This window comes from Manacus candei, unplaced genomic scaffold (assembly GCF_025592945.1).
Source record: "Manacus candei isolate 608988 ecotype Guabito, Panama unplaced genomic scaffold, ASM2559294v1 h1tg000049l, whole genome shotgun sequence".
Lineage (NCBI taxonomy): Eukaryota > Metazoa > Chordata > Aves > Passeriformes > Pipridae > Manacus > Manacus candei.
Window position 1 is genome coordinate 26,102,654 of NW_026138097.1, and position 70,242 is coordinate 26,172,895.

Below are 70,242 nucleotides of genomic sequence, written 5' to 3' on the forward strand. Positions count from 1 at the left end.
CAGTGATGTCAAAGCAAAATAAATTAGCATTGATCTACATGTACTTTCATAAGACAAATCTAAAAAAGTGTAAAACATTCCAATTCTTTACGTGAGATTTTAAAATATTCACTCTAGTCTTCAGCTGAATACATATTCTGAATTAATTATACCTGGACTTAGGACCCCAAATTACTTATAAAATATATTCTTGCAATAGTACCATAGATTTTTTTTTTCTCACCTATTTCTATGGTATTGTTGCTGAATCATTAGATAAATTTTCTAAATCTTTAGCTGCTTTAATTAACTCTCCATAAACTTATTCTTCAACCATCTTTCCTAGCTAGAAAATCTACATGAATGTGAAATGTAAAGAATTAGTTTTCCCTCCATTTCATGTGTTGAACAGGCTAGAATTGTTTTTCCTGCAAAAGTACATATTTGATGACTGATTACTCCTCCACCAAAAATGCTGACCACATTCAAAGACAGAATTCCTACTTTTGAGGAATGGAAAACCAAATACTCTCTTCATAGACCAATAATAAATATACATGAATAAGCTTAAAGACTAATTTTCCCAGCATACCTCAAAAACCTGAGTCTGCTTTTGGATTTTATTTATTGTTTGGTGATGGTTTGGTATTTGGTGGAGTTTTTTTGCTTGTTTGTTTGTGGTTTTTTCTCCATAAATTGTAATATATGTCACCCTCTTCCTCTGGAATTCCAGCCTCACTGAAGCCAGTGTGATTTCCTGCTGTACGTGCTTTAAGGGAAAGCCACATCTGACAGTGCTTTGCAAAAGTACCCTTTTTCAGTACAGGAAGTGTCCTGCTTTCTTCCCAGGTAAATGTTACAATTTAACAATTTCTCAAAGAGCTTCTTAATTTGAAAAGGCTCAATTAACTCACTACTAGCCATAATCATCCTTCAAGAGAGACAGTAAGGCAAGAGGTTTAATTGATATAATAAGCAAAGAAAAAAAAGTTGTGTTTAATTTCCAACCGATGCAATATACAGCAGAAAAGCATTACCAAATGGGATATTGATTCTGGGAGCAAGTTGCAAGTTGCCTTGAAACAGAAAGTTGTATATAGCCACTGATGAAATGTTCATCTAACACCCCAAGATGTTATTTCAATATTTCCTTCCATGTTCCTTCCATTACTCCTTTGTCTTTATTCTCTCCTCCTCAAAAGACCTGTATTTCTGAAGAAAAGTCTTTACTTTTACTTTATTGTTACTTTACTGTTCACTGAATTTAGGCAACAGCACTTTGTGCACATTTTTTCCAAACAAGCAGAAGTGCATCATGAATATCACCCTATTTTCAGAATCTCAGGTATATAAAGAATTATTCCCAATTTAAAAAAAAAAAGTTTTTTTAAAAATCCCCCATTAGGGCTGCCAACAGAAGCTTTTAACAGCTGGCATGGTCCTTACCAGGGGCTGCAGGGAAGCACCTGCCTTACCCGGGTCCCTGCTGGGGCTGCAGGACCATCCCTGCCGGGGTCTCTCCTCCCCTTCTGCCTTCCTCCTGCTCTGCCCTCGGGGCTCGCAGGGTTGTTTCTCACCCCGTTCCCCTCCCTCAGCCCTGGCTGACAGACAGTGTTTTGCCCTCTCTTGCCCAGGCTTTCCCCAAGGCTCTCTCCCACCCGCCCATGGCTGAGGGGCTCAGCCGTGCCCTGCGCTGGGGCTGCTGGAGCCGCTGGAACGGGCTGTTTCCAAAGATTATGTGATTACAGAAGTGCATTACTATTCTGTCTGAAACTAAAAAAAAGTTATTAAAATGCCTGTGATTTTGTTAAATAATATTTACTACTGTGTCTGCACATGTTTCTGCAAGCATAAAGCTTCCTCACTTCCACAGGAAGCTATCCACTCTCATGTCAGTTTAATGTTTTAACTTTATTTAAGAAAACGTTTCAGAATACATAAGTATTCCACTTACCTCTTTTGTTCCTTTTGTTTGTTCCTTGTTTTACCTTACTTTTACCTCAAATGACTTTTACATGTTTCTAGAAGTGAAATTACCAGAGCTTTTCCAAGACATCTCAAGGGGATTCAACTCAAGAATCTGACAAAACTCAAATTAGGAGTGAAACTGTAAAGAAATGCTCTTAAATAACAATATATTGTGTATGTGACAATAAATATCTTCTAAGGTTCTTTTAAGAATAAAGGTCTACTGGTCCTGAACTAACAGCCAAGCCAACATCCTGTCCATCTGAAAATATCAGCAGCTAGCCTGCCATAAAGAAATGAAGATCACTTGGATTTGTGGATTTGTGCCTTCACCAGAATTTTTTGAAACAAGAAACAGGATATTCGAAGAAAGTATTCATGGAGTACGCAGGAAGTATTCCCCTGGATACCAGACACACTTTCATATGCTTCCTAAGCCAAGGGCTCACTGACATCTTCTCTCCTTTCATTTCACATCTTTCCTGCTACTGTGAAGCAGACAAGAATCTGTCCACAGGAATCTGTTTAGAGGACAGAAATGACAAATGGAGAGAATATTAGAACTTGACTCCAAACATTTTAATACTTCCTGATCTTTACTTTTAAAACAAACCACAAGGAGTTTTCTCATGTTAAATCAGATGAGTTCTGATGTTAAATATGATTTTCTAATACAGGTGAATGAGATATTTTTCCACATCAGAGCATTGCAAATTTCATATTTTAATCTACTGCACTCCTACACACTAATTGTTATACATTTAGAATACACTTAACACTTACCATTTTATCATTATAGACACCTACTCAGTTAATCAAGGAATTCAAAAAGTTCCCATTGCGTGGGGAAATAAATTCAGCATATCACCATTATTTAAAGAAAAACTATAGAAAGAGAGTAAATATACCCTGTTTACTAAGGTAGCAAATAAATATCTGTAATCGGAATTTAGAACATTTAAGATTATAGTCTTTACTTAATATTTATGGACAAAGAGGTTTAAAATATAAATGACTGAAGATTTCACAATTTTTTCTTCTAATCTGAATTTTGGACATCTCTCTTGAGAAGCATTTATTTTTTATCACTGTAACAAAAGTAGCATAATTACAAAAGAATCAAACATTTCCTGTCATGCCATTAGAACTTGCCAGTACCCAAAGTTTTTAGTGCAACTACTTGTGTGTAAATGGGCAGAGAGCACACATAAAACATCAATTATATAGTAAAGTGCATGTCAGACACAGATAAAAAAAAGAAGAAGAAGAAAAAGAAACAAAACCAGCATCAGTTATGACCAAAGTTGGTAATAAAAATTAGGTCTATACACCTAAAAAACTTAATATCTCGAATTTTCCACAGACTTTATCTTATGCTTTTATTTTATTTCAATTTCATGTTAGTCCCTTTGTCTTGTTCCTTTTATTTTTACTTTCAAAACCAGCACATCACTAATCCACTTAGTCTTCCTTCTTAGAGGCACTTTTTTCCCTTCATCTTCTTAGAAAAACACCAATCTAGATCTGGTAAAAAGGCAAATTGAAGTATAAACTGTCCATTACGATTTATTGAGGAGAAAAAAAGAGAAGGGAAAAATAATTTAAAAGCCTCAGCTGATAAAATAAATCTTAAATACATCTTCAAACCTAAATTTCAGGTTTCCCAAAGACAAAAAACAACATTAGAAACTGCACTTTCCCGCCAAAATAAATTACATTAAAATACTAGCTTGCAAGTTTTTGCCCAAAACTATAATATTGCTTACAATATTTGAATTAAAGTATCAAACAGAAGTCCTCTATGATGTAAGTCAAAATGATATTATATTTCATATATCCAATTAAAATATGGGTTCAAAATTTGTTTAATAATACATTTGCTGGAAGCTCCCTCAGTTAGCTCCTCATTTTCATGAAATATATCCTTCTGATTATAAATTTATAGATGGGCAAGAGACCAAGGGGCGGATTTAATCATGGACACTATTTCCCAGGTTATCCAGGATTGTGAAACCTATGTTGCCATTAAACAGGCAGAAAGATTGAAGCCCCTGTGGTGTGGTGGACACTGGGACAAGTATAAATACAGGGAGGTGTGACAGGTTGATTACATCACATTGCCACAGACCCGCCAAGGTAAACACTATGTGCTTACCATGGTAGAAGCAACCACGGGATGGTTAGAGACCTATTTGGTACCCCATGCAATGGCCCAGAATACCATTCTGAGTCTTGAAAAGCAAGTCCTGTGGAGACATGGCACTCCAGAGCGAATCAAGTCAGACAACGGGACTCATTTTAAGAACAATTTAGTCACCACTTGGGCATGGGAGCATGGTATTGAATGGGTATATCACATTCCGTATAATGCACCAGCTGCTGGGAAGGTTGAATGATGTAATGGACTGTTAAAAACCACTCTGAAGGCACTAGGTGGGGGAACTTTCAAAAACTGTCATAAGCACTTAGCCAAGGCCACCTGGCTAGTTGACACTAGAGGCTCTGTCAATCGAGCTGGCCCTGCCCAAGTGGAATCCCTCCACACTGTAGATGGAGACAAAGTTCCAGCGAGTCACCTGAGATGTATGATAGGTAAGGCCTGCCTCAGGCCAAGACAGACCCATTCGTGGGATTGTTTTCGCTCAAGGGCCAGGATACATCTGGTGGGTAATGAGGAAGGATGGAGACATTCAGTGCGTGCCTCAAGGAAATTTAACCTTGGTTAAAGACTAATTCTGTGCTTTGAGTTGTGTTTTGCAGGAAACGAGTCACCAGATGAGAAAGACCTGAACAAAGCTGATGCCGGTATCCAATGATGAGACAGCCCAGACCAGTGAACCAGTCCTAAAACCAGAACTATGATTGTGACTAAAGGGCCAAGAATCCGAACTGAGCTGCTGTTGGTGCTGATCTTCAACAACAGACGACAGCCTTGAAAATAAAACAAGGACTATATATATATGTGCGGGATATAGGCAAATGCAAGATATAGATGTTACATGCAAAATGGTATGGACTAAAGGGTGGAGAATGTGCCAGTTTTCAGCCTTCCTGGAAAGCAGCTTGTAGGTAGGGAAGTGGTCATATCTAGGTATTCCATCCCATTTTTCTATGTAAACCATGGTATAAATAAGAAAGGAAGAGAAGCCTTCACTCTTTCTCTTCCGGTGAGGTTTGGGAACAGTAGGTCCCTGCACTGGTTTCGCTTATCTGGAAGTTGAGGTCTGCAGCGACTGCTGTTGTCTGCCACGCGGGAGGTGGAGAGTGCTGGCCATGACTGGCGACCCTGCTTTTCTTGAGGGCAGTGCTGAGATTTCATTTTGATAGTTGTTTATTTTGTTAGTTCCTGTGTTTCGATTGTGCATATCTGGGGTTTTTTGTCCCTTTTTGTCCCTTTTCCCTTTCTTTTTTTTTGTGGGGGGGGATTGTACAAAGTATTCTCACTGTATATAACTGTGATATATGTAAAATATATATATATATAGGTATAATTTGCTTGGTTTTCATTTCTTTCAGTTTCTACAGTTTTTCTTTTCTTTACCTAAGAGGGAAGAGGAGGGAAAAGGCTTTTGCTAAATTTCGGAGACTTGACAGGAAGCCTGCTCCAAAACTTACGCACTATTATTATTATTACTACTACTACTACTACTACTGTTATTGTTGTTGTTGTCATCTCTATTAAACTGTTTTTATCTCAGCCTCCGGGTTTTACCTTTTTCTGAGTCTCCTCCCTAACCCAAAACAGTGACAGTGGGGCAAATGAGCAAGCAGCTGAGGGGTACTTAGCTTCCAACTGAAGTTAAACCAAAACACATTCAAAATAAATTTCTTATATCTCTTTATAGAATCTTATTTTTGTCCCTTAAATCAGTAATACTAAAGTAATTATCTGACAGTGAAAAGACTATGTATTGTTCATGGAGCCTTTCTGGGTTCTCTCTTCCCAGAAGAAAATGTCCCTTGTTACTGGGCCAGCTCACACATTTTCTAGTTGCCAGGTGAGACAAAATATGTGTAATTACTAAGGAAACATGCCAGAGAACCTGGAAGAACAGTAAAAGAAACCAATATAAAAGCTACCGTGCAAGAATAAAACACATACCAGAAAAAGACTTTTCTGTATTTGTTCTTGTTGAGCTTTTCCGTATGTGCAGAGGAAGAACAGGAGATGAAGTGGTGGCAGGAGAGGTTGTGGAAGAAATCAATAAAAAGAAAGGAAACAAACTGCTAAGACCAGGTGGTAATCACCTAGGGATCATAAAAATGAAATAGCTAAACTGTTAACCTCTTCCCTGAAACTGCCTTCATAGCAGAGAACTGGATAATAGCCAGAGAGACTCAGGAAAATATAGGTTTCTAAGCCTGACATTCACAGTGGACAAATCATGACAGAGGGCATAAATAAAGTACAGAAGTCTGGTCACCTGACTAAATATGATATTGTAGGGAAGAGACCACAAGTTTTTGTAAAAAATGGAAAATAATGTCTCACAGAATCACTGGATTCCTCTGAAAATTTCAGCAAGCCTGGGAATAATGCAGATCAAAATTAATAGGGGTAGTCTGAATTTATAAGAGACTTCAGCTGAAAGCTTTCACTGAATGTTCTTTAAGAAATAAAGTACCTATTGCATGAGAGGAAAGGACCTTGCATGGAAAAATAATTGATGAAAAGACAGAAAGTGAGAGTAAACTATATGTTTTCACCATGGAGATGGTCATCAGTGGGATTACATGGGAATTTGTGCTAGGATCAGTGCTGTTGAACAGACTGATAAAGAAACTGAGAAAGGAGAAGAGGAAGAGAAGAACTGCTGATAATGCAAAGCAGTTTAGAAGAGTAAAAATAAAAGACATCTTTGAAGAACTGCAGAGGACTTCTGCAGGATTCAATAGAAGACTAAATCATCATCATGGCTAGGCTTCGCGAACGAAGATTAAGGAAGGCTCTATCCGCATTTATTACAGGCACACTGAGAAGACTAAATATAACATAGCTAAACGTGAAGGGAGCTCTCTCACACCGAACACCCAAGTCATGTTGCTCTGAAAAAAAATTATACTCTCTGAGATAGCCCTTGATATTCATGGAAAAGGGTTTAGGTTATGACAAATAAAGATACATCAATTCAGAGTCCAACATTGGTCTAAGAAGCAAATCAATTTTTAGGGATAATTAAGGAACTTTGTCTGAAATAGAACATCATTACAGACTTTCTTAAGTTTCCATTGGCCACCACCCTTAAACTGCGTACGGTTTCAATATTCTCTTCCCCGTGTTCAAAAGGATATAGAAGAGTGGATAAAGCTTAAAGAAGAGTTGAAAAGAGTAGTGAAAGGTGGAAGAGATTCTCTACAGCCAGCAGTGAAATCACAGAAGCTTCTTCAGCCTAGAAACAAATAGCTGACTGAGAGGACATAGGATGGATATTTACATTCAGGCTTTGTTTGTTTAATTGCTGTGTATATTGTTTACTCAACTGTATTCTAAAGTCACAGTCAAATATTTAAATGCAGCTCTTTCTAGAAGAGTGAATGTTTAAGAAGTAATTATAAATAAAGTTTGTGTGGAAAAACATTCTCTCATTAACTGTGGTCACCACCAAATATAAAATGTTAATTTTTGAACATGCAATTAGCAAACACATCAATGAACAGCTCATAATAGACATCTACCTTAAAATAAGGTTACTTTTGTGGTCAGTTACTAGTCTAAATTGTCTATTATGGATGTCCAAAGCCAATAATTCTCACTCTAATTTAAAATAATAATAAAAAAACCAACAAAATTAAAGAAGTTAAAACTCTGTGGAACAATGAAAGAAGTGCTGTTAAACTCCATGCAACATAATAATAATCAATCAATCAATAAATAAATAATATTGAGCAGCAATGTTCCTTCCAGCAATAACTATCACAAAATTGCATCACCTTTCCCTCAATTGCCTAAAATCTTACTTTGGAACAGGCGTTTGCAGTTTGAGAGAAAAACTAGAAACATATCTTTCACTTCATGGACACTATATCAGTAATCAATAGCAGAACTGCTGCAACTGAAAGCCTGGAGGAAATGTATCTTAGATCTGTCTAAAGAAGAAATCCTTAATATTTCTAAATACAACAAACATCCGCACAACAAAACAACAAGTGGCCAACTTGGCTGTCACCAATGGATTCAACCTGGTAATATGCATATCAAGCAGAATAGCAGTTAATGAGTTTTAAAAAGGTAAGTTGCTTCCATGCCCAGATAATGCAAAGCCATCTGCTAAGTAAGCATAACAAAAGAGAGGAAACTTCTCTACAAACATGGAAATTTTTAAGTGCACTGGACTCATATGTAGTACAATGAAATAGCCCAAAAAATAAGCATGAAGAAAACATTACTAACATAAGAAATATCACTTCCAGTACTGAAGTGATATGTGGAATCAGGGCTATAATAAGCAGAATTACTTCTGATCATTTCAGTTTTAAAATTAGAGTCTCTATCTTCAAGATGCTTTATTTTTTGAGCAAAACATCATTTAAAAGCAGACACTCAACTCTAGAAATTAAAACACATGCAGATAACAAACAAAATTATACAGTTAAAAAAAATAAATGGGCTAGAAGATCAGTGTTGTAAGCAATACATCTCCATTTGTCTTCAACCTTTAAAAAGTCAACACCGATCCCACCTTTCTGAGCATCTACAGACTAAACTTTACACTCCTCAAAATAGAATCAGTTTTCTATCAGTACGGCTATGAACTATTCAGAAAAAAATATCTTCTGCAGCAAAAGAGAAACTGTCAAGTAATGGAAATTCAAAATTACTCAGTAAAACACTACTGTTATATTTAATTAAATGTGAATGTATGACTGTAAAGCCTCTCAGAAAAACTGAAAAAAATAGGATGATTAACAAATAGCATTTTATATAGAGATGTGTAAACCACAATATTGGGGGTGGGGTTCTTTTTGCTCTTTTGTTCCTTAAATATTTCACATAACTTGGGCTTTAATTTCAGCTGGTTTCAAGTAGTATTATGCAAAAACAGGGTCATGAAAATTCTTCAATCTTTGATGCAAATTACTGTCTTAATGCTCAGCTTGCCATAGCTTAATGGCCTCACACGGTAATTTTAACTGTAGCACAGAGATACCAGCATTTGCTGTAAACCAGTTGGCTTGAATACTAGAAGGAGTTTGTCCATGGCTGTGTGAACATACATCCTGGGTAATTTTACCACAGACTTTCTGCACTGTGACTACAGTTTCTCGTTCCTGAGTTGACTTCTTCAAAATTAAGGGAGGTACCTGAAAAGCTGCACTGCCAGAAATTTCACAGAGAAGTTCATAATGACTGAAAGCACCTTGCCACACATTTGCTCACTGTAGGTCCAGATTGGCATAAATTATTTAACATTGCACTCCCTGAGTTCTCAGCAGCGTTCAGAGACCAAAACAAGGACGGTACCTTGCACTGGAAAATTTCATTTCCCTTTATTTGTGCTATACAAGTAATCTACAGTCTCAGTAATCCGGTCACTTAATATTACTGTGTTGAAGATCAATATTAAAGTAGTTGATAAGTGTTCTAGTTTTTATTGATTCTGCAACCCAACAATGGGACCTCTGTTGGGGCATTCAAAACATGTGTACTACCTAAAAATTCATTACTACAGACTATTTAGTATAAATATCACATCATTAGCCCAAAAAGAGTGATTTTGTCATTAAATTATCTAAAACATACTATCAAATAAAAAATATAGTTTTTACAGTAGATAGGTTTCCTGTTGGCCAATAATGAATGATATTCAGTTACAGAAGACTGTAACAATTTTTTTTTTCCTGCATGGAACTCAGAAGAATTAGGTGGAAAAATATAACAACAGTTATTAAGTGATTTTGTATCTCTTGCAGTGAAAAAATTTAGCCTGCTACTAACATATCCTGGTTTTAATAACCCTGTAGGTTGTGAGCACACCCTAAATAACACCAAGTGCATGAGGAGGTAGAGAAGACCGTGGGAGGCAAAGGAAAATAATTAGCCGATAAGACAATGCAGGTCCCAAAACCATGCCAGAGATAGGAGTTGAAAGGACTTCACCATTCAATAAAACTTTCTTACAAGTACTAGACTAGATACTTGTCTTATTTTTACTATCGTGTCAAACAAACACTTTTAAACAGCTACCATTAAATGAATACTCCCCTCTGTAGAGTATCTAGTCGTCTCACTTCAACAATTTGAGAAAAAAATCACTAAAATTCTCTCCCTCATGGCACTTTTTCCTTGAAAACTGATATATATCAGAGATCCTGAAAAACTGTTACTGCACAACTGTTACTGGGTTTACAGTAAAGGCGTGCACTTATTCTGTTAATGAGTAACATTAAGAAATGATAACATGGATTTCTAATGGAGCTTGTTTCTCTGCTGTCCTCCTTAACTTCTTACTCTTCCATTTGTGCCATTCCTTGACAATTCAGAATCTTAAGGAGTAATTCTTCTGGAACAATCATTTTCTCTTTAATAATATATGAAAATAGCCACTCCCAATAAAAAAAAAAGAAACATTAATATAATTTCAAAACCTTTATTGAAAGGGAGAGGCAGCAAGCAAGAGTCAGTTATGAAGTGATCACTTCTGGGCTGCGTTTAGTTGTCCTTCACAAATTTTCAAAGTCATGAAACAGGTGTGTTGGGAAGAAGCATTTTATTTTACTTTAACAGGAAAAAAATGACATGATAAGGAAGTCAGTGAGGAAGTTTAACTACCACTCCTCAAAATTCCTCCCCATAACCCCTCCTACCAATTAACAGATTTTCCACATCTACATTAATGAAATATTATGTTCCAGGCATCTTAATGAGTTTTCACTAGTCAGCTGAACCTTAATGGTTTAAATAAACATGGGGGGTTTTTGTGGGTAAAGACCATATAAGCAATAAAGACAGCTTAATTATTATGTGTAAGCCAAAGCTAAGTAAATAAATGGTATCATGTAACTATCACTCCATATTTGAAAGATTTATGAAGTACTTTAAGATTACTGTGACTATTTTGCACACTTCTAATACACATATGTATATATGCTATATTTCAAACAAGATTTTATTTTAACCCTCACATACATTTGAGTAGTACAGGTACAGGCATGACCTCAGTTTATTTTATCTTCAAGGGTTTATACTATCAAACAGCATGCAAATTGCTTAGAGGTCACTCAAGTAAAAGTAATGTCATTTTTCTATTCCACAAGACAGAGTAAAAAACCAGACATATAACAGCACTTCCTATATATGTATGCAAAATTGACCATTTGTTCCTTTTGTTCTTTCTGACTTAGACCCATCAGCATCCTTTCTCTAAAAGACACAAGTGACTGAAAATCTCTGTCAAGCCATACATTTCCATTTATTTCTTCTGTGCATTGTACATCTAAGAAAATTGACAACTATACCTTGAAGGCCTATAGACATTCTTATAAATGTTAGCAAATAAGAGAATTAGGTTGAATGATACCTGGAACGTAATGTGCTAAGAATACGAGACACTTCATCATATGCAGGTTAATAACATAGCTTCACTGGATGATAGTCAACTTTCTTCAGTGACACAGACAGTCCTTTATAAACTAACTGCTAAATGTACACTCTGAACTAATTCATCTCTGCTGGCAGGTAAGTTATGACTCCTTAGATGTCACTTCCCTTAAAATATTATAGCAAAGATGAATAGGGCAAAGTGAATTTATGAGATGATTTGGCATGAAGTATGTCTTTCCTATAAGACCAGGAAAAAAATATCCTACTTACATCTCAAAATACATAAAGTACTTTCTTTGTCAATTTGATGTCAGTTTTGTCAACCGAATTTGAAAGACCTGCAGTTAAACACAGTGAAGGCTACAACTATCATTCTGAAGCAGGTAACAGAGAAAGTTTGTTTCCTTGAAGTAAACTTTAATGATAGTTGCTTTGAGGCCAAGTCTCAGTTTTTCTCGTCCTGTATTCTGCTGAAACAAAGATAGACAGTTCATAATTACTGTTTGCAACCCATTAAGGACATATTTATTCCTTAGCCTCTTAAAGTAATATTTCAACTTCAATCACAGCAAGTTGGATCAATATGCTAAATTTTTCGTAGCAAGTAGCATAATAAGACTGTCTGTGACCAGAAAAAAAGCTTACAATCTGAGGCAGAGGCTTAGTACTTTGAAATACATAACTTGTTGACATGAATTACTATTTTAAGTAATGAACTGTACAAAGAATTAAGCAGTTTTGTTCCTGGGGTGGGGGGGAAAGAAGTCGTAGGAGAAGAGTAGAGAATGTGATGTGGTTACAAGACAGCAGTTATCATACAGATTTTCAATAAGATTTCTAAAAGCAGCAAATCAGTTATCATATTTTCATAGCTGGATCATCCATCTATTAGTGTTGTATCTATTAGTTTTTCATTACACAGTTTTATTTGCATTTGGTAATTATTTTGCCATGTTTCAGTCATTCTGCTCATATTGTCTAAGCTAATTTGGGGCAGGTGGGAGAATTTTTTTCCATTAGAAAAAAATCTAGGATTTGGTGTAGGGAGTGGAGTTTAGCCTTTAAACTTGAGTTCATGTTGTCTGAAATCAGCCATGTTCATTAAAAATACATATATTTGTATACTATTAAGACCTGCCTAAGCTGAGAAATAAAGAATTACTGAAAACTTTCTGTTGCTGAGCCTGTCCTGATTTATCAGCTGATAGTACAGAGTAGTGGTTTATGAACTAACCATGTAATTCCATACATTTTATCCCCAGACAGCAGGAAGAAGTGAGTGTATTGCACTTCTGGTGCAGTGGCTGTTGTGGACCTGTGGAGTGTGAACTGAGACCAAAAACGCAGACTAGTCTTTGCCTTAATGCTCATTAATCAGAACTCGGGCTGATTTAGAGGGAACTGATTCAAATGACCAGGAGACAAAAGTTGAAATTAGTGTACTGTTTCAGAAATGGATGGATCAGAACCCAGGACCAGAAAGGAGACCATCTGAGAACCTAGAGAAAAATGAGTCAGGAAGGGAAATAATTGGTGGCAGAAAAGAGAGGGCAGGGCATGAAATGGTGATGAGAAGGAGCCAGGGAGTGAAAGAAAAGTGACCTCTCTCAAAAAAAATGTGATTTGTGTGTGAATGAAGGCTGATCAAACTTTCTTGAAAGACAGATAATCCATCTTCATGAATCTCTAAATAAAACCTGACCCAAAATTTAATTAAATCAATAGAAAACCTATCATTTACTTTGGCAGCACATGGAACAGAGACATTGTGACTGAGATATGCAAAAGTGCTATACGTTCTTTTTTTTCTGCTCTCAATATAACCATTGAATGCAGAAGAGAGTTAAAATTTAAAGCAATGTTTCAAGAAGTTGAAGCAATAAATGCTCAAAATTTTAGAGCAAGAAAAAAACCTAATTTGAACTGATTAGTGACTAACCTGTGATTCTCTTTATATGATTTTTAAGAACAATTATTCCATTTTTTCCCTCACTAGCTAACAAGTGCCTTTAACTTTTTGCTTCGCTCCAGAATAATAATTATAATTTACCATTTAGACAGATTGTGTGTTCCATGAGGAAATGAATATTTGATTGTCATTGATTGAATCTCATTTACTGGATCCTTGTTCCACAGTAGAAATGCTTTGAGTGTTCTTATAATGCAGATAAATAATAATAAAACACTGTATGAGAAAGTAACTGGTCCCATTCCTAAAAGAAGTCATAGAACAGAACAGAAGAGAACAGTATAGTTCCAGAAGAGACCTTCAATTATCATCTAGTCCCACTGCCTGGCCACTTCAGGGCTGACCAGTATACACCATTAAGAGTATTGTCCAAATGCCTTTTCAACACTGACAGCCTTGGGGGTTCAACCACCTCTCTAGGAAGCCTGTTCCAGTGTTTGACTATCCTCTAGGTAATGTTCTCCACTATCTAATATTCCCCACAACCCTTTTTTGAGCCACTCTCACGTGTCCTTCCATTGGATACCAAATTGAACTTGGCACCTCCTTCACCTCCTCAGGAAACTGTAGAGAACAATGAAGTCACTCCTTATGCTTTTTCTCTCCAAACTAGACAAGCTCAGAGTTCTTAGCTGTTCCTCAAAGGACATTCCTTCCTACCCTTTCACCATTTTGTTGCCCTCCTCTGGATGCAATTTTTCAGGCATCTTTGGCAGAGCTTTTGGGAATGTTTTGCTAGCTCAAGCACGCACATTACTTGAAAGACATTAAATATGCTATCATGGACAAGATTGTACTGGTTTGGGCTGAGATAGAGTTATTTTCTTCATATAGCTGACATAGTAGTGTTCTGGATTTGCTACCAATTTGTTACTACATTGATGTTTTAGCTATTGCTGAGCAGTATTTGCAAACCACCAAGCCCTTTTTCTGTTTCTCATGTTGCTCCATCAGACAGTAGGCTAGGGGTGCACAAGAAGTTGGAAGAGGACACAATTGGGACAGCTGGTTCTGTGTTTCATCTGCCTGTGTAGCTGGGCACTCATAGCAGCTTAGTCATATCCTTGCTATACAGGGAAACCCAAGGACTCTGGCTGCCCTGTCCTGTGGTGCTTGGGTTTAAAGCATTCATTTCCACGGGGCTTCTGTGTTGATCCTGAGCCCCTCATCCTCCCTGATGCTCCACAGCCTACTCACCTTCTCCTGCAGCCCCATACCATGGTAAGCCAGCTTCTCAAACAACCCACACCTCCTGCAATCAAGGATACTCTCTCACCTGCCCCCTGGGACATCCCAGGTACTCAGTAGACACATCCTGCCTCAGAGGCCCACCTGCATCTACCTAGTTTGCTGAAGAGGTTCCTGATGCGACCTGCCTTTCCCTCAGGGAAGTTAGAGTGTTTTGGGATCATGCTTCAGTACTTCTATCTATGCAGCCAGGCTTCATTCCAGGAATATCACATACCATATGGCATCATGCTCAGCAATAGGAGTTGGGGAAAGAAGGAAGAAGGGAGGTATATTAAGTTATGGCATTTGCCTTCTCAGTTAACTGTTATGCATGATGAAGCCCTGCTGTCCTGGAATTGGCTAAACATATGCCTGATGATGTGAAGAAGTGAATGAATTCCATATTTTGCTTTGCTTGCACACGGAGCTTTTGCTTTCCCTGTTAAAAGTTACGTTTATCTTAACCCACAAATTTTCTTTTTTACCTTTCCCATGCTCTCCCACATTCTGTGGTAGGGGGAGTGAGCAAGCAGTTGTGTGGGGCTTAACTGCTGTTAGAGACCAGATCAGTTATTATTGGGTCAGAACCACCTTGTGGGGAGCATGCATGTGTGTGTGTGGAGGGGGAAGGGATGGGCCAAACCTCACGGAGGTGGGGTGGAGTCATATCCCTCATGGAAGGCCCCTGGAGCCCACATGGGAAAGCCTCAGAGCAGCTGTCAGTCTCAAACAGCCTGGGAATACTATAGCACACCACACCTGCTGGAGCCCCTCACCCAGATCAGATTGGCAGGGACAGTGAGGACACTGCCCCTCACCCTGGCCTAGAACCCCAGAGTGGCCAGTGGGTCAGAGACCCCACCTGGAGAGGGTGGCCACAGGGACCAGAGCAGATAAAACCAAGGGCATGCAGCCCTACCACTTGGATGTATGAGAGCTGGTCTTCTACAAGACTTCAGTGGTAGCTGTCTCTCCCTCTTTCTCCTTCTCTCTCCTTGCTTCCTCTGCTTCTCTTTCTTTGCTCCTTTCTTGATACTTAGGGTGGCTTGGAGCAGAAGGGATTGGATTTTGCCTTAAGTGTTGTGGATTTATTGGATCTTGACTTAAATGCTCTTGGTTTAATAGTATAAGCTGAGTCAGTATTGTGGTGGAACATTTTGTCTAGCTTGTGGAGTGTCCTTTTGAACTTCGGCCAAGTTCCCTTATTTGCTCCCCTAAATTAGTAAAGAAGTTAATTGATAACAAGCCCGTGGCTTATTCTGTTGATGCTATCTTGAGGTATTAAAGAACCCTATATCTATATATTGGAGCAAAACTCCTAGCTAATCCCATGAGACACCAGCTTCCCGGGGCTTGGAGTCTTTCAAATGCCTAGAGGGATTAATGCAGAGAGAGTAAAATTGAGTGAGCAATTTCTTCTGCATTTTTGTAGGCCTTGCTTGACATGACTTTAGAGGTTGCAAGCTGTGTGGTGTTTATACTTACAGACTGTGTGAAACTATGTGAGTTTATACTTTTTAGCTGTATGTTTATAGTTATAAGGTATGAGAAAATAGTGTGTTTATAGTAGAAAGTTGTGGGAAAACTAGAGATAAAGAGACACCTGTAGGAACTCAGAAAGCCCCTAAAGGCAGATCAATAGGAGGGACTTTGGGTGGCAAGAATGATCTCAGACCGCGTGGACAGAGCTTCAGATCCAATGAACTGAAGGCATGAGATCTGTGCACAGACTGAGCTATCTAATCACCTTGTTGTGAGTATGTACCAGGGAGAAACTAAACTGTATAAAAGTTAACTCATTTAAATAATAAATTGGACATTGTTGATCATATTGATCGTCTGCGTGTGTTCCGGAACTCCTACTGTCAACAGATTAACCCACAACATGTATTAACATTTCAAAAATGCTATTGCTACTTTTTCTAGTCCAGTGTCCTCTTCAGTTTTATTGTAATACCAGATAAATTTCCAGACATTCTACACTTACATAAAATCAGTAATTAAAAGGAAGTTGGAAAGCTAACAATTTAAAAATCCAATCTAAATATTTCAAGATGTTAGCTCTTACCTTAATAAATATGTGTTGTACATGTAACATTCAAACTCTTGACTCCACATTGGAAAAAAAATAAATTAAATATAATTAATTATTGTGCGTGGAAATCGGTATCAAATCCAAGGATTTTCAAAACAGTACTAGAGTCAGATGGAGAGTATTACTCTTCAGTTGTTTTTCTTATGTGACATTAAAACAAAAACAAAAGCAATTAAGTTCTGGAGGAATTAAAGCAAATATTCTATTTGATGGATTATCCTTTCTTGGATTATTTTAATTTAAGGAACATTTGAATCATATAGCTTGCATTTTGTCAATCAGAGAACCTCATTGTAAGTCAATAAAAGGAATGTTCCATGATGACTCAGTCAAAATAATTAAGTTGGGACCCACTGATGTATTCCATTGCCAGTATATTGCTCACTCAGATGAATCCATAGAAAGCAGAAGTGCATTGCATGAAGATACAGAGTAAAGATACATGAAAAACATGAAGTGCCTCTTCATTATGTGGAGTCACCTAGATTTAGTGAAGATAAAGAGTATGAAGTGTTGCTTAAATTTCATGCCGCAGACATGAATATATTATAATTCAATATATTATAATATATTAATTATAATATAATTATAATATAATATAATTGAAAGACATTCAATATAATGTCTTTCAAACCCTGTCAAAGTATGAAAAATTTATCTGGGAGCAAAATCTCAAGGAAGAAGAAATTAAATAAAATTTACCTCACTTGTATTTCTATAAGGTATACGTTCTCAGAGGTCATATGAAGCTCTGAGAAGAAATCTATCAGCTTCAAAGCTTTACTCTGGAAAGTTATCAATTGTAGTCCTTTGCCTTGGAGAAACTTACTCCATTTTCCTTTTTAGGGAGCAGGAGAAGAGACATGGTCTTTTTATGGTGTAATCACAAGCATAACTGGAAATCCAAGCAATTTAAAAGCCATGATGATCAATGAGAATTCCTCATTTGTCTTCAGAAAGTTTAAGAACACATATCGGCAGAATCACAATACAGCAGCAAACATGCAATCCTGAAAATCCCATGGATGCTGTGATAGCAAAATATGCATGCACTGTTTTTCCTTCATTGCTTTTGGCCAATCTTAAATAAAATGCATTGTCTCCCCTTTACTTCCTACTGGTTAGAAAACAGTTTAGAGATCAGAATGCTATACTTTTTTACTTGGGTATATCCTAAAGCAAATCCAGGCACTTCAAGGAGCGAAAGCTCTCATAAATGTGTTATAGATTGAACTACCTGAATAAAGAGGAAAATGAAGACAGAGCCAATAAATATTGTTGCTATGCTGGAAACTAAAGCAGATTAGAGAACATCATAATGGCATTGTCTTGAAACAATGTGCAAGAAACTGCTTTTGACATCAAGCAATCATTTCCTGATATGAAAAACAAAATATCTAGCATGGCATTTCTAGATTCAGCTTGAACACATTCTGGCTATGGCTAACTTGATCTGACCTTTGGAACTACACAGTGTTACCAGTTTGGTGATTGCAGTGAAGGCTCAGTCTATGCCTTTCCTAAAGTCTAAGCCTCAGGGCACAGGAGCTCCCCACTGAATGGGTGAGCAGTAACAGAAAATGTAAAATTCACATCTTGAACTGTGCAACCAAAGACTTCCTCAGCACCATCCTGCAGATATACTGGAGGACATAAGTCATTTCGGCAACGCTATCTAAGCAACAAATTGATAAAAGTCATCATCATGACTAGGCTTCGTGAATGAAGATTTAGGAAAGGCTCTACCCACACTTGCTACAAGCACGCTGGTGGCTAAAAAGGCCAATGTGAGATAGACAAGTCCGGTTGCAAAAGGCACAATGGAAAGACTCCTTAGGTGGTATCGACAAGACACAGTTCTTTTACGTTGTCTCTTCTCCTCAAGAGTGATCCTGCGTGTGTTCTCAAAAGAAGCAGCAGCGTTATAGATGGTGTGTCTCCAGACCTCCCGATTGGAGGCCAGAGTAGATCAATGATGATCAATATGGTCAAGGCTGAGATATTGTTTCAAGGAGTCCTTGTATTTCCTCTTCAGTTGCCTTAGGTTGAATGGGTTTCCATCAGTACGATATCGGATATAGATACCATCTTCTTCATTGAGGTCTGTTGTGTCCCTTTGGAGCACCATGCTGAAGATAAAAGAGTAAGTCCAGCTGATTTTGATATTCAAGAAACAATTCTGTTTTCAAACTAAGATGGATGGTACGAAATTGTTTTCACAGTCTGTTTTTTAGTCAAATATGAGATTAGTCATGAACTATCACTTAGAAATGGCTGAGGCCTATTACAAATTTGGCATCTCTCTTTTTTTTCATCCTTCTTTTCTAAATCACTATCAAATAGCCAAAAGTTGAGTTCAATGTATAAAAACTTGGTCAATAAATAAGGTTAAAGCTGTTTTGCTATGACTGTGAAACCAAAAGTATAAAGCAGAATTTAAAGGTTTTATATACAGCCTTAGAATAAATATGTTATTCACAAGTCAGCTGCTAGGTAATTTCTGTTGAGTGACTATGGGCTTCACACTAGAAAGTATCGGTCAAGCAGATCTTGACCTTTGCTCCAGCCCTCTGACCATCTTTTGATCGGGTACAGCCTGCAACTTCGTGGCCCTCCACTGGACCAGACCTGCTTCAAGGTCCGTGTCTTTCCTGCACTGAAGCCCCCAGAGCTGGAAGTAGAACTCCAGATGGGGTCTCATGAGAACAGAGTAGAGGGGCAGAATCATCTCCCTTGACCTGCTGGTCATTCCCAGAATATTGTTGTCTTTCTGGGCTACACGCATACTTTGACTGGGTCATGTTGAGCTTTTTGTCAACCAAGGTACCCAGTACTTTCTCCTCAGGTTTACTCTAAATAAGTTTGCCCTCTGTGAAGAAATAAAATAATAATGAGTAATGAACAATATTTTTTCAACTTTTATTAGAATATTAATGGGCTTCTTTAAGCATTACAATTATTTAGAAGTGTTTTAAATGCCTCCAAGACTTATCCATTTCTCACAAACATAGTAAAAATTGTCTGTTTGTTAAAAAATATTACGCATTTTAAATGGTTTTTTTTCACTTTATTGAATTCTAAAAGAATCTAATTGATTCTTTGGCTTATTTTCTCATAGACTCTCTTCAAAGACCTGTATTTCTGTTAAAGAAAGAGAGAAGTCTATCTGTGGTAATTGAACTAGCTGCATACTAAACACTTTTATCTCTGCCTTAATACATTTTTTCCTTCCCAAAAGCTGTAAGAGATAAGCACCCCTGAAGTTTATGTGTAGTTCAAATAACAAATAAGGTAGATAAATGGAATGAGCCGAATAAGTGGAAAGAAATCTACTATGAAATTAAGTTATAAATTGTAACTATGGAAACAGCCTTTGTAATTAGGAATAATTTAGAAAGGAACGGAAGATGTTTAATCAGTATGTAAATTAACTGATGATTTTTTTAGAAAGGTAATAGAAATTAATGCAATAAGATCCTTCAAAACTTCCTTAGTGACCTAAAATAAAAACAAACAAACAAAAAAACCCAAAAACCCAACTCCAAATTATTTGCAATTTTTCAGCAATATAGGGCTAAAACCCATGTCTTACTTATTACTTCTTCACTAAGTGTCTTGAAACCCACAATACAAAGTGAACCAAAATTTTCTTCCAATATTTATAAACTAATATTAATATCTGGATCCTCACACACTTTTCAGTGATCTTAGTAGGTTTCACTAGGGTGTGGTAAAACATTTTATAAAGGAAAATAGTGTTAATATTATTTTCCAAAAATGAGATGGGAGGGAGAAAGTATAATGTTCCAGCTCAACCAGAGCATGTGAGAGGTACATCTGAGAAAAGATATTTTGATTATACAGAATCACAGAATCATAGAATATACTGAGTTGGGACAGACCCACAAGGATCATGGAGTCCAACACTTAGCCCTGCAAAGGACCATCCCCAAGAGTCACACCATGTGCCTGAGAGTATCATCCAAACACCTCTTGAACTCTGTCAGGTTTGGTGTTGTGACCACTTCCCTGGGGAGCCTATTCCATCACCCAGCCACTCTCTGGGTGAAGAACCTCCACTGACACAACTTCAGGCCATTCCCTCTGGTCCTGTACTGGTTACCACAGAGAAGAGATCAGTGCCTGCCTCTCCTCTTCCCTTCACAAGGAAGTTGTAACTGCAACGAGGTGTCCCATCAGTCTCCTTTCCTCCAGGCTGAATAGACCAAGGGACTTCAGCCACTCCTCATACGGCTTCCCCTCAAGGCCCTTCACTAAACTTGTTGCTCTTTTTTGGATGCTTGCCAAGAGCATAATATCTTTCTTATACTATGATGCCCAAAAGTGCATACAACATTCAAGCTGAGGTCACACCAGTGCAGAGCAGATCAGGAAATCCCCTCCCTCGACTGGCTGGTGATGCTTTGCCTGATGCTCCTCAGGACAAGGCTGGCCCTCCTGGCTGCCAGGGCACTGCTGACTCATATTCAACTTGCCACTGAACAGGACCCCCAGGTCCTGTTCCACAGCTCTGCTTTCCAGCATCTCATTGCCCAGTCCGTATGTACATCCTAGACTAGTCACGTGGTCTAGGTCATAAACCAGGAAGCAAAATGATATGAAATAAGACATAATGCAGAGTGCTTAGTTGAGTTTACTCTGAAAGGAGCAGCAGAACTCCCAAGTGAGACACAGATATGAGCTGGAGCAGAATTGAGCCCTACAGAGTAATGGTAAAGCAAGGACACTTCTTAATAAATTTGTTTTAACTACTTGTTTTGACACATTGTCTTGCACTCTGTGTGTCACACTTTTTTTTTTCAATAATACTTCACCATAAAACACTGTAACCAACAACACATCCTTGAAATGTCCAAGTAAGTTGAAGTAAGCTGGCTGAGGTGCCAGAGCCAGTTTAGCCCTGCAACCTTTAAGTCCATGCTACTAAATTTTTCTTAGTAGAAGAGATCCTCACGTCTTTGCACACATTTTATTATTGCAGGCTTATAAAATACAGATTACTTTTTATCCCATCCTTTAAGGCTTTACTGTACTTCAGGTAGTTGAAAAGACCTATAAGTAAGCCAGCAGATTTTTGTGGCACTAGAAAATTGTGTGAGGAAAACCAAAATGGAAAACTAATGTTTTATTAATACACAAAAATTATCCATTATATACAAAGCAGCTTTTTCAACGCATATCTCAGAGGTGGTCAAAGAGGTACAGACATCTTCTGCACACCTGCTATATCTCCCTACTAATATCTCCACACATCTATTAAATCTGTCATTATCAGCAAAACTGCAGCTATGCTAAAGAGTTGAAGCTCAAACTATAATGTTACAGTGTTTCTGAAATTTTATGTTGACATGGTCAAATATAAAAGCACGGTAAAATATAAACCTTGCAAATACATTGGGACAAGTTACAGATAGAAAGCACATCTTAATAAAATCAGAGTTAAAAATGAGGGAACAGATACCTTGTAAGCAAGAAGTGCATTCAACCGATTTCTTCATCATACTATCAATTACTTTAAAATCACAGTATTAATTCATGCTGTGGCAGTGAACAAAACTCACCTTTGTAGTTCATCCTGTATTCTTTCAGTCAAGGCTGAACTTCAGCTGTCACTATTAGAAAAAACCCAAACAGATAATGCTTATCTAGACCTCAAAGAGCTTAGAGTTTTAATCCATTGTGTTTTAATATTGATGTATGTTAAATTATATTTCACTTTCTCTTCCTCTGAACTTTAAAAAAAAAAAATCCAAACCAAAAAACCCGGATAAGTTCAATATTTGAACAAGTTAACCAAAATTTAAGTCCTTATATAACTTCTGGAGTTTCGGGGGGTCTTTTTATTGGTTGTTTTGCTTTGCTTAGCTTTGTTTTGGGGTTTTTTTGTTTTGTTTCTAAGACTGGTATCCACCAGAAACTGCTGAAGGAGTAATTATGTGACTCAAGGTGTTTATTTGGCAAAAAATAATTCCTGGGTATCCATGGGTCAGTTTTATCTTGCATTAAGCTACTCCAGTTGTAGAAATGACCAGGGGCATTAGAATGTCTGAGGAATAAAAGTCTATGAGTAAGCCTTAAAAGCCTACAAGCAAGATGCCTAAGTTTGGCAAACAGCAGCACCTTTAATGGCTCAGCCACGCCTTGAGTGCAACTGTAGTCTGCAATGACCACTGCCATAGAAGGAGGAAAAGCTGCCCATTAAATATCCTTAGCTCTTTATACAGGCTTCCAAGATAGGGAAAATAAAGATGTCAAAGAGCATATTGATTTCCTGCATAAAACATCACCAGAAAAGGCTCCTGTTATTCCAGACAGTAAGATGAAGGTATCCTGATTGCTGGAAATGATGATAAGTCCTAGTAAATGAAAAACATGAGAAGGAAACTGTTGATGTTTTTCCCAAATCTAGTTTGTGAAAGTGGAAATCTAGTTTTACCAAATCTAGTTTACCATCAGCCTAGATGGTAAAAAAATCTAGACTGGTTTAAAAGTAAACACTGTGGAATTCAATATCTTATCATTTGTTTAGCCATTTCTTCATTGTTTTCAACAACAGGGCACTTACTATAATAACTTTTTAAACTAAGAAGTGATAGACAACATCCTTCAACATTACTGAAGACCACTTAGATATTACACTGAAACTTCTTTGTAAGTTTAAAAGCTAGTCACAAGGAGTAGCAAGGTTGTGAACCCAGAACTCCACAACATGAAAACAGAAATAAGACAAATTATGATTCAAAAAAAATTTATTCCTTAAAGAAGACAGGTGAAAAAAAGCAGTTAACCAAAAAACCACTGTCTCTATGGAAATACTGATTAAACAAGAAAAAGTAACATTATAAACTTCTACTTCCTTTATGAAGAGTAGAAGAAGAAGGATTTTCTGCACTTCTCCCTGAAGATGATGTTAAGCTTTCTTCTATTCTTCTAAAGTGCTTACTGTTGTCAGTGATACACACTGGAAAATTCCTTAATAGATTTTTGCAAACAGCAACATAAAAAAAAAAAAATCTGCTGTTTTCACGATTTTTATTAACTTACTCCAAACCATCCTGGATGATTTGATTCACAAACCTAGCAATACAGACTCACAGCTTCAGGGCCTGAGGTACAATTGCCCCAGCTTTTCTTTTAAGCACTTTATCAAAAGCTTTCACTTCACTCTACAAGTAGTGGGTTTTAGAGGGTGAGATAATTTTCAAAGATAATGACTTCCCAGAGTAAGTAATTAAACAACTAAGACTGAGACTATCAAAGTCTAATGAGAGTGAGACAGACTGAGTAGAAAACCTGACAATCAGGTGCAAAAATGACTGCGCAAAAGAAATGGGTAGATATTTTATCCAGTCCTCTCTGCTTGCAGCACACTCCCTCTGGTTCAGAGATAATGTGGTACTTGCTGCAAAACCATTTCCCTAACTCCTTCTGACAGTTCCATATCAGTCTCTTTGTCCAGTTGTCTGACTCTAAGCTGAGTCTGCTTGATTACTCTTGGGGAAAGGCAGAGACACATTTCCCAGAAGTCTTTGCCATGATGAAATGTGGGTGACACTGACTTTTTTTTTTTTTGTCTTCTCCACCACTCTGCCTCGTTTAAGGGAGATAACACTTCAAACAGCAAACCAGAGTTAAACGATGTTTCTCACACTCTCCCTCCTCATTTTTTTTTTCAACATGAATAGATCTAAACTTCAATAAGATTTTTACAGTCTTCAAGGAAATGTTTGTGTTCAGTTCTAGAGCTTCAAAAAATGGTGGTTTACTGCATAAAATTCTTGATGTAGCAATATATTTAAGGAAAAGCAGCATTGTCAGTTAAGGTCATACTTTGCCAGATACATTAGTTTTGTGATACTTCTTATACCATTCTGTAACTGAGAGGTTGGTGAGTCTGAAACTTCCACATAAACCAGTCAATGCTCATGAAGATTTTCTCAAACAGATGTACTCCTGCTCACTTTGATTCTCTGTTCTAGAGGTTTGCATGAATAGGATTTAATTCTCATACACATTTTGAGTGTCTACATTAAAAGCTGAAACTCATCCAGGATGTATTTTTACATTATTTGTTATTTACTCAAAGTATTTCAGTCATTTACTTAGAAAATAAAAATGCTAGCTCAAAATAAATTATTTTATAGTGATGATTCACAATTTGACAGCAACCTACACGCTGAAAAGTTATTTTCCTGTGTTATCCACCAAACACTTTGCACGGGTAATATATTCATAAGATATAAAAGCATGTTCCTCTCTCTCATACATACAGCTTCCTCTTTTTTTGTATTCATTGCACACTTTTATTTCCAACTTAAAACCCAGAAAACAACAATTTGTTCCACAAATATTTATTTTCTGTGCAAACACACCATTGCATAATCAAATTTTGTCTATTAAGTAAACTAACACTGTCAGAAGTGGCTTTGTTGAGCGTCTCAATGTCAGTGTTCATAAGCAGGAGGAAAAGCTAGTCAACATCTACCTCCCTCTTTACAAATCTTTACTGAAAACTGGCCAGTAAAACTGGTAGCAAAAGTGTGAAACCTCTGTCTGGAGACCATGCCTTGGACTTCAGACTGAATACAGAGACATGTGCTTTATGCCCATATTAACTCATTTTACAAAATATAGTAATAACGTGCCAGACATTTTGATATCTGCTCTGTCTTCTAAAAGTATGCAAGGTTCTAGACCTTTCTTTTTCAGGAAGGTTCAAGAAACAAAGTTTTGTAAAGTTTTGACACTGCACTTTCCAGAGTGATCAGCACATGGCTTTTTTTGGTTTAGGAAGCTTCTCTTTATTACCAGAAGCCTCTGTTTAGGAACAGAGGGATGACTCCTGTATAAGTCAAATTTAAAATGAAACTATGGTAGTGCAAACCATTGTGAATAGTGATATCATGGCCTGTTTGTGATGAAAGGTCTGATCTAAAACATTAGTAACTCAAAAATGTTTACCTATGTTTCCTATAATTAAAGGAAATAGAAAGCCACATTAACATTAATTTTATTTCTTTTCTGATTTGGAATTATAGTAATTTCATTTCTCTTTAAGAATAAATCTAATAAAACAAAAAAATCAAATCACTATCAATGAATTACAGAGAAAGTATCAGAAGCATTAGAGCTTTTTCTGGAGAAACTCCTATGCATTCAAACAATTGAATTTTCAAGCTAATGTAAAATTTTTTCATCTGCACATGAATTTAGTACACTCTGGTTCACATACTGGAGAGAAGGGATGCCATCCAGAGAGACCTTGACAAGCCTGAGAGGTAGGCCCATATGAACCTCATGAATTTCAACAAGACTGAGTATGAGGTCCCGCACCTGTGTCAGGGCAGTCCCAAGCATAAACACAGGTTGGATGTGACCAGCAGGTTGTGGGAGGTGATTCTCCCAACTCCACTCCAGTCTCATGAGACCCCATCTGGAGTGATGTGTCCAGCTCTGAGTCCCCCAGCATAGGAAGATGTGGGCCTGTTGGAGTGAGTTCGGAGGAGGATGACAGGAAGATCATCAAAGGGTTGGAGGACCTCTCCTATTAAAATCAGCTGAGGGAGTTAAGGTTGTTCTGTCTGGAGAAGAGAAGGCTCCAGGGAGAATGTATTGTGGCCTTTCAGTACCTAAAGAAGGCCTACAGGAAGGCTGGAGAGAGACTTTTCATAGGACAAGGGTTAATGGCTTCAACCTGAAAGAGGGCAGGTTTAGATTGGACAATAGAAAGAAATCCTTCGCTGCATGGGTGGTGAGGCACTGAAACAGGCTGCCTAGAGAGGCTGTGGATGCCTCATCCCTGGAAGTGTTAGGTAATCTTTAAGATGTCTTAAAGATTAAGGTCTCTACCAGTTAGGTAATCTTTAAGGTCTCTTCCACTCCAAATCATTCTATAATTCTATGAATAACTGTGGTTAATGTTCAATTTTCTTGAAAATGTCATTGCAAACATACACATAAATCAGTGAAAATCCCAATAGAGGTTCATACCTTCTTTCAAGAAAGTGCATACTTTCAGATAATGAAATTTACCATTTTTGCTAATAGTAAATATATTACTATTCAATTTTAGCTTTTCAGTGATTTTTTTTCCCTCAATTTTTAATGTTTGAAAACAATCAGTGTAAAGAAGTTGAGAGTAAAAAAAATATTTTAATGTCTGGTAAACTAAAACATTGTCTTTAATAAATAAGTAATCAGACATCTAAACACATTTCACACATTTTAATATTGTGATGCGGAGGATTGCCTCAGCTTCTGCATTCTTTATCATCATAATACCAGAGCCTATGACAATATCTACAAGTTCTAGAAACACAAATGTTGTGATTGTGTGTAAAGAATGCACAGCCACACAGAGCAATGTTCATCACTATTGCCATTTCACTGAATTGTAATTCATTCATGAATAGCACTATCAGAGGGATAGTGTTTTGTTTGGTTTTTTTTTTCAGACCAAGGGAAATGGAGAGGTGGGATGCTAGCCATCACTTATAAGTAGGGTGTAAACTTTTATTAGCAGAGCTGAGCTAAAAAGGTTCAGAAATACTGCATACAAATTAAAAAGCAAACAAAAAACCCACAAGAGCAATCAAACTTTTGTCTAATAAGCAAACTGTACTTGAGTAGTGTTTGTTAAAAATCGATGAGTCACTCCTGCTCCCTATGCCCACTAATCAATGAACTTTCAGTCATCTCAGCTAAATTCAGGTGTTCCTACAATAAAGTCCATTATCTTGGGAGGCATAGTTTATCTAAGAACTGAATGTTTATGTTAATCACTATTCTGCCTCTGCTGAAGGTGTTCACAGAGGATTAGATTCCCAACAGCACAATGAGGAAGTTGATCTGAGCAATTTCATTAGTTATCATAAAGTGAAAGAAGGAGCATCTCAGTTAGTCTGTTACCACTCTCACTCTCAAACTTCATTAAAATATAAAAAGAAGACTAGCTTTAGTCAATATTTTGTCGATCACATAATTGGATAATATTTCAACAGTAGTAGTCTTTCAATGTTCTAATCGAAGAGGATAGGAACAGAATAATATTCCAAATTATTTCTAAACATATTTAATGTAGTATTTTTATTTATGGGAGGGAACTTCTAGCTGTTTCTATAAAAGCACTGCATACATGGTTAAAATGTTTACTGTGTTCCTTGACATTTTAAATCAAATGTGCAGCAACTGAATGTTTATGAGATGCAATTAATCAACAGTGAATGTTCTTGCGTTTATGGATGGATTAAACACTGTAAGATCTAATTAGCTTATTCTCAAACAACACTAAATTATAAATAACTGTCATGTTTCTTAATTTACCTCTCCTGCAATTTTCACTCTAGTTTCAGAAAAAAATTGAACATTATTAAGTGTTAGTTAAAATCAGGATAAACACAACAGAATGTTACACAGGGAACAGAAAATTTGAATACATTTGCCAAGTGTACTATGCAAACTTATTTCAACAAAACCATGTATATGTACGTCTTCAGCTTTTGATAGCTTTTCCTCTGTGTGGGAAACAAATGAGGGAAACAAATGAGGAAAAGGGATATAGGCCTTCATGTTGAAGACAACAGAAGCACAAAGTAGCTTTCAAATGTTTTTCTCTCTGTTTTCATATTTAAAAGGTCAAAATTGTAGAAAAGATTAGAAATAAATCTCTTTAGACGTGCCATCTCTCCAGACATATTATTTCACCAGTAGGTGAAAAGGCTGAAAGGACAAGAATGTGAGTTAGCCTCAATCCATGAGAAACTATTTGATGAAGTGTGATTTCTTCCCCTGGCAGAGATAACTATTCTGTAGTCACTGAGATGTTTGCCCTTGTTTAAAATTCTCTAACACTACATGTTAGAAAAAGGACCAATACAACATATTATAAAAATAAGATCTAAAGGGAAAAGACACTGTTCATTTCCTGCACTTTGCTTTCTCGCTTTTCAATAACACCAAGATTCACAAGAGAAGAGAAAATACTGTGCTTTGAAAATAACTGCTAAAGGTAGGAAAAGTATTCGTTTGGTGCCTTAATCTTGATTTAAGTGGAAAAGGTTAAGGGATGTTGACTAGTTTGTCCAGCCGCAGTTTATCACAATTTTCAGTTGTCCTTTAAAGAAAAATTTTACTGATACCTTTTCCCCCTCATCTGATATTTCTGTTGTTTGGGGAAGCTATTATCAAATGTAAAGCAACCATCTAATGAGATAATAATGTTATAAGCTTCTGTTATCTTCAAATGTGGTGTGATATGTGATTCACAAATATGCAGCTGGTCTCAGATCCTTTTGGTAGATACTGTGCTCCTCTGAAAGACAGGTAAGCAACTACATGCTTGATTTTCAAAAGTTCTGACACTTACCCTTCTCAGGGACTTAAAACCAGGAAAAGTAGGTAAAAAAAAACCACAGTAGAGGAGGGGAGGGGAAATAACCTTGTGAATGAAATAATAAATGAGCAGGAGAAATAATAAGAAGGACCTATGTCCCTACATTTTCTCTGCTAGAGTCAGTTTCCGCAGTCAGATTAGCATAAAGAAAATGGAGGGCTCAGCTGAAATCTGGAAAGCTCTTTGGAAACTGATTAGATCTCAAGAAACAGTTCACTTAAACCCTTTAACGCTTTAAAGTTCACAGATAAGGGAGCCAGCTTCTACAGATAACAAGGGCCAAATCCAGTGATGGATGATTCCAATTTGCACTTGGACAATTCTCCACTCCCTGCCATGAAATATTTACAAAACCACTGATTTTCCTAGCTAAAGACAGAAAAGTTTAGTATAGCTACAGATAATATTATCAGAGGGATATTTTCATATTCTAACATTCTAACATTATAACATTCCATATATATATGGAAACAGTAATAAGAAATACATCACAATTTCTTTAAAAAAAAGTTAGCAACTGCAGCAAAATTTCTTTTATTATCCCATGGAAGCAAAGCACATATGAGATTTTAGAAGCACAGTAAGAGACTTCTGACAAAGCAGAGATTGTCTTTCCCGTGTGTTCACTAGCAGTCACCTTCCCATATCTTTTTTTTTTTTACTTCATTTCCCATCCCCCACAAAGTTAAGATTAAAAATAGAGAATATATAAAATGACAGCATGGCAAACTCTGTCAGCATATAGTCTGTCAAAGAAAAGAGATTCTCAGGACACCTAGGAACAGATGGTTCAAAGTCAACAGAAGCAGAATCTACATTCCTACACACTGGAAAACACTTATATTCATACACAAAACAAGCTACATAACTAAAAAAAGCTGTGACTGCCCACTGTCACTACCAAGGTAAAGAGACAAAGTAAAATAATATAGTTACTCGTTGCCATCTATCAAAAAAATTGATTTTACATCTATTATCTATTGATTTTGATTCTACTTGAAATCACTGAATAATCTAAAATTCAAAAACTACATTATTAGCCGTCTGATATTTCCCTCTATGTTATTTTATTCCTTTAATAATGCTTAATGAGCCTAAACCCACCTGATTTTTCCCTTCTCGACTGAAGGATTAAACTTGCCTAACTTACAAGAAAACTGCAAATCCCCAGCCTACTGCAGCCATCTGCTTTCTTGAACAATACTTATTTGGATGATGGAAATGGAAAAAGAAACTCAGAAAACTCGTGTAACTTCTTAGCATTAGAATCAGAACACATAGGTATTATCAATGGAAGTATAGTCACATTCCAGTCTAACAGCTATCAGCATGTGATCCATAGCTGGTAGTACTGCTGCTCTACTAGGAACCATTCTTCTGCTCTCTCCTCCTGAGAAAAACTCCAAAACCACACTGTCATCTCTTCTAATGACCCTCTGGCACCATACTTTAGTTTTAACATGCCTAATTCCTATGCACATTTTCACATTCTATTCTGCAATGAAAAACAACATATAGAAATTGGGAACTTCTATTGTACAGTGATTGTTTACTTTTAAATGATGTGAAAACAATTTAAAATTATCTCATTTATTACCTCTGGCCATACCAAGACAAAAGTGACTCTGCGCATAAATGGAATACTTCACATTCAGTTCTGTGAATCCTTTCCTAAACATCAAGCTGACTTTTTCTGGATCGTTTGTAGCAACTTTAAGGAGGGACAAAAGCAATACTTATAGATATTCTGGTTGCGGTGAAGGAAAGAGGGGCCCATCTACCAGTATGTATCTTCTGGATACAAGGAAAGAAGGTGGCATTATTCTGATGAATATGCATGAAACATCAGGAAATACCTTGGAGGGAAAATGCTGTCCATAGATGGATAACTTAGCATCTGCTCACAAAGGGTTCACCATGGAGTAAGGCAATTTGCACAAAATATTTTCACATACTCTATTCACAGTGAAGAATTTAGTTATGCTGCTCCATTGCACATTACATTGTGCAAAAGTGCACTTAGGGCAAGGCTGGTAGATGCGCAGGAGTGTTTTGCTGCAAAAAAAATCATATTCTTTCGTGCTCCAAGAGTTGATTTTGGGGACATTACAACTCAAACAAGTACAATTCCTTTATGCTAACTGAATGCACTCCTATAATAAGCAAATATTTAGTTGAACCACTAGGTAGGTATGCACAGTAGCAGAATGTGGCAATGAGAGCTTTAGCAAAGCGCAGAAAATATAGGTCAATTTACCTACAAAATTACTGCAGCATGCAATCTTGTTGCAAAGGACTCTTTCACAATTCAAAGAACTGTTTTTCTTTTTCTCTGTTGAGTATTGGTATTCCTTCGAAAACTGGGCTTAGCTGCTTGTTCATCCATGGCCTATTAACATAAACTGCAGTAAGTTCCCTTGCTTCTCTGTTAGTCAGAACCTCCTTTGTAAAATGAGACTAGCTTTGATTTGCTTCCAGAGTTTTGAAGAAGCAACTATTATCAGGAATGCTTATGTTTTGATATCATAAAAGAACGTGTATTAGCCGGGTATTTCATGTGACATTGTAATAAAGTCTGCAACTAAATAGCAAAAGCTGTCTAGAGTCTTTTTTTGTAGGAAGTTGAGGATACACAAGTTCTCCAATTCACAACAGTTATCTTCAATACATGAAAGACTCTGTTACAGCTCATGTATAAGCTAACACTGCAGAAAGAAACTTAATTTTGTCCTCAAATTCTCTACATTGCTGAGAAGTCCTGACCTGTTCAGTTTTACTGGTCATCAAGTTGTCATGAAGCTGATTTCGTTACATACTATTCTTTGATACCATTATATTCATTATAATGAATAATTTTCCAAAATTTTATTTTGATAATTTTATGGTTATAATTTTGTATTGCAACAGGAAAGAGAATGGTTAATAATGAACATCACAGACATTATAGGGGGTATTGGGACTAGATGATCTTCAAGGTTCATTCCAACCCCTCAAAATTCTCTAATTCTATAATTCATTACTTTATGTTGGGGATTGTTTTCTTCTTTGACATGTTAGTAGCAATGGAGTGAGGGACAAACCTCACCCATTTGTGAGTCTATTTAAAAGTTAATGCTTATCATTTTAAATGGCCTTCCCATGTATCATTAACAATGTAAAACATGCTGTACATGCCACAGACATCAATTTATTTGAGAGCCAGGTCACAGAATCTCAGGGAGACTTGAGCTAAGGATGATACAGGACTGTAGGAGCCAGAGACCCACATCACAGGCATACAGCTTGAAGCTTCACCTACCACATTATTTTAAAAGCTAAAACAGATGGGAAAATTTGCAACAGTTACTAGAAATATTCTTACAATATTCTCCATCAATTGAAAAGAAACAAACAAGCAACAAATCACAAAACCAATAAAAACCCTCACCAAAAATGAATGAACAATAATAAAACCACAAGTGTATATCTAGATTCCAGTCGCCTTCTTACTTTCTTCTATTTTCTACAAATGAATAAACATTCATCAAAACAAGATTAATATTAAGTTGTGCAGAAGATACTCTTCGGATTATTCCTTCCGTTATGAATACAAATTTTATAAGCAAAAAGTTCATCAGCACTGTTGAGCTTCAGTTTAAAGCTGAATAATGACACAGCGAGGGTGTGGCAATCCATAGCAGCCTTGGCCACAGTGAACATGAAGAATTGACATGAGGATCCCAAGGGGAAAGAAGGAATAGAGTAGGAGAGCCTAGACCTCAGGCATCAAGGCAACAGCCTGAGGCTTGTTCAGGGAGCAGGCAGGTGGAATCATACAGGAACAGCTCTGACAAGAAAAGAGGAAACCTGGAAGGTCTTGAGTGCAGCAGTCTCCAAAAGTTCCAAAATAGCCAGTCAAGCCTCAGGAAAATATATCCAATCTGTTATTATATTAAGTCTGAATGTACTGCTTTAAATTTATGAATGTCGACTCTTTTTTCCTGGCAAAGCACTGCAGTAAAGAGCTTGGATTGTTTCTTTCCATGTGTTTCTCTGAAGCCATCTCTTCTCCAAGTTAAACAGTGCACCAGATCTAATGTTCCTCCAGTTCATTAACATTTTTCTTCTTTTCAGGTGCCTGAAATCAGATACGATATTACAGAAACACTCTAAAAAGTGGCAAAAAGCTCACTAAAACTTCCTCCAATGTACTATCTGTGTTTCTGTCAATACAGCTCAGATGTTAAGGTATTGTGTTTTCGGTTTTGTTGATGTTTCAAGTGAATTATTGGCTCACAAAGTATCACTGAAATAATGCATGCCATCTTTCAGGGAATGTTTATTATGATTGCTAGCAATAGCAACCCCAGAGGAGTGTAACACTATCAAAAGACTATTAGAATTCAAAATTATCTGAAGCAGTATGAAAAATTAAATTGAATGGATTTTTTTTTTTAGATGAAAATGAGATTTTTGTCACACACTAGAAGTAGTATCAATCACAGGAACAAAAAATATAGATCCTTCAGGGACACTGAGACCTATGAATCAGCAGGGGATAGTGTCTCCTAATTAAAATTACCTCATATATTGTCATAAACAGGAGGCAGCTACATCCTCCTGAGTTAAAGTTAACAAAACCACTTTTAGCACTGAAAAACAACATAAGGATATCAGGGTGAGGGTATTGCAAATGGAACTGAGGGAAAACCTATTACACTTAAACAAAACAGTCAAGTTTACACATATAGAGCAAGGAAAAGAAAAAGAATGCAGGCATTCCAGAAAAAAAAAAAAAAAAAAAAAGAACACAGGCATTCCAGGAGGTCACTATTTCAGCTAACACCGAAAAAATGTAAGTATCATATGGGATATATATCAAGAGCATGGATACCAGATGTTGAAAATACCAGTATTCACAGCACTAGTCAGAACCCAGCTGAATTACACTCGAGGTGAGAGCAACACAACTAAAGAACAGTCAGCAGTATCAAATATCAAGAACAGTAATAACAACAAAAAAATGTCTATTTCTATCTAGCTATTAGAAAAAAGAAAAATAATAATGAGACTGGAATAATTTGGCTGGAGAGGTTCTGGAATTTCTGCTGTTGGTGAGAAGGACTCAAGAAACATCTGTTAGAAACAGACTGATGAAGCAGAAAAAAACCCTAAAAACAAACATAGACCATAAAAAAAAGAAAACAAAAAAACAGATGAGGTTTTGAACACATGAATTCCTTTCATCTCTCTCCTTCTTATGAAAGGAATAAAAGATATACTAGTTCATTTCTTGAACAAGAAAAGGCTGCATTGCCACTGTACCTACATTCCAACTCATACCTCCTTGATCCAGACTTGACTTTCTGGTTTGAACTTCAGTCTGCCTCATCACTCTGGACTTGCTGGGTGCTTGCTTGAAACAGATTTATTATGCTTTAGCCTCCTCTCCATAAAACTTCTGCTGTACATCTTTTCCACATATAACTTAAGTCTCTCAAGGAGCTCTATCACCATTTGTCTCACAAAATAACTATGGAAAAGCAAAGACTGCCACAGACAGTTAATATTAAGTTTCTAGATCAATTTCTATTTTTTGTTTCTCTGAGAATTTAGAAGACATAAGAACCTTAGACTTTCTACATTTAATAGCAGACATCTATCTACCTAGTAATTTTAGTATTTACCCACACAGGAATTTAGGAACAGGTGAACAGAGTGTGAATTTGTTTGCTATTGCTCCCAAGAACCCACTGTATACTCTTTCAACGTGCAAAGATCATGCCTGCCTCATGCTTATACAAATATACCTCCCAGCATGCGATTCACAGACTACTGTTTTTCCCTTTCTATGAAAGTGTGCAATCTGCTTGCGCCATTTGGGCTCCAATGTTTCCTGTAATTAAACTGGTTCGTTCCAAACTACATTGAGCGTCCTTATATTACATCACATCACAGCCTGAGTTATTAATATGGTCTGATAGGGTTCAATTATCTATGAAATGTTTGTGCACATTTTTTACCACTAAAAAATAGTTAGTTAAGAGCACACAGGGAATTGGCGCATGATAGGTAGAATACAGTATATGTACACAATCAATGCAGGGCCTCAAGTCTACCCTGACTTCCTACTCTAGGTGAGTTCTTAGTAAGGATAATAACACTGGGGTTTCTGCTGGTCGTTGTGCATACTTACATCCTGATGATTTAGTTGCCTAAAGCAGTTCCATTAGCCTCTGAATAAAACCAAATTTACTGTAGTTTAACCCATCCAGTCCATGGATTTTTTTTCCCGACATGAGTTATATTATTGGACCAAGTATTTGAATCCCACCCTTTTGAATTTTCTTTAAAAGTCTAACTCTAAAAGGGGACAACATTACCATACAGCCTATTAAACACTTATACTTGAGGACCCAAATTAGCTGTTATAGTACTGTGCTTAGCAGTCTTAAGTAGTCTTAAAATTAGTATGACTGATCTTTTAATAATTCATTATGCACTTTCTTTGCCTAATTTTTATGTGACTGTGTTTGTTTTATTCACATAGTTCTGAAGATCAGATATTTATTTAGGCTCATTAAGAGAGATCAAACAAAATAACTGTTTTATTGGACTGACAGTAACTTATTAAAAAAACTTGCAGAATTAAATGAAGAAAAACCTCTTGGTGAAAAGAGAATTTTAATTCATCTTCTCAGGAATCTCTTATAATAGCTTATATTATATTGATAGAAATAGCAAAAGAATAAATGCTCATCATACAGATATATATTTGTATATAGCAATGAGATCAGATTAATTTCTGGTCAAAGCATCAACTACACTGGTTTGTGCAATAGAACAGCTCCTAGTTCTCTCATTTTAACATTAAATGAAAAAGTTGTTCAGCATATGCAAATTCTATCCTTTATTATCTGAAGAAATTTCAGAGCCATTTGACCTACTGAAGTGTAAAGTAAATATTTTAATATATTGCTACTATATAAATACATTTTTTGACTTGTAAGAGCTAAAGTCCTAAACCACAAAAAGATATTTTCCCTTGTCAAACGTTATGCATTAAACAAACTATATGAAATGTTTCCAGAACCAAAATTATTTTTATTGCATTAAGACACAAAGTTTTATAGCCATAAGTTATTGAATTCAATATTGTTCTCAAACTGATGAGAAAGAGTTACCCTCCTTGTACAAGTCAGGAATTGTCCTTCTGTAGTTACAGAAGTTCAAGCTCAATGAAAATACGTTTTGATGTCTAGAGCTATAAATCAATGATTAAGTTTTCCATCTAATCTAAGTGTCTAATCCTGAATTTTTTGCCTTTCAGTGTAGCCACAATGTATATTATTTTAAAAATTCTTCATCTGCTATTGGGGATCTAAGCAGGTGATGTTAGGTTCCAAACCTTCATATTCTGCTCTGGATTTGTGGGGGATTTATTATTTTTTAAATTTATTTTAAGAGTTCTTAATAACACTTTTATATGAATACTGTTTCATGCTTCAGCACTAAATCTCAAGACAGAGTCAGAAATTTAAGCAGTCTTTAAACATGCAAAGTACATTTTCAAAGTGTTTTCTGAGAGTTCATCTATATACTTGGCAAAAGTTGCTAAGCTGTTGAATATTACAGAGTAACTGTCTGAAAAAGCTTTGCACAAATCATTTTAGCAACTGTGACACATGTAAAACTTTGGAAGCACGGAAACTTCGAAGACTGTTATATTGTGATAGACACCACCGACATAAGGAACGTGTAATTCAGGAAGACCTGTGTTAGTAGGAGAAGAATTATGCACTTTTGAAAACTTGACTCACTCCATGTAAATAACACAAGCAACCTTGAGAAAATGCATTGGGCTATGTACATGCTAAGTTAACACCCTTGATTGTTTTGCCTCAAGAAGTGAAACAAATAAAAGTTTAAACAAGGACTAAAGAAACTGCCTTGAGGGACAGATTGATAGACTACACTGAAGAACTGCTGATTCTTTGTCTAGATAGGCAAATTCTTTGTGCAGTTGATGTATAACGCTCCAGTAGCTATGAGGGGTGGAAGATGAGTATTATTTTACTACACACGCTTTTTAATGTGCTTTTCAATTACCTGCACCATCATACAGTCATTGTGTAACCTGACTTTACTTGTTCACTCTGTGTCTAATACAACCGGTTCTTTAAATTTAACAAAAATAGTGTGACAAGTATAGCACTAAGGACAAAGCTGGGAGGGTTGAGGAAAATGAACTTCACAGTTGTCATTGGCTCAAATTCCTAGTTGGAGGCCTGAGTAGGATACCCTGGAGAATGTTTATTCACATATTGTCACATAGTCTCCTCCTCTTCTCTAAAATAAAGATCTTGGCTGGATATTTATTATAACAATAATTCTGATTTAATATGTCGCTACATTGTGGTTAAGCCCTAGCATAATATGATAAAATTATATTATCTGATTTGTGGCCAGATAAATATTTTGACCAGCTCGGGTAAGAAACACAACTGGAACTGCTCTGCGTCAGGTAAGTCGTCTCTGTCCTTTCCTTTATGGAGGAAGAGGTCTCAAGCAAGAGCTAGTCTGGGTAAGAACGCTAAACTCATATGAGAAATAGTTCATTTTTTTTCCAGAGTAGAAGAGTCTATAGAAATTTAGCAGTAGTTAACCTAATGACATCCCATGCTGAATATCTTTAATTCTCATTAACAGAGCATGAACATTTGAAAGCAATGTAACATTATTGTAGTTACATTATAGTATTGTGTCTACATGTGATGTGAAAGTGAGATTTATTAAGTTCTACTAAATAAGGATCTTTTTTTTTTAAATCTATATCTTGCTTCCATAATTTCAAAATTTTACAATACTTAAAGTGTTCTGTTCCTGTATCTCTTAGTTAAAAAAAATAAATAATTAAGGTGTCAGACCTTGCTCTTCCATATATGTGAATATCTTAATCATGAAGTGTTTCTCTTTTTCCTCAGTTAGCTTTGAAATATTTTATGTACAGTTTGAGAAAGAATGTTTTGCCCATAAATTTCTATTCTAGAACCAGGAAGCTACTGTACTTGTTTAAAAGGGAGGCACGTGTTTTGATATACCTTAGATTGGGATGGGGCTCTAAAGTCACTGCTGTAGTATAAAGTTTTGTTTTAGTATAAAACAGGAGATATAAAGGTTTAAAGCAGCTCATTCTCACTCTTGCTGCTTCCATGTTTTATAAATGGGAAGAAAGGGTCAGTCTTTAGAAGATAAACATGGTGGCTAGTTCTATGAGGCAAAGAGACGTACAGCAGTGAATGAGCATTAATTCTGTCCTCAGGACTAGATACTCCTCTATTCATCACTTTTTTTTTTTCAAGGCATCCACCAGTCAGTATCCTAGGTGTGGTGAATTTTCTAAGATACTTGACACTTTTACCATATTGACAGAGAGTTTTGTGCCAAGCTCTTGTGCCAAGCAAGATACAGTCTGGGATTGTGGGGCAGTAAAGTTCAGTGTCATAAGCATCAACTCTATTTTACAAGATATAAATTGTTAAATTAAACACTGCCAGGAAATTTGTCGGAGGACTAACACAATCTCTTTCTTTTGCTTATTTTTCTTAAACTATTTCTGGTTGTGCCTCAAGAGCTGGCATAGATAGAGACCATTCCCAACAGATCACTTAACAACATGGATGACAGCCATTCTATGCCAGATGACACCAGCATTGGATAATAATCCTTAGCACGGTCAGTTTAGCATTATAGACGTGGAGACAGTGATTTGAGCCCCAGCAATTTATACAGTTTAATGCAAAAGGGAAAATGAGGAGAGCAATATTACTGGAATAGCTAAAATCAAAATGTGCAGCTGGTGTGGATGAAACTGATTCAAGATACTTCTGTCTTGTGTAAAAGGAATCTAAGAGTTTTGCCATAAGAGGGCTCTCTTTTTCTTTTTTAATTGTATGTATGCCACCTTAATGAATCAGTCTGTTAATAAACAGTCTGTTAATAAACAGCAAATGACCAGTGTTAAAACAAATCCTCTTCAACATTAAAATGGATAAAAGCATCACCAGTGCAGACAGAATAAAACACTGGCAGTCATCTGAACTCTGCAGGGGAGGTACATGAGAATGAAATATATACACATCCACCAAAGACTATTAAGATGAACAATTTCAATCATACACCGAGAAAATTAAAGAAACTTTGGACCTTCACTGGATTTACTATCTCAAAAAGTATAAGGAATAAAAATAAAATAAGTATTTTTTTAATATTTCAGTGAGCACATTAAAATGAGACATTCTAGCATAGTTTAGGACCTTACTATGCAATATTTTTGTCAAGTCTATCAGTATTTTGATTATTATAGAAAAATAATGCAATGAAAATGTGAACAGCTTAACCTGCCTCCTAGGAATTGTAATCATAATGGAGGTAGTCATATCTCTACTTTTACATTCACAGCTGTTAGTATCACAGTTGGAATCAGTCCTCCTTCAAATTAAATTAGTAATAGGCAGTTTGTAATGAATGTAACATTTAGCAGGTACGCTTGAGTTCTAAAGAATATTCTAAGGCAGATCTCAATAGTGTCTGTGATAATAAGGATCTAATATGGATGAATTTCAACTTTTATTCTAATCAAACTCTTTCAGCTACTGCTTCATTATCATGCAAAACCCTTCCAGGAGATATTTTCCGTATTTGATCTCAATCCAATGTGATTTAAAAGGGCAATAAAAATCAGTGCAAATGTTGCTGAGAGTTTTGGGTGCATGGAAGAAATGAAAAAAAATAAAAAAGGTGTGTTTTTCAACAATTTTTGACAAATGCTACCAAATTGTTATCTCTACTCGTAAGATTCCTGAGAAATGGTTAGATAAATGGATAAGGTTCCAATTGCAGACCTTCCCAAGGAAACATGCCGATGTACCCTGAAATGGAATGTTGATTTTAACTCTATTTTGCTTTTATACTACATTATAGGTATTTTCTAATGGTTTTTTGGAAAATAGGTAAAATCCCTAAAATAAATATCCCCTTTTTTGTAATCAAAACTACATATATTCAGCAATGATTTGATAAGAAGGTAATAGCCTTTCACACACTCCTGGTAGTCTAGCCACAAAAATTATATAGGGAAAGGCTATGAATTATATAGGGAAAGGCTATGTACTATGAAGGTTTCTTAATCATTATTTATAAGATGCCCTGTTTTGGAACTAGTCTTAATTTGCACTGATTCTTAAAGGAAATATTCCTATATGTTTCTCAAAAATTTGCCTTTTCCTACTTCCTTTTAAGCAAGGTGCATTAAAAGCCTCGTAAAAGTTTGTGAAAAACATACTCTTTTACAAAACTTAATAAATGATTGATGGGATAAACTGCAGAGGCATGATGAATTAATTATATTTTGTCCTTCTGATTTGCTGAAAAACTTTATTATCTCTACAGTGTATTGAAATACTGACTAATTTCAGTATTAAATTTCTCAAAAGTTTTAAATTTCCATGCGAAAACCTCTACCTGTAAAAACTTGCTCTCATTATTAAACATGAAACTACTTTTTCTCTTCAAAAAATATTTCTTGACTCCTGAGTGGGGACAGGATTGTCTACAGAGCCATGTGATCACATACTATTCCACCAAGAAAATAGTTACAAACATATCATCCTATATTCCTACTGTATAAACTGCATTTGTACTAGATGTATTAAAAATATTCTGTTTAATAAGTCTTTTCCCAGTGCAGCTAGGTAAAATTCTATTCATTAAAATGGCCAGGTGTTTTAATTTTCAGATGTTCCTACTATATACACTAATTTCCACTTTGCTACATTTTCTCATACATAATGTATTAAACTGCTTCTTGTTGAGGGCAGATTCTTTTACATGTGGTGCAGAACTGGAGCAAGGCAGAATCCCATCTCATTGTCTGCTTGAATTTTAAGTACCTTTGAAGCAATTACAAGCACAAAATGCTTCAGAAATGTAAGAAACATTTTAAAGGACAGTCACATCTGCTGAACCTTTTTCTGAAAAACCATGACTATACTTGGAAAGGTCAGCCTTTCTGGAAAAGCTTTCCATAAGCCATTATATCGTGCTTTCATCATAATTTCTCATTTTTTTAACGTCTCATCTTTTGGACATATTCAAGATGGGTAGATGGGTGGAAAAATCGGTATTCTGCCAAGGAACTTGGCAAGAAATTAAGTAGTACTGAGAACAGATATAGAAAACTGGGAAGCAAAAAGGAGAAAAAGTGCAACAGGAATAATAAACAATAAAAACAACTTCACTGTGGTTCCATTGCAGGCCAGTGACACAAACAGCAACTGGTATAAATTGTCATCTATCTGGATAGTCTAAAAAGACAGTTCCTGCTGACCTTTCACTAATAGTGCCATAAAACTGTCCAAGAAATATATTGTTTAATGAGTTCAATAAACACGATACCAAATTCTGTCAGAAAAGACACTGGAGAATGGCATACACTGAAAAAAATAAATTTCCAACTGCACAGAAATCCCTCATAATACTGCATTTTGCATAAGCTGTGAACACTGAAATGAGTGACTTGCAAGTATTTTCAATTTCACTCCAGATTTCATGATAGTTTTCATGCTGCAAGGCATTATGTTTTCTTTGAAAATAATATATTCAAAGTAGTTTGCCCAGGGTAGATTGTGCATATTACATGATACTATCATCTGATAACAAAGAAATTACACTTTTCACTTTACTTCTATCTTCCTCTTCCAAATATTTACAGTTAGCTGCTGAATTACAAAACTGAAATGACAACCAATGTTAAATCCCCTAACATCATTATGATACTCAGTTCTATAGGAAAGAAAATATAAATAAAAAGACAGTAATCGGGTAAGATGCTATTAAGTGACAGATCTTCTAATTCTATCTCAATCCAAAACTTCAGGGAAATTGTGTTTTCTGGTGCCTCTACTGTTTAAGTAACAATACATATCAGAATTCATCCCTGTATTCAGTCTTTCAGGCCAGGGCATAATGTTTTGCATAATGTGCCCTACAGTGACAGTCATATGACATGATATTTGGGTGTAAAGGATACAAAACTTCAAAATATAAACTTAGCAGTTAGCGTTTCACAGAACATAGAAATAACCAACATGAGGAATATAAATAATGATAAAGGGAGCTTTACTTTTTTTCATCCTTTTCCTTTTTGGAAGAAAAAAAAAAAAGAAAAAGATGAAGAAGCCATGCTAAAAACTGCAGGAAAATAAGGTACTCTATACTTTATTCTCTTGTTATGTGTTAACATGTACATGAGTATCAGGCTAGTAACAACTGAATTGTTTTTAAGTTGAACTTCAGTTTTAAAGCCCATTATGTGATTCATTTTTGAAATTTAAACCTGTTAAGTAATCTTAAGGGACTCAAGTATGCATAAGCTTTCTGTACAATAAGAAATCATGGCAAAATAACAAAAGTGCTTGAATAGGAAAAATAATCAATAAAAGGAGAAGAACCAGTCTTAGGAACAAATAGTCTTTTCTTTCAGTGGAAGGAGGTGTGAGACACATTATTATATTATTGGGTCAGAACCAACTCAGGAGCGTGTGTGTCTGGGGTGAAGGATCAGGTCAAATCTCACAGAGGTGAGGTCAGGCCCACATGGCAACCCCTGCAGCCTCATGGGGCAGCCCTGGAGCAGCTGTCAGTCAAAGGTAGCCTAGAAGCACACCCACACTACACCCTCTGGAGCCTCTAACCCAGGCTTAAATTGGCTGGCACAGAGGTAGTACTGCTCCTCACTACACCCTGAAGCCTTTGAGTGGCCAGTGGGTCAGATGTCCAGAGTACAAAAAACCAGCATACATGGCCTCCAACTTTTGCTTGAGACCTGCCACCTGGCCATGTGAAAGCTGGACTTGCACAGGATTCTCTGGTGGTATCTATTTTTCTCTTATTCTCCTGTCTTCTTACTCTTTCCTCTTCTCTTTCTTTACTCCTTTTTCTTCTCTTAATCTTTTCTTAATGTTTTGGGTAACTTAAAACTGGTGGGTTGTATTTTGCTAAGTTGTCTGGGTTGGTGTGTGCTGGGTCAGTCTTTTGTGGAATTTTGGTTGTATGTTACATTTTAAACTTTCAACAACACCTCTTATTTTCTCCCTTATTTTTTAAAATTATCAATAAAAGTATCTCCTGAGAAAACATGTGCATCATATTTTTTTTGTACTACCGCAAGGTATTAAAGAACCGAGTACTCTTCCAAAATTCAATGGGCAAATTTTTGGAGCCTTGTGTATTTTTAAAAGTAAAACTCCCAGTTGAGCTTGTGGCTCCAGGGCTGGGGTCTGACAGGAGGTGAATGTGGTCCTTCCTAGAGATATAACCTGTGATGTGTGCTGTATTATATCAAAAACCTTTTTAGATAACTTGAAAAAAATGAATGACTAACACTGTCAAAAAAAAGTATTGATGAATGAGTTATTTACAGTAGCAAGAATGAGGACCGAGTGTGAAAAACTGAGGGAAGATCTTAAAAGATATACAACTCAGAAGGACAGAAGGAGATGAAATTAAAAATCATTAAAATAATTTAAAAAATAAAAATCTTAAATTTATAGGATCATAGAATGGCTTTGTTTGAAGAGACCTTTAAGATTATGAAGTTCCAACCCACCACCATGGACAAGAATATCTTCCACCAGACCAGGTTGCTCAACCCATCCCATCCCTGCCCATCCCATCTGTCCTTGAATCAACCCACAACTTGTCTGGACAACCCATTCCAGGGCTTCACCACCCTTGCAGTAAAGAATTTCTTCCACATATATCTAATTTAAACCTACCCTCTTTCAAGTTCAAAGCCATTCCCCCTTGTCTTGTAAAATGCCCTTGTAAAATGTCCCTCTCCAGCTTTGTTGTAGGCCCCTTTAAATACTGGAAGGCTGCACTAATGTCTCCCTAGAGCCTTCTCTTTGTCAGGCTGAATAACCCCAATTCTCTCAGCCTGTCTCCATAGGAAAGATGCTCCATCCCTCTAATCATCTTTTTGGCCCTCCTCTGGACTCACTCCAACAGGTCCAAGTCCTTTTGTTGGTGGTCCCAGAGCTGAACAGAGCACTCCAGATGGGGTCTCCTGAGAATGGAGTAGAAGAACTGAATCACCACCTTTGTCATGGTTCTTTTGATGCAGCTCAAGATACATTTGGCTTTTTGGGCTCACATACATATTTCTGGGTCATGTTGAGCTTCTTGTCAACAACACCTGCAAGTTCTTCTCCTCAGGGTTGTTCTCAATCCATGGTCCGCACAGATTGTGTAGTGTTTGGGATTGTCCCTACCCAGTTGCAGGACCTCACACTTCACACGGGCCCATCTCTCACACCTGTCAAGATCCGCACATAACGTGCTATCAGTGAGCCACTGATACTTGGGGGGTTTAATAGGTGGTTCCACGCAAATACCAGTTTGATACTCAATAGGTATTCATAAAGCAAATTAGATGTTAGGCTTTTGTGGTGAGTTGACCTTGAGCAGCTGCTAGATGCCCACCCAGCCACTCTCTCACTCCCACTCCTTAACAAGGATGGAGGAGGATGGGGGAAATCAGTTGGAAAAACTTGTGGGTTGAAACAGTGGGAGATCACTTACTAGTTATTGTCATGAGCAAAACAGACCATATACCTTTTTAGGGATAAAGGGGTAAAGTTGTGCCATTTATCCAGTTTTCATCTCAGCATCAGGGAAGAAATGAGAACTAAAGTTGCTTTCCTTGGGTAGTACAGAGGTGCTGAAAACGATTTGATGGTCCTGTAATTTCTCTGAGAAGTAATTAGGTTGAGAAGTAAGCAGCAATGAAAGAATAATAAGTACAGATGCAAACCCTGCAAATAATCACAGATACAGTCAAGTTGCAGCTCTAAAGGTTACACCATCAAGATCTACCCTCTGCAGAAACAAAGACTTTAGCTTGAAATAGGTTATTTAACTAGAAACTTCTGTTTGTGCAACTATGACTACAATGCATAAAAGAGAATGCAACAAGACCTGTGGGAGAAAATAATAATAATAATAAGAAAACATCTCCTCGCACTAATATGTATACTTCATGCTGTTCATCTATTGAGCTTTGAGGTACTCTGTATGAGAGATCGGTAGCAGTCTGACCTTCTTCCTGACCACAGACACATTATATTATGTTAATTCCATAACATTACCAATCTTCTCAGTCAGTGACTAATTTGAGACTCAATCCTAGGACACCAAAATGTTCAAATGCACCTCTGATTTTCCACTTTGATCTGGAAAGAGGGTTTTTCTTTTAATCTTAATATCATAAGGTCAATGGAAAGTATCAGTTTCATTTTGATGATCCAGTCACTTGTTTCATGTGACAGCCGCCACATTATTTAAACCTATCAGCTTTTCCTTTTTTCGTTACTGTGAGTGTAGATCAGTATCTTACATCATATTAGTCAAGCTCGACTTGTTATTTGTAGTTTTTGCTGGAAAAATTATTTCATGACTTAAATTCTCCTTTTTACTCATACACACATCAATGAACTCTAAAATCCAGTGTCTGATACCCAGCTAATAAAGATTAATGGATTCATTTACCAGATGGTTAGAATGTTATTAAAATGCAAATGGTTGGTTTCTGTTAATTGTTCAATATCACATACAATTAATCTGGGACTTACATACTGTCTTGTGGTTTTGGTACAGTTCATCTGAAAAGCTTGGGGGAAAAAAAGCAAAATCTAGGCTTTTTTCCCCAAATAGTTTGATAAATAATAGCACCAATAAGGTAGCAGTTGTGAGCTGGAAATGAATTGGAGAATTGTGAGGTCTAGAACCACTAGATGCAGGAATACATAAAAGACAAAAAGAAAAATTATTACATAGAATTGCTAAAATAAGAATGCTTTACAAATGGAAGAGAAAAAAGTTAACAATTTCCACTCAATACCAGCTAGGTATCAAAATTTTGATTCTGAATTGGCAAAACTTAATTGAACATGTTATTCTTTTGCCTGAATCTTTTGTAGAGTCTGGCAAAGACTTTGGAAGACTAAGCCCCAGATAAATCAGCTAAGTTGCTGCAGTCTAACATATCAGCTAAAGGCATTGACTCAGAAAAAGGGAAGAAAAGGTGTGGTTCCATCAAGTTCATCTGGACTGTTGTGGTTCCTACCCCTCCAGCAGCTGATGAATTGCTACAGTTTACACAATCCGAACAATTATGTTCTGCTATCAGTTTGGGCACTGATAAACCAAACAATATCATTTTATGCATCATTCTGTACTATAAAATTGTGATGACACAGCAGATGAGATGGGCCTATAACAGAGGTGTGTGCCACTGAAGGTGGAATGAGGCAATCAGTTAGAAAACTATTGTTATCCTAAGAAAAGCCATTCCTGTATCTAAATCATATACCTAAAGTAGGCATCTGTGACATAATTTGCTCCTAAAATTTAAGAAGTTTCTAGCAAATTTCTTTGCTCCTTTTAAACATGAAGAGAGCTAAGGTAATTTCGTTGCCTTTATATGTTTTTGGCTTATTGTAAAGAATGGTTGTGTGATTAAGATACGGCAGATGAACCTGGTAACTGTGCATTTAGTTCCTAAAGGTACACTATTCTAACCGCTGACTGACACCCAAAGGAAATGTAACATAATTCCTAGAAATGAACTTCCCAGAATTGTAGGTCCTGTGTCCAGGTTTCCCAGAGGATAGTAGTCAGTGCTAGGCACCTATAAAAGGTTGTCACCACAGCCAACACACTTTGGACACTTCCACAGTCATCTGGAAGCAATATAGCCAGTGGAAAGCCAGCTGGAATTTGTTAATAGGAAATATACTAAGGTGTTTCAATATAAACTTTAAATTTTTTTAATTTTTTTTATTCACAAGTAAAGAGACCTAAATTCTAGTCCCTAGTTCAAAGATACTTACAAATATTGAAAAATGTGTAAATAATGCTCAGTGTGGACTTGTAACCTTGGATTTGTTCTGCTGGAAACGTTACACAGTTGTGCTCTGCCTCACAGGTTTTTTTCCAGACTAATTAGCTGTCAGTTCTTTTCGGCATCGTAAAACAGCTTTCACAGGAAAGGTGACATGTTTCTTGTCCACAAAGAGCCAACAGACTTCTGGACAGGGCACACCTGAATACTGTGTACCTGAATTTCTTTGTACCAAAGGAAAAGAAGATAAAGAGGCACCTTCTCATAGTCCTCCAGAAAGAAAGCAACAACCACCACTTTCAAACTGTTTATTGGACTGCATTCGTTTATTCACAGGGAATTAAGAAGAAAAATTCCTAGTTCCTGAATCTGGAAGCTCTCAGGATCAAACTTAGTGTAAAGATGCTTGAAATTCTTGAGATCGTAGAATTGGTCATTTCACCTAAAGCTTGCGTGTGGAACCTAAACTCTTTTTTAATGTATCTCTTATTATTTTTTTCCATTACACCATTTTGACAGTATAAAAACAATATAACCATACTGTGCCAGATTAGAAGTCCATCACTGACAAAATGGAACAAACAGAATTAAAAATGGAGCAGTCAGAGAGTAGCTTTGTTCTTTACACCTGTTTGTTCTCCTGTTTTAAACCACTAAGCTTCCAGCAATCAGGTTATGAACTCCTGAGTCAAAGGCAATGGTAGGCTTAGTGCATCTAGCAGCTATTAAGCTAGCTATGCCCTGACTGTATCTAATTCCCCCCACATGCACACACTTTTACTTTGTTTAACCTGAAGTACTTAAGGTTTCCCTTCCTTTCCTTTTGCATGGTATTGTCTAGTTCTAGTCTGGCATGGAATTAAGAATAATCATTACTTGTTCACCTAAAATTGTATCTGTCAGATAGAGGTAGTAATGCTCCCATCATTTAAAGAATACTTACCAGTACCTATGAAGTGTTTAATATGAAAGAACTATACAGATATTTAGAAATTTTTGAAAATGTAACATGCATAACAACTTTACATGTGAATATTCCAGTGTAAAATCCCTTTAGCATATATTTTTATTTAAAATACTGGCTTAGAAGATGGGAGAAAGAATAATAGATTCATAGGACAACCTTAGTTAGAAGAGACCTCTGAAGGTTATCTTGTCCAATCTCTTACTGAAAGCAGCAAAGTAATATAAATGTCATTTTTAATGGTTTTATTCAGTTAACTTTTGACAATTTAAAAAAGCTGGAAAACAGAATGTTAGCAAAATGATCTTGGAATTTTTTTGTATGGAATTTGTGGATTTGAACAATTAATAAGTTATTGTATCTCCATATCTTTATAAAATGGAAGAAAATGTGAGGTAATATATTTATAAATTAGAAATACTATTTTATTGGTCAGCAAAATTCTCCTGAAAACACAAGTAGAACCATTCCACTAAGAGTCTGATAGTAGAATATATAAGTGTTTTCAAATTTGCTAAATAGAATGTTTAATGTTACAATCAAACTTTGCTAACATAAAATGAAGAAAGAATATTTCCACTCTTCTATGAATATGTGCTTGCTCTATGTAAAATGCATCTACGCTGCACTAGTAGTTTCCTGCAAGATTGCAGCTGATGAGTTATGTTTTCTTTTTTTAATTTGAAATTTCTTTGAATCAAAATCCAGATCTGCACATTGTAGTTTATCTAAAGACAATAAAATTTCAAACTTCATCACCTCCACTGAAAGATAGCAATTTATGTTTTATCATTCTCATTTTTTAAGCTTATATTTAGCATTATCTGTTATTACTAATTTTTTCATATATTTAGTTATTTGTTTAGTTTAGACTTTTAAATATGGTAATGTAAATTCACGATCTATTTACAGTCTTAAAAAATAGACTTTTTTCTAGAAATCATATATTATTTGTCAGGTATTTTGTATACAGACAAATCCCTCTATCTTGGCTTTCAGTGGTTTGTTCAGTTGTTTTTTATTTTTATTATTATTTAATCTTTATTTCAGAGAAGAGTACATGAATGAAAAATGTTTCTCCTCTGTGTGCGTTTCACTTCTTGAAACTGCAGACAACCGAATAAGCAGCTTCCTTCACCTGTTTAATTACCCATGTCTTCTCTTTCTCTGCATAGCAGAGTCTTATCAAGAAAAGCCAATTATGAATCCCAAGTTTGACTGTCAGGCGAATATTAACAATTATGAAACAGCACTGCAGGTTGACTGTCTTTTTGCGACTTCCTAGTGGTTTCAGTACCTTTCTCCCCCTTCAAATGGTGATATTTATAAAGGTTAAATTTCTATGTGAATCTGAACACAGTGTAAAAGAAATTCTATAATGATTCTACTGTTTCAACTAAAGTTAATTCAACATTAAAATGACTCAGATTTAAAATGGAAATGTATTTAGTATCTTCTGCCAATTAATTCCAACACAAAGTGACAGTTTCATTATAGCCTTCACTAAGTGTTTCTATTCAAAAACTTTTTGAAAGCAAAGTTGTGCAAATCCAGATTTAAGAGAGTTCTGTACCCCAAAATATAACGGTAGTAAAGAGTACGTTTACCATGTGTTCCTTTCTGCTTTATAGCTGTTAAACTAATGATGTGAAATGGAAACATGTCAACACAACCCACTACTTGTGTTAAATTATTCCTAAAGGGTGACTACATCTGTCTACACCTCTTTCTTATTGAATATATCCTATCTAGTAACTTTAGGTAGTTTTAATTTTAATGGCTTTGTGCTCCTCCCAGCCACAAAAATTACTTAAACCCTCTATAATGCAGTTCCAAATTATCCTTAAACTCAAACCTATCCTTTGCACAAGAAGATACATACTTTAAAGTAGCTGATACTTCCATTAAATCTTCTTGGGTGGTGTTAAAGAGCTATGACTAACAACTAGATCACTCCTGCTTAGCCAGAAGCCCAATCTTTCATATCCCCTTCATTTAAATCATTATATCAGCAGCAGAAAGTGTCTGGTATATACTATTAATTGATTAAAGCTAATATTACTCTCCTATCACAGCTGATCTACTGCTTAGTCAATTCTCCAACACTTCTGACATTTCTTTGATCTGCCTCCTTCTTCAGGTGACATCAAAAAGAAAGGGAGACAAAGTGTTTCAAAGATCAAAGGAATTGGTGAACAGAAAACTGGAAGGAAATAAGAGTATTTTCTCTCAAGACTTCACCGCTAAGCTTTGTAAACAGAGTATGTGTGATATATGTGTGAACCACTGAAAGAAATAACTAAATTCATGTAGAATGAACTTCTAAAGGAATTAATTTTAGCTGTCCTATCCATGTATTTTTTTTTAATAAGACCAAATGTTTTAATGAACCCAATATAGGAAAGTAGATATGTCCACAACACAAGTTGCAGAAATATTTAAGGTAGTGGCAATGCCATAAACTTATCCACAACATCTTTAGCCTAGAACTGCAGCACTGTGATGTTTGGGTGGCTTGGGTATGGCTGACAACTGCAGTAGCGTGTGAGCTCTTGTTAACCCTACAGCACAGGGAACTCAATTCCTTACGAGAGAGGAGCTCCTACAGCATACACAACCCCCCAATTCCTGGGACAGTTGCAGAGATATGAAGAATCTTGGAGAGGCTGCATCCTGGTCAATGTCAAGTGCCTTCAGAACATGCATGTCCCAGTGGGGAATTGAGTATTCCCTATCCAACCCCATAGCCAATTGCATCAGTCAGCAGAGGGAGGCTCCAGGGTATCGAAGGCAGAAGAACTCAGGATAGAGCATGGGGAGAGGGTCAGAGTCCTCTACATACCCAGCATCCAGATCCCACTGCATACTACCTGTTGGCAGGCCTGACTTCCTGACTTTCTTTCTGCCTCATGATGACTCCCTTGAGGAACATGGAAATCATTGCCTCCAAAAACTGCATATACGTCACTCATTTAAGTGTTTTGGTGTCTGAGTCCATTTAGTCTACTCACTGCTCTTAAATGATGACAAACATTTGATCATTGAGAAAGCTTATGCACAATGCAGTATTATGAAGAATTTCTGTGAAGGTGAATTTCTGTTACATTGAGGGTGTAATCCAACTAAATCAGATTTCTTTCCTGATCAACCATCCACCATAAACAGAGCAAACTAGTCACTAATATGCAGGAAAAAACACAGAGGAAAATGTTTTATCTTAGAAAAGTGGGAAGAAAGGAAGGAAGGAGGGAAGGAAATTGACTTTGCTTCAGTCTTGAATCCAGTATTGAATCCCAGTTACACATAAAATTATATTTTTAATGTGACTGTATTAAGTCATTTTGTCAGAATGAATCAGGTACAAGTAGAAACCTGAGGAGAGACAGAGAAAGAAAGATTCACCTTCTCTACTGATATGGTGACCATACTATTCTTTAAAAGAAAAAAAAAAAGGGTTGACTATCCTCTTAGTCATCAGCTAGACAGTAAAAAACTGATCATCTGGAATCGGAAGCACTGGATTCATATTTTTAAAGTGCTAACAGAGGAAGAGAAATGGGAATAAATATTGAATTATGCAAAAAAGAAAATATTATTCTTAATGTTTCTGTCCTCCTAATTTAATCATTTATTTCCAAGCACAGAAAAGAAAAAAATACACAGGCATCTCTGTCAGAGATGAAGATTCTAGAGAAAGGCATCTTTATTACATGTATATAATTAAAATTAAACTCATCAGAGTCTCATAGTGACAGCAAACTCAAATTAAAAGAACACATGTAATGCTGATAAACAAGCTGCACTAGTCAGAGTGGTGTCAGCTAGAATTATTTTTACAATTTTACTTCAGTCCCATATGCTTGCTTCAGCTATGCTTGGAAAAAAAGTTTGATTGTCAAAGTTATCCAGAGTTGTGCTCTTTGAATATATGCCACCAGGAAAAATAATCGATCATGCCTTTCCCTAGATAAGGAAAATTTGTACTGGTGTTATATTTTTGGCACCCTATCTCAGCTTAGGAAATGAGCCATTGTCTAAAATACATATAAGATTTGTTGTCATCTTCTATGTCTTTCAGAAAATATAGCAATTTAAATGGAAATCATAGCAGTTTGGTCAAACTCATATTCCTCATGCTTTCTCTGACCCTCAACCTCTTTCTCTACATGAATTAGTGGATTGCCTGGGTTTTTTTGTTTCTTTCCAGGGAACATCATATTCACAGAAACGTAGGAATTAGTTATATCTTTTTATTGTACCGTAAGTATCAGATGAAGAAAAAATACAATTGTAACAGATAGGCGATTAAAAAGGGAAAGGGCATTTGAGACAGTACAGTGACATGGAAAATAATTCAGTTTAAAGAAAGATAGGTTAAATCTAGTGAAAAAAAAAAGACACTTTTAGGATATAGAATGTTTTAGTTCAATTACTATTTTATTTTAAAAAATAGAATGTAGTACTTCACAGCCCACAATTTATTTAAATATGTTTGGGGTTTTTAGTTTTTTATTATTTTTTCAACTGATTTTAAATTCATTTCCTTTGTGCTAACCTGTGGTGAAAGTGATAGGAAAGAGAAAATCTTACAGCTCAGTCTTTCTTAATCCTCTTTCCCAGTGCTACAGCAGTTACATTTTAATAGTTTTTACAGCAAAGGCCCCCAGGGATGGATTTCATTCAGATAGTCCCATTTCTCATCTCTTCTCTCATGGCTGAGGGGTACAAGATACACAGTATGGAAGGTACCAGTGCAAAAACAGGCGATCAGTTGTGAATAGAAAAAAGGATGCACTCAATAAAAACACCTGTGTGAATTCTTAGATTTTACATCTGCTTCTTTGTGTATGAGGTGAATACCTACTGCTTGACACAAATGTACTTTTGGTACTTTGATTCTGACTGAGTATCAAGACTGAGCTTCAGCTGATATGAAGTAAGATTTCACAAGGGACATGAGGATGGAGGGGTCCCTATGAGCAGATTTACTTGTGATCAGGTAGTCCATCACCTGCATTTACAAATTCCAATACCAAGTGTAAAAGAGTTTATGAAAACAATGTTTATGTCTGCTTATGTCAAGATAGGAACTTGTGAACATTTCTGCCTATGTCCAACAGCAATTTCCCTGTTTGGCTCTGACTCCCTGTCTTAGTTACTCTAATGTGTGAGTCAGATGTTGGAAAGAGAGGGACACATCTTGAGTTTTTATTAACGATCAGTAAAAGCTAAACAGAAAAAAAAAAGAACACAGAAAAATTAGCTATGTATTTAGCTTTAGTTCATTGGAGTTTCTCTTTATCTTCTCCTAAATATATCACTAACCACAGTATGTTGCTGGGCAAAGCCACTGTCTCCAGTGAAAAAAGGTGTTTGGCTTTGAAATAGACACTAAAAATGTTTGCAGGGAAAGTTAAAGATGGGACTGACAAACTGGGAGTAACAGTAAATGTGGAGTTAGGCATGTTCTGTGGCAAGCTTCGTTTTTGAAAGGAATTATGTTACATATGTACACAGATTACTTAAACAGAAATATGAACTATCAGTGATCATAGTGGTACTTCAGAATTTGTTGTATGAAACAGCCACATGAAGGTAAAAATGGTTTTCTACTAATATAAGAACTGTAAAAAACCAAAATTACTTACAAAACTCTGTTTACCTTGTGTTGTTACAAATGCCAATTCTAATTCTAGCAGAAATTAGATCTTAGTAGTGTTTCACAAGAATGAATAAGGAAAAATATATTTGTAATTAGTTTCTCTTAATGTATTTAAATTACAGGTTCTTTTTTTTAATAAAGACATACCAATTCTAATTATTTTAAAATTATTTTGTTCAAAATCTTATCTTTTAAGGGTCCAATAATGCTAAGACAATCCCAGATATAGGGGCAAAAAACTGGAATACTTTATTGAATACGCGAGTGCAATTTAAGGGTCTTGGGGGCTGGGCATGTTAATGAGGAGGACAAGCTATGTTAATTAGGGGATGGCTTTACGTTAACTAGAGGATTACACAGGTTTCTACTACAGTTACACAATTGATTAATATTTTTCTTAACCAGGATTAAATGGGGGGGGGGAAGAAAACAAAGGGGTTTCAATGCGGTTGGATAACTTCATCTCAAAGTCCTTCCTTATCCTGCTGCAGGAGCCAGGTTAATCCACATGGTTGTACATCAGCAGGTCTTGTGAGGAATGTCTAGTCCTTTAGATTAAGGGATTTCTCTCAGCCTCTGTTGCCCAAGGTTTACCGCATTGACCCACCAAGCTCCTTTCTGCTGACAGCTGGGTTTTGGCTCCTACATTATCTGAAGATTGTATCAAACTTTAAAGAGTCAGCATATCTTTTAAAAAAAATCAAAACAGATTAAAATAGAAACAAAATTAGACTTCTTTCTTTGTTTGCACTGCTTAGAGATATTGAAATTGTATATTACTAAACTGCCTAATAAAATCAATCTTCTTTCCCATTTAAAACAGAGAGTATTTTCCACTTAAAATATTGTCTCCTTTTGTTTCTTTCTCCAAGCTGAGCAGTAAAATTGTATCTGCATGACAATTCCTCATCATTCATCTATTATATGGTGCATTATACACAAAGTTGGTGATTATGACTGAATTGAATTTTAGCTTTGTTTATTGACAGCCCAACCTCGCTTCATCAATTTATATCCTATAGAAGTATCTTTCAGTAAAAGTTTTCAAGAGCATTTTCTTGATCAACACTGCATCTTCTGTACCTAAAATGAAGTGAAAAATAATGCAATCAGGCACGGAAATTTGGTAGCCTTTTCAATATGGAACTACTCTTTTTTTATTGTTGCTGTTCAGGTGCCTTTTAATACCTATTTGACTGGATGTTGATCAAAAACTGTAGATCTAATTGTGTGGGTACCACTACATACAAGTAGATTTTGGTTTCCTCATGAAAATTTTGTTTTCTTTGTGTTGAATTATTGGTGTTCTAGCTTAAAATGTTCTCAGCATATATTATAGATGTAGCAGTCAGGATACCATAGAGCATAACAATAAATATATTTGTAATTATGCAGACACATCATGATGCCAGCAGTCTGATGTTCAACTTGGAATTAAATCAGCTTAAGCATATGAGTTACTTTGACTATGTGGTGCTGAGTTGCGTAGCAGGGTTAAACTATAACAGTTTCAAAAGAGCCACCTTATTTAGGTTCAGAAACTTAATTTAAAATAACTTTTCACTCATAAGATGGAAAAGTTCACATTTTCATGCTGCTACAAACATTTACTATAATCAGTCTCTTTCCTGTACACTTGGAAAAGCAGTAGTCTTGCAGAGGCAAAATGTCAATAGATAACATTCCTCTAAGACTGTAAGACACAAAAAATAAAGGTGTTTCCTTACTAATTGGTTACTGACGGTGTTCCAAAACAAATTATTACATAAGAGGGCAAAAGTCTTTGGGAACCTTCCTGTCCTTAAGCAATTTTTACCTGAGGAACCTTCCATGTAAGAGGAAGAATTTTTGCTATGTCATAGTTCCTTGCAGGCTTCTCTTCTGTGAAGCTTCCTGGGCCACCTGGATGCCATTTGTAGCATCCTGCTGGCAGAGCTCCACTACTCTAACATCTTTTGACAGAAGAACCATAGTTCTGTGAAGTATTTTGAAGCCGCTTCCAGCCAGCTTGATTTGACGCCTCCGGTTCACTTAACAAACAGTAAAGCCCAATTCACCTCCCGTGTGCCACTTATATTTTTAAAGGCCTCTGTCATAGTTTCCATCTCTTGTCCAGGGTGAGCAATAGTCATCTACTTACTCATTTTTTATGCAGAAGCCTTGTACTTTGATTGTTGTTAATGACCTTTTCTAGTCCTATTATATTATTTTTAGAATGAGGATGGACAGAACAGTAAACTGAATTCACAATATTGTAATAGCGTGGATTTATATGATAGTGTAACAGCGCAATGTTGCTCTCAAATTTCTCTTTCTATACCAATAACTCTGAACATTTGATTTTTTTTTTCTGACCAATAAGGAGCATTGAGCTGATATTTTCATGATGTTATCTTTTAAAACCCACAGATTTCATTCTGTCTGATAACTGTCAGCTTAGAACAATATTTCAGGTACATGGTTAGGATAGATTGCAGAGTTTCAGGTTACTTTTGTCCCTATTCAATTCCATATTATTCCAATCTCTGATCATCCCACCTAGCAAGATCCTTCTGCAGTTCTTCACGCTGGCCCCTCTATCTGCACTGAACAAAACAACTTAGTAATGTTAGTACCATCTCATTCTTAACCTCTTTTTTCACATTATGTCTGAATGGATTAAACAGCATTAGTCCCAGCACAGACACCTTCAGGATTTTCCTAGTGGTCTCCATCCACTCTAAAACACCAAACAAACATATGCTTGTACTCTCTACTTCTTGTCTTTTAACCTGTTATTTATTTACGCAAAATTATTCCGTAATATCTTTAAAAATCTGTGATGATGGATCTCACTGAAAGACTTTCAGAAATTCGATTCATCTGGATTAATCAAACTCAGTCATAGTCATCTTAATTAATTAGGAGAAAAATTGATTCACAGTAGGTCCTGTCAAACATTACTAGAATTTAACCTTGCTCAATATTTACCTCAATGAAATTCAGGATAACAGTGTAACTTGAAATCTGACTATTTAAACAGAAACCACTAAGTTTAATAGCTCCCACTCTGTCTGAAGCACTTTTAGCACTAACGCTGGCTGGGAATTGCCTCCAAATATAAATGAATGTAATTCCCAGCTGCTACTAGTACTAGATATAAATCATTCAAAGTTTATGTTGATAAAAGTAGCCAAGTTATACACAATGTAGAACTTCATGCCCTAATTATCATATAGTGCCAATTTACAAGGCCCATGTTTCAAATACATTCAGACTTCAGGAAAGACTAGATGATTTTCATATAATTTATGCAAAGTCACTTTTCAAATTATCCCAACACAGAAAGTACTTCAGAAAATAATTTTTGGAAGAAAAGAGGTGGATAAATTATCTTTTTTGAATACATTGGAAACCCAACAGTAGATGTATTTAAAGGGAAACATATGCAGTTCAAAATTAAACCATTTAAAGGCCAAAAAGAAACAAAAAAAACTTTTAGGAGCAAAGGGTATCAGGAGCCAATTATTTAAATTAAAAAGGAGGCTGGAAAAAAAAAAAAGCACAGCAATGTTAAGTAAAGTTTCTGTTTACACTGTTCCTCTTAAAAAAGTTTATGATTTAACAAGAATAGAATAAGAATTCTTATATGTTTACATATAATAAAGACAGATTTTCTCACTGAATAGGCATTGAGGCTTCTTTTTAATATGAATGACCTTTATTTTGTGTATATATATATTTTTTCAAATAAAATATTCTTTTTCTCATACATTCCGCAAAAACCTTTGATTCTTCTTAGGAAGGATGTTTCTTTTGTGATATTAATCTGGAAAGATATTTCATCCAAAGAAGATTATTCAACTAGGTAGGTCATAAAATATCATTTTGTCAATCTTCTGCTCCTGTCCTTTTCATACTTTTCAAGCTTTCCTTTTTTTTGATCATCATTATGGTTTAAAGGACTGAGATCCCCTTTCTGTAGTACAGAACAGACATGATGTATTGATTTTTATTAGCTATCTAGTAGAAAAAGATCTACACTATTTTTGACATATGTAGATAACTCTCCATCTCAATATTTGCTCGTCAGCTGCTGAAATGTTCGCAAAACTGTCTTAAGGGAGCTGTGCATGCCTGTTAGATTTCATGTTTTGAAATTAAAAAGGTACAATTTAGTTTAAAAAAAGTGTTGATATAATCAGTTGTTGACTTCCTTCCTCCTCTGCCTTCTATATGGGGTTTACAAGCCCAAATGGTGGTGGTGGATTTCTGCCGGGGTGAGGCGGCCCTTGTGTGGGGTTGCCTCGCCCGGACCCCGCCGGTTCCAGTGGCTCCAGCGGCCCCAGCGCAGGGCACGGCTGAGCCCCTCAGCCACGGGCGGGCGGGAGAGAGTCCCGGGGAAAGCCTGGGCAAGGGAGGGCAAAAAACGCTGCCCAGCAGCCAGGGCTGAGGGAGGGGAACGGGGTGAGAAACAACCCTGAGAGCCCCGAGGGCAGAGAGGGAGGAGGGCAGGAGAGGAGGAGAGACCCCGGCAGTGATGGCACTGCGGCTCCAGCAGGGACCCTGGTGGGGTGGGTGTTCCCCTGCAGCCCCTGGGAAAGACCCATGCTGAAGCAGGGAAAAATGTGAGGAGGAAGGACCTCCAGAGAGGAGCTGTTATGAAGGCTCCCCATTCCCCACCCCCCTGTGCCCCTCTTGGGACAGGAGGTAGAGTCAGGAGTGAAGAGATAAAGCTGAGCCTGGGAATGGGGTGAAGAAATATGTTTTTATTTGTCTGATGTGTGATATCTGTTGTGTTGTTTCCCACTACCTGTAAATATTTATTTTAATTGGTAATAAATTAATTTTCCCCAAGTCAAGTCCCAGTGAGGAACCTTCCTGTCTTTATCTCAACCCAAGAGCTTTATTGTTCCTGTTTTAACTATTTCATCCCCTCTTTCTGGTGAAGGCATAGTGAACAAACAGATAGTAGTTTGGCTTTTACCTAAGTTTAACCCCCTGTGCCTGCCTTCTTTGAATTACCTGTAATTACTTTCAGATAGCACAGTTTTGCAGTAAAGATTACTATTAAAAATAATTTATACTGTAACGATGAAATTGGTGCAGTGTGAGAGTTCCGGGTGAGAACAAGTGGGTCAGAATTAAAAGGTGACAATCAATGTCTAGCTGTGTGCTTTCCACCTTTCAAAGTTAGGGACAAGGTGAAAATAAATGCTAGGAATAGGGAAGCAATAAGAAAAACAAATGGATGTCGCTGTCTAGGACTGTGGGGGTGTTGCTTCCACACACGACCGTCACAACCAGCTGCAAGCCATTACAACCACCACAATGGATGACGGCTGCATCCAGCTTACTGTGGACTTTGAGGGATAAATAGAAACACAGTACCCAAGGGCTGTCTGGAAGGGTGTCCCACACATCTTGTTGGCATGCATATATGATTACAAGCTAATCACCTTACTCCATAAGTAGTAGACAGTCCAGAACCTGCTAAACTCTCTTGCACACTAGGATCTCCCCTTGAGTAGGGACATCTCTCAAGGTTACTCCTCGAGACACAATACATTCTCAGTAAGTTATTATGGCATGATAATCTCTAAAATTTTAGCTAAGTGATACAAAGGATTGATTGTGCATATGTACTCCTTTAGACAGAAAACATTGATCGAATCTGGGATGAAGTACAGTTCCACCTGCACCGAGGCTTCTCTATGAGAAGGAATTTAGAAGTCAAGTGGGTTGTTTCTGAGTATTGTGACTCAAAGAGATCATCTCCCTGAGAGTTTGATTTGACTCTGTTATCTATTCAGTAAATAAACAAGTGTACCTTGCCAGGAAATCTTGTTAAACCATGGTAACATTTACCATTGCATTAATTTATAATAACTTTATTAATAAAGTATATTGTGGTATCTTTCTTAAGTGCGTTGTTTCTTCCACGACAATGACAAGTAAGAGAAAGGATATTAGCAGAAGCCAGAAAGACTTCTTCAGATAGAAGAGAACTTAGCAGATAGAGTGAAACAAAAGTTTTGTTACTAAAGACTAAAGAAGAATTACAGCAAATGATTCGGTGTTTATGTAACTCAGCTAGTATGATATACTGTTGCAGTCTCTAATTCCAGAATAACTAGGACCAGTACTAGAGTATACAACAGAGTACATGCAGAACTCGTGAAAGTATCCACCTACCTGCTTGTTTTCTAATCTCTGTGTGCTACCTGCTGTAAAACAAAAAGAACAGATGAGATAATTTCATAATTTAAAAGAGTAAATATATAAAATAAAAACCAAGAAATACAAAGAAAACCTAAAGAATTTAGCAAGGGCCCAGAGTACTTAACTTGCAAACATATTTTTCTTTTATTTGTAGATCATCTTACGAAACAATCATAGAGAAAAAAGAATGGCATTAAAATGCAGTAGGAAAAAATACAGGCCTTTGATTAGTATTCCACCTTTTCATAGCAGCAGAAAAATACATAAAATATCACTTTTTTTTATGTTTGCTCTCCAGTTAGGCTGTCTTGTTGTGCATGCCACATACGTTCAAGATGACATTTGGATGATTTAATAAATTAAACCTGCATAAACTTGGTATTTACATTTTTGAACTTTTTTTTTTTTAGCAGGTTGTTTTGGAGAGAAGATATAAAATTTGCAGAAGAACTATATTTTTTGTTTAAAGTTATGCTTCAAGTAGCACTGATCTTCTGGTCTGGTTAACATTATAATGAACAACTACCTACATAAAATGAAAGATGACGGTCATAAAGAGTCAATTGTTTTTTCTAGCTTTGCAGATCATGTAGCTCTCTTTTCCACTTATGATTTAATTAGTTGTCCAGTTAAAGTGCAAGGTGATTTGTACACTGAAGTATAAATTTTCCATATAAACTTTGATTTGGTAAGTACTGAGAGCAGAGTTTAAAATAGGTGTTTTGCAAAAGTTCACACTAATATTTTTATTGTCTATTTTCTTTGGAGATAGTGAATCATGTCCAAAACAAGTAAGGTAATAGTTTTTGTGTGATCACAGCTTTTCAAACAAAAGGCTCCAGTGTCAGAATAAATTAAAGATGACATTTGACTGATGAAGGGCAAGGAGAGGGGCTTGAGCTTAAAGTTTCTGCAAGGTCGAGGAAAGTGGAACCTGACAACCAGTTAGAAAAAAAACGGGTTCAAAACGGATGCGCTATTACCCTCAAAGCACTAACAAACCCCTATGAGAATGGACAAGTCTTTCTGGAGTGATCAAGAGAGTAAAGCGACTTCTATCATTTCTGTAATACCAGATCCTTATTGTTAAAATATAGAAGAACTTAAGTATGGATGAGTAAGAAAAAAAATGTGGTGATTAATTCAATTGGCCTCATTATAGGAATCCACCTTGCAGCTCAACATTATTTAAATATATCGACCAGTATTCAGTGCTGTGGACATGCAGTTCAATCTTATTGGAACTTACACTGAGAACAGCCACGTACAATGTAATGTCAATCTTTTTTCTCCTTTGTCTTTTTATATTATAACAGGCAAAAAGATTTATGAATTCACATGATGTGATATTCCGTCAGTTGAGACTGCAAAACTATCTTTTTCTTATATGGTGAGAGATAGAAGTAAATAAAGAATAGCATACAGAAGCAATTATGTAAAACTCTGAGCAGTATTCCCTAAAGAGAAAAATACGTACATTTTCCTGTCTAGTTCCATTACGTGTATTCATTTCAAAACTAGACACTTTCCAATACAAACAGAGCAAATTCAATTTTGTTCGAACAACGTTCTCTTCTAACACTTCATGTGCCAAGTGAGAAAAGCAACACAAAACCTCTAACAAATTAAACATCTCTTTTAAGAACAGTGTAAATGCTGTTAATTTACTTTCAGTAATGGGAGTTTTTCTGATTCACTGCATGACTGCATTTGGGTGTTGTAAAAAATAAGCTGTTTGTTTCAACCTTAAATCTTGTTTCTATACAAAAAGATTTTGGCAAACTCATGAATGTCAAATAATGCATGGTAAATATAGTCTTTGTTAATTGCTTTTACAAAGATTTATGTAGGCTTCAATTAAAAAGGGAAAAGATAGCAGTAGATGATTCCATCATACCCACCTCCGCTGAGATGAAGCAAAATGGTCATTTTATTCATCTTATGGGATCAGCTGAAGAACAAAAAGCTGGAACATACATATATGTATATATATACACTCATACACTTTTAACCTATCTAATACACATGAATGGTGGATGCATCCTTGCTTTGACGATGAGCTATGTAATATATTTACTGACCAGAGCAGAGAAAGCATTGACTGCTTTAAGGAAAACTTAAATAAAGTATTTTCTTTATATATATATATATAAATATATATACATATTGAAATTTAGGATTTGATAAAGAGCAAAACGCTTGGAGGAAACATCAGATGAAAGGCTACAATTGCAAGGAACAGGGAGAAAGGTAGTATGGCAAGATGACAGTAGAGAAAAAGGTGCCATGTCATGCACTTAGAGCTTGATATTGAGCTTTTCTGTTATAAACTAAGATTTTCCACTACAACCAAGGAAAGGGAAAGATCAGGAGTGTTAAGTACCCAAAATGGGTGAATATGAGCCATCAGTAAAATATGGTACTGAAAATTTGAAATGATCCTGGTCCTGAAGTATGTCAGAAGTATATGGACACGTATAGTGCTATTAAATGTGAAAAATACGAGATATTGCTATTATTCTAAAATGAACTCTGATTAATTTTGATAAACTGGGTTCAAGAGGATGAATTTAAATAGGAAGTGAGGAAGAGACAATTGCTCTCTGCATGTGGAGAATAGAGGATTCAGTTTATGGAATGAAATGAAGAAAATTAAATTTATTCATCTTAGCACAAAAAAGTTAAGAGGGAAAACTCTTCTGCCTAAACACAGTAGAATATAGCTCCTAGAAAGGAAAGAAACTATACAAGAACCTAGTGGTACAGAAAACAGTTGTGGAGCAGTCTGCTTGTATAAGTGACAGAGGTGGAAGAGTGGTCTAGCTCTAACATGGAAGAATGATTTTATTATTAAGTTCTTAAGTTTATTAAGTGAATTGTAGGGTTTTTCTGTAATATGAAAGGACAGAACACTGTGATCTGATCCTATCTTCAAATGCTTCTAAGATTCCTATATTTCATGCAAAGAGTATGCTAAGTAGGGTTGTGTTGAAGTCTGTATCCATTAGACAGATGCAAAGAAACTAACACATGTATACAATCTGATATTTTGCAAGCAAAGGAAGAGTATTTCTTTTGCTATCTCTATCCTCTAATAGGTAAGAGAATAAACAAGGACACCCTGTGAAAGTATGATATTAATCCTTGAAGTAATAAGGTTATAGGGATACATCAGTCAAAGAAATGATCCTTGCAGAGGGTCAGGCCAAGGCTGCAATTAACAACGTAAGCTTGTGGAGTATAAGAATACTCACATGAGTATAAAAATACTAACATATTTATAGGTGTATTTATGTATATGTACTGTTCTAACCTTCAGGCATTTGTTCCCTGGGTGCTCCCTAAAGCAGATATAGTTTCTAAGCACTGAGTTATTTTGATTGGATTTTTTGTTCATAAACTTATTCAGGATCCTTTTAAACTCCATGAAGACTGCAACATTGATAGCATCCTGCTTCAATGATTTGCATGACTGACTTAAAGTTTGTGGAAAAGACTACCACTTTTCCTTTATTCTGAACTTGTTAATTTATAACTTCATTTAATTCTACCTAATTTTTCTACTAAAAGAGGAAAAAGCAATAAAAACCTGTACATTTTTCTCCCCACCTCTCATTGTATCTATATGTATTTCCAAGATTCCAAGTTATTTCTTTTCCAAACTGAAGTATTCTTTCCATAATTCTCTCTTGCATAGAAGTCTCTTGCCCCGATCATTAATCAATATCCTTCCTCTGATTCCGGGGAAACTGTCACACATGGCTCCTATACTGAAGTTCAAAGATACGGTCCATAAACTATCTTGAACACGACTCTAAAGAAAAACAGTAGAATCATACCTTGAACCTTGAGGACAATGTAAATTTTTGAGGACTTTTTATTTTGTAGACTTCAATAAAATCTCTTAAATATAGAGTAAAGATTTGACGTATACTGTAGAATCAATATCTTCAGAAAATAATGGGTTCTTCATAAGGAGTTTCCTCTTCCATACTTTCTCTTCCGGCATTTTCCATACTGTAAAGGAAGGCTACTCAGACCTTTAGAATAAAGACAGAAGCATTTTTTTTCTGAATCTGAACATTTTAGTGATAATATATCATAATGACCCAACTAGAACACACCTCTAGCAGTGTTCTGTTACATCAAGACATTCACTTCTTAATCCTCTCAACTTGCCTGCTAATACCTGTTGCAGTATATTCAACATAAGGAGACCATCAGAAAGTGTCCAAGTGGTCCTGGACACCATCAAAACCAATAGTGAAATGCAATGTGTCACTAATAACCACAACCACACAATTCATGAAATCATCCCATGGTCCTTCTTCCAAGAAAGGTCAGTATAGGGAGTTGTTTAGAAAATGGGGTACTTTCACACCTAGCCCAGAGAATACATATAAGTGCTGAAATATTTAACAGATAGTTTCAGATTTTTTCAGTTTGTAAAGGTATTTGGCAAGTATAAGCCATCAATGAATTACCTCCTTGTATTTATTATTTATGTGTTATCAATTAAGTAATAAACTCATAAATATATCTGGTGAATTTGTATCCAAATTCCAATCTGAGATAATGTGCTATTTCAGCAGATCTTTTAGACAAATTGATACTGAGTAAGACTTAATCTCCAGCAGAAACAGCAGATCTCAGTGACTGAAAGCTAGCAGTGAAGCACTGTGTTATAACCCATAGAGTGATGAGCTTAGTGGGATTTGAAATAGCTCAATATACTATTTGTTATGAAGATGCATTATTATTTCAGCAATGAATATGCTGTGTCCTATATCAAAAGAACCCTCAATGATATGAATAGAAGAAAGCTCACCATACTGATATACAGATGTATAAATGTATATAAATTTTGTAATTTTTTTAGCACTTCTCAAGAGCACCCTTCAAGTTACAGACTTGAAGTTCTCCACCTCACCAAAGAACACATCTCTGAACTGTAGTCAGTTGTTCACTGACCATATTGATATTCTGGTTTTTTTTCAGGAAAGATCTTGCCCTTCAGTCTTAAACACCTTTATTGGCATGACTAGAGAGGTAGATAGAGAAAGACGACAATATGTTCCAATCCAGGCAAGCCTCACATGAACTTTCTCTTGTTCTAGTTGCTTTGTGTCTGGATTAGGAGTGTAGTCTCTTAAGACAGCACATCTCTTTGGTCACAGCACAACACAAATGTATATCTGAACTCTTAAGACAAAGTGATTTAAATAGCAAGTTAGCAGCCAGGCAGCACCCACATCCTCCCAGATTACTTTGCCCGAAGAGATATATTTTTTAAAGTGGATTAAACTAAAACGGACCTTACGCCCCCTAACAGCTGCTAAATGCAGTAGTCCAATAGATGTAAGACTGCCACAGTTCCCTGTTCCCACGTCCCAACAGACATGCATTCACAGACACACAGATGCACACCCTCACAGCCACAACCACCCATATCATATATACATATATGCACAGAGATCATCACAGGCGGGAAACACAGCATTCACACAAGCACAAACAACACAAATGACCTCATCCAGTAACTGCAGCCTCTGACCTCCCAGGTGATGGCATTTGGGTGTGCAAACTCTACAGTCCCAATCCAGCTACTGATTCTCAGACTTCCTCTCACTCACATAGACACATAGAATCATAGAATCAAAGAATCAGTTGGGTTGGAAGGGACCTCTGATATCATCAAGTCCAACCTTTGATCCACTACCACCACTGTTACTAGACCATGGCACTAAGGACCACATCCAGTCTCATCTTAAAAACCTCCAGGGATGGTGAACCCACCACCTCCCTGGGCAGCCCATTCCAATGCCTGATTACCCTCTCTGTAAAGAATTGCTTCCTAATATCTAACCTAAACATTCCCTGGCACAACTTGAGACAATGCCCTACTACTGGTTGCCTGGGAGAGGAGACCAACCCCCACCTGGCTACAACCTCCTTTCAGGGAGCTGGAGAGAGTGATGAGGTCTCCCCTGAGCCTCCTCTTCTCCAGGCTAAACAACCTCAGCTCCCTCAGCCTCTCCTCATAGGACTTGTGTTCTACTCCCTTCATCAGCCTTGTTGCTCTTCTCTAGACCTGCTCCAGACCTTCAATATCCTTCCTGAACTGAGGGGCCCAGAACTGGACACAGTACTCAAAGTGTGGCCTCACCAGCGCTGAGTACAGGGGCAGAATCACTTCCCTGGTACTGTTGGTCACACTGTTCCTGATCCAGGTCAGGATGCCATTGGCCTTCTTGGCCACCTGGGCACACTGCTGGCTCATGTTCAGCTTCCTGTCAATCCAGACTCCCAGATCCTTTTCTGCCTAGCTACTCTCCAGCCATGCACTATGGAGCTCTATAGCAACCAGCATTAGATAGTAGGTCTATCCAGCTAATGGCCCCTGCATCCCCTGTCTCCTAGTTACCTCATGGACAATTAAACAAATGCAGATGAGTCTATCCAGTAGCTGGTCCAGATCTATGCCTCTACTTCTGCTGAACTGGTCTCAGAGTAGTGGTCTCTACAGTAGCTGCTTTGGCCTCCCAGTCCCTCCAGCAGTTGACCTGCAATCCTTCTTGTCTCTCCAGTATCAATACCAGGCTTACAGCCTTTCCAATAGTTGGCACTCAAGCTTCTTACCCTATTCACCAGTTTATTGCAGCTTAATATTGGCTACCAATCACACACTGACATGCATACACACCCACACGCACACACGCACATGCACACTCCAGCCTATTCAGTGGCTGGCTCCATAAGCTCATGGACCCCTGTGACATGTGGTCCCATTTTCCAGTGGCACATAGACCTCAGTACACATACATTCACACAAATAAAAGAGTCCCGTCACTCAGGAAAATTTATAAATTATGCTTAATAATAAGACAGGATAGAATGTGCTGATTATATGCAGGTCATGGCCAGACAAGTGTAGTGATCAACCATTTGTATACATATGGCTGGTCTCACTTATCCCTTTAAGGTTCTTTTTTCCCCCTCCTTTTCCTCCCCAAGTCACCTTGACGCCTTTCTTCCCTACCTTTGGTTTCTCCCCTAAACATCCCAAGATGTGGTAAAATCTAAAAATGTTCTTTGCCTGAATTCTGTAATCTCATATCTGCACAAACAGCAACCCTTCTCAGTTTGAAAGGTGCTCTGGAGAGGTGCCACAAGCTGAGTAAAGCTGAAGCGTGTCACTCTCAGGCTGTGTGGCTGATGGCCCTCTGGTGACAGCCCTGGCCTGGGTCAGGGCAGGAATTCACGCCTCTGACAAGGTTATTAGAATATTACGCTTCCTTTGTGTGTGTGTGTGTATGGACCTTTTAGAACACCTTAAGAATACCTTGTTCTTTGACATATTTTTTTCTGTCTGCCCTGGGCATCCTGTTATTGGTCCTGGGAATATCTAACCTAAACCTTCCAGAGCTGTGTGGTTGTGTTTTAACTAGATTGATGATGAGTGTCTTCCCAGCTCTAAGATCTTTGTGGTTTTAGACTGATCCTACATTCATTCCTATAATGAGTAAACCTAGACCATCTAGCTGAAGGCAGAAAGTACATTCACCAGTTATTTGTTCTCTACACTGTCTCTATAAGGCTTAATATCCCATTCATTTTTTCTTTTTGTTAGTTTTTCTTGGACAAAGTCGTTTGATTTAATACTAGCCAGTATAATATTACACAGTTTAAAAAAAAGGCACATAAAACGTTAATGAAAAAAAAAAAAGACAACATTCTCACTTCCCCATGGCTGGGTATGACAATGCCTGAAGAAATGCATTTTAGACAGACACATAATATGATGTGAATTAGCAATTATACTTTGACAAGAAATATCTCTCTCTCTCTGCGTATATAACCTATAACATTTGTGATCCAATTATAAAAACAACTAAAATTCTCCTGGCTCTAATGTGATTTTTCTGCAACAATAATATTGACTCCCCAGTTATGCATGTGCCATGATTAAAAGTGCTTTTTTGCTTAAATTATTCTTTTACTCATCCAAATCTTCTGACAGTAGTTTTAGTCAATTTTATTTAAACAAGTGGAAGCACAGAATAGCGGCAAAAATTAACAAGATAGAATCTGGAAAAGATCTTCCAACAAAGGAATATATGTATATCTCCCAAATATTTAGGTTTGGATTTCAGTATTTACTACTGCACAAATGAGCAATAATAAGCATAGTAATTCTATTAAAAATGGATAAACAAGAATAAATTTTTCAATATTACGAAAATATCAGAATCCTCAAGTAACACTGATTTACATAATTCTCCAAGTCAAAGTTACCATAAACCAGAATATTTTATTGTTTATTGTGATTTTTTTAGTTCTTTGGGAGCAATTGGGCTTGTTTTGATATACAAGGAACATGATAATAATAAGCATTTCATGAGCAATAGCAGAAACATGCAGGATGGAGGGGAAGAATATACTAGAAGAGTATTCATGGCAAACATCAGAGGAAAAATTTAGATTACATAATATAAAAGTATATTTCTGTTGAATACTTTGGCCAGATTCTGAAAAATGTAAAATTAAAGGATTTTATACATTTCATTTTTATTTGAATATGGTAACTCTAATAGATTTCTGAAGTTCCAATTATTAAAAAATAAATGCAAACAAGTTTGGTAAACTCATGTATATGTAGCTGCTTAATGCACACTAAATTATTTCACAAATCTTTAGTTGCTATTCCAGTTTTTAAACCATAGGATTCACTTCTCTGTTTCTATTAAAGTTAAAAAAATCACGTATTCCACTTTCTAGATGCCTATGAACAACAATAGTTACTTTAGCTTCTTTTTATTTCACCACTCATAAGACTTTACAGAAAACTGGCTATCTTTTGAACCTAAAATATGTGACTATCAAAAATCAAAACCAGGAAGAGTACTTTGACTAAAAAAGTGACATACATGGCATGATCAGAAACATAAGATGAATCATAAGACTTTCTGCTTATGGAAATACATCAACAAACTTGTATCCATAATTACTAATGTATAGTGAATCAGAGTTACCCCTATCTTGACTGGCAATTACTTAAAAATATGTGTGTAATGGAAGAAAAAAGAAAGCTACAATCATTTAGAGACACAGAAGACCACAGCATTTGATTATTCTTATATTTAAATATTTTTATATTTAAAAGTAGGATACCCCATTTGTGAAATAAATTATGAGTGATTCAGGGAAAATCTAGTGAAGTTTCAGACATGGTTTCTGTAGCTCATCACTAACTCTGAAGATGAGTGTCCCACGGTATCCTGTAGCACTGTACATGCTGTAATCAGGTCAGAAAGGGCCAATAGACAGATTTAGCATGGAATTTGGGCAAAGCTTTTTTTTTTTTTTTGGAATTTAATTAATTGAGACAAGGTGTCTAATATCTGGAGATATAAAAATGCTATATGAACACCCACAATTTCTGCTGTGGGCAGGAGTAGTACTGTACTTGTGAAATACAGCTCTGGTCATACTCTGCACGTGAAGAACTATTAGTTTTGTCAGGATCTTCACAGAGCTATCTGCAGAGTACAGTTTAAGACTGCTGTATCTGAACCTATTTTTAGGGGTCTAAGTCATTATTTCTATGGTGTATTGCTCTATAAACACAAAAATGGGTTATTATATTTTATCTAGAATCTAATCAGAACAACCTCTTCAAATTCAACATTCTTCACTGAATATAATTCAGATCTGTATTCTTGTGCTGCTTTATGAAGTTCAAATTAAATATGTATTTTAATTAGGGAATGGATGAGATTGGAAAGGGCCTCTGGACGTCCCCTAGTCCCGTGCCCTTGTTTATAAGGGCCACTCAGACATAGTTGCCCAGGATTATGTTCAGATGGCTTTTGAATATCATCAAAAACATCTTTAGGCCATCTGTGCCAGTGTTAAGGCAGTCTCCTGTTTTTCTCCTCCATCAGAAAAAGTGTTTCCTGTTGTTGAGGGAACCTGCCATGTTTCTGTTTGTGCCTATTGCCTCTTGATCTTTCAGTGCTGAAAACAGCTTGGCTCCATCTTCTGTACACTCTCCCATCAGGTATTTATATAAATTTATAGGATTCCCCTAAGAGCCTTCTCTCCAGGCTTTCCCAAACTTCTCCAATCCCTTCGACATCTTAATAGACCCTTACTAGACTCTCTCCAGTATGTTCATGTCTCTCTGAGGAGCCCAGAACTGGACACAGTGTTTCAGGTGTGGCTTTACCAGTGCTGTGTAGAGAAGTACCTAGAAGTATCTAGAAGAAGTATTACCTCCC

General features: G+C 36.4%; 2 long non-coding RNA genes across 2 annotated transcripts; one reads left to right on the forward strand and one right to left on the reverse strand.

Moving 5' to 3' along the window:
* Positions 1–32,359: 32,359 nt before the first annotated feature.
* Positions 32,360–34,606, reverse strand: LOC127476436 (uncharacterized). The gene is made up of 2 exons (XR_007906616.1): positions 34,517–34,606; positions 32,360–33,311 (listed from the first exon to the last, which is right to left on the reverse strand). It is a non-coding gene; the product is annotated as an uncharacterized LOC127476436 (long non-coding RNA).
* Positions 34,607–55,645: 21,039 nt separating this feature from the next.
* On the forward strand, positions 55,646–60,505 carry LOC127476430 (uncharacterized). The gene is made up of 3 exons (XR_007906610.1): positions 55,646–55,878; positions 57,543–57,608; positions 60,373–60,505. It is a non-coding gene; the product is annotated as an uncharacterized LOC127476430 (long non-coding RNA).
* The last annotated feature ends 9,737 nt before the right edge of the window (positions 60,506–70,242 follow it).